At 46.8% G+C, this 72,089-nt stretch overlaps 1 protein-coding gene across 1 annotated transcript; it reads right to left on the bottom strand.

Annotated features, from left to right (window-relative positions):
• Window positions 1-50,667: 50,667 nt before the first annotated feature.
• Window positions 50,668-54,349, bottom strand: LOC109762782 (uncharacterized). Its single transcript, XM_020321654.4, has 3 exons — window positions 53,696-54,349; window positions 53,264-53,607; window positions 50,668-51,799 (listed from the first exon to the last, which is right to left on the bottom strand). The coding sequence occupies exons 1-3, from the start codon at window positions 53,865-53,867 to the stop codon at window positions 51,071-51,073; spliced, it is 1,245 nt and encodes a 414-aa protein (XP_020177243.3). The 5' UTR covers window positions 53,868-54,349; the 3' UTR covers window positions 50,668-51,070.
• Between the last annotated feature and the right edge of the window lie 17,740 nt (window positions 54,350-72,089).

The raw sequence follows: 72,089 nt of genomic DNA, 5'->3' as shown, positions 1-72,089 counted from the left end.
CCGCCGGGGGCGCTCACCCGACGCGGGTGCTGTCGCGGGAGCTCATCCCTTGGTAACGTGGAGCTTTTATGGCCTTAGATTAAATGTAAGTTAGGACTTAGGAGTAAAGAACAATGGCTTGATCAGCTACTAATGCAACCGGCCCGTACGTGTTGTTTTAGGGGAACCAAGTCAGTTCGCGGAAAAACGTCTTTGCGGGCCGGCGTCGACGGCCGCAATTGCAGACCCCGCAAAATGGATCCGTAAAAAAAGATATTTCCGGAATAAGCTTTTTTACGGGTCGGCTTTGCGGCGTCTGATCTGGCGCAGCATCTCCTGGCGCAGCTTCTCCTGGCCCGCAAAATTTAAATTTGCATCTTAATTTGATGTAGCATATTGCATTGCTTTGCTTTATCAACAACATTGGATACAAAAGACAACCAAATCTTTGCTAGAATAGCAAGACCAAAGAAAACAAGAACCACAAGTATGCATTTTAGAAGATTTCCAACTTCCATAACTGCTCCCACTAGTTGGACTAGTATCTTCTCCATGCATTCGTTGTTGATCTGTGGATTCTTGATTTTGCATTCTTGTTTCTTCATCTTTGGTACGAAAGAAGGAGACGTTGCTTTCCCTCTAGTTGCACATGCAGCTGCATCATTACCTTCGATTGTACTAAGGAGTGCACTAACATCTATTAAGTTTCTTTCTACCAATAAATCAATGTATTGGCCTTCCCAAAACCAAAATGAGTATCCATCGTCCTACACAAAAGAACGAGCAAGCTCGAAGTGAGCTACCGCAATTGAACTAAAGAATGAACTATCAAATGAGCTACCGCAAGTGCACGTACCCCGTCGTTTTCGCATTTGAAGAACACCCATCCGGGGTGCTTCGGCGTGCCCGAAGTGAGCCGCAGCACTTTCCGCGTGCAGTCATCGCACTCTATGAGCGGCATCGGCAAGCCACAAAGACGCTGCGCGAGCGCCGAGCCGGGTGGACGGCCGGACGTGTCCATGCCCGCAAACCTTCGGCGGCGGCGGGCGGACGAACCCGTACCTGCATGCAGCGATGCGCCCTTGCCTGGGCTGCGGGAGAGGCTCCCCGACCACTCCATCGCTTGGGGCAGCAACCGGCGGCCGGAAAAAGCCAAATCCGGCGGCCCGCGATGAAGTGCCGTAGATCTGCAAATCCGACGGCCTGCCGACGCAGGGGGGAAGGGAGGGGAGGCCTCGTGCGCGTGGCGGCCTTCCGACGTGCTCCTGCCGGCTGCTTTCGCCCACCAACCGCTTCCGCTTATTGGGCGGCGGCCGGCGGCGGCGCGAGGGGGGGAGAGGATAGGTGGTTGGTGGGAGAAACCGCCGGATAAAATGTCCCCCCACCAACCGCTTCCGCTTATATGCAGGGCACCGCAGCCGCGAGGGGAAAACCCGCGTTTTTCCGGGTTGGGGTCGGGATTTTGCCACGCCCCCTAAAAAATTTTGCGGGTCGGGGCGGGATGCGGGGTCTGATCGGACTTGTTTTTGCGCCCTGACCCGCATTTTGGCGGTTATTTTATGGATCGGGGCGAGATGCGGGGTCTGCTAGAGTTGCTCTTAGGCTTGCACGAACTAAAAACGTACTGTACGAACGTGAGAGCGCCTGGGGGTACGTGCCACCATGGAGCAGCTGTTTCCAACCAATTGCAACGCCGGCTGTCGTTTGAAAATGTGTATATAGAGTACATGCACAGAGTAATTAACATCTACTAATAAGCACAACCTGTACGAAATAGGGGACATCGAATTGGTCACACTAGCTACTAGTTATTTTGAAGATATCGCTATTTCTTTTCTTTTCTTTGCACATTTCATCTTCAGAAAGGTGAAGAATACACAATGTGGGGATGAAGAGCAGTTGCTCGATGTGGTACTACATCAGCACGTGCTGTTTTAGGTGAACCAAGTCATCTTTTTAAAGGCTGGTAACCTGAAATCGTACAGCACGTACGTACCCCCGGTCCCGGCCCGTGGCAATTGCCAAGACCCCCGTACATGCGTGCGTGCGACGGAGCAGGTCGGCAAATGAAGCCGAGGAGAGACCACCGGCTGGGCCGGCCATTCGAAGAGGCACAGGGCTGGAGTCGCGAGTTGACCTGCCTACTTGATTTGGCCGTCAAAAGCACGTCCGGAAAAGAGAGACGACGAACTTGCCGCGGAAGGCTGCACGGATCGGGCGCTCGGCTGGCGCCGTGGTGCGTCGTGCGTGCTCGCAAGTCGCAGCCGTGGCCGCCCGACGGCTTCGTGCGGCTGCCGACGGCGTCCGTGGGGATCGGTTCGGTCGGTCCCCACGGGGCAGCGCACGATGGAGCCGCGGGCGCGACAACGGCGTACCGTCGACTGCTTGCGGTTGTGACATGCAGATTAGGTCTCCACTCGACGTCAGCGGCGACGACGACGACGACTTGTCTCTCGGGACAGCATGGGTGCGTGCACGTACGGGAAACAGTAGAGATTGAGGAGAGAAGCGTGCACGCGCTGTGCCATCCAGCCAGCGGGTGCACCTGCTATCCGGTCGACCGGTCCGGTCGGATGGCGCAGGCGAGCCGACAGGGCTCGGTCCCGTGTCGCTGTTCATCCCTCTTACAAGGGCAAACTGTATTGTGAATTACTAGAAAAAGAGTCCGTGCATTCTAGCGAATGATCCTCTCTGCTTCCTCATGCGCCTTGCACAGTGCGGCCGCGGCCACCGATGATGTGGGCGGGTGGAGAGGGCGGCGGGCCTTGGAGGAGGCGGCGCCTCGCTGAGAGACCACTCCTCACCGTACTTGGCCATCTCCCCGTCGAGGCAGCGCAGATGGCACTTGCTCGTCTCCGCCGCCCAGGCATAAGCCAGCTCCGAGTCCGCTGCAATGTGTGGCTGCGGGGCGCTGGAGTCCATCAACTCAGACAAGCGCCCCACGTTGCGCCTGTCCCCCCATCGTCGCTCCCTATCGGCATACTCCATCGCTGTTAGGACCCTTTGGGAGGATCAGCTGCTACCGCTGCAACCGAGGTGGTGGCGAAGGCGACCGCGCTCCTTTGTGGCGATCGGCTTGGACAGAGTCGGCGTCGAGCGCCCTCCTCATTGACGCGGCGGAACGGCGGAGAGTGCCGCTCCTCCACATGTCGGGGCGGCGCCAAGAGCCGCTCCTCCTCATACGGTGTCGACTCACACTACAAGAAATATGTCAACTAGTGACCTTCTGTCAGTGACCCTGGAAGAGTTGGTCTTAGATCTATGACCATTTCAGACCAATTGGTCAAAAACTGTTCGGGGCTCCAAACCCTAAACTATAACGACTATTTTGGTGAGAAATGTCGTAATTTCCTTACACGAAATGGTCATAAAGCAGATAGCACTGGTCCGCTGCCTTATTTCTAGCTGATCACGACCGATCTATGACCATTTCAGACCAATTGGTCAAAAACTGTTCGGGGCTCCAAACCCTAAACTATAACGACTATTTTGGTGAGAAAGGTCGTAATTTCCTTACACGAAATGGTCATAAAGCAGATAGCACTGGTCCGCTGCCTTATTTCTAGCTGATCACGACCAATATAGATGGTCATAACCTTGTAAATTGTGGTGGGTTGCTATGACTAGGCGCCACCTCATCAGTTTTGCCTATGTGTCATGTCCATGTGGCATTTTTTGCCCCAGGTTTTGAAGCAACCTATATTTCTGTCATTCCTAAAATTCCCAAAAAAAATCTCATAAATTCTTTGGGTCATATCTTCGTCAAATATGTAAAAAATCTTCCTTGCCTAGTTCAAAAATAATTCAACAATATTCATTTTCCTATACTGTTCGGAACAACACTTTGTGAAGGAAGTACCACTTTGGCATGTCCAAATAGTATCCATTTTCTACAATACTTTACTATGCCCAAATAACCATCCTCCACCAAATGCCAGCTCAATCCATTCATTATTTTGAGCCCAGTTTCAACATTCGTATTTATGTCCAGTGTGGTACTTTGCAAAGCAAGTACCACCTAGGCTCCTCCTTTTGAGCTGAAAATTTATGAAGACGGTCTTCTTAGTAACTGATCATCCTCAGCCAAAACTCACGCCCATTAGCGATGTACATTTCCCGTACCGCTAATCAAACACTTGGCTGCTAATTCATGTTTGAGCTTCGATCGGTCTCCTCGTGAGAATCTTATGTTGTAATTTTCTTCCTACCACCTACCTGGGGAGTGCCCAACCAACTAGACATGCCTAGGCCGCCCAGAACACATGGCAGCGCCACGGTCACGTGGTGACCACGCGGCGGGCATGCGAGTTTACGCGCTCTAGAGTTGGGGCCCTCGACCACCGCCCAAACCTCGACGTATCGCCACCAAACCATGTATTTATGATTAAATAGGTACTTATGTAACTAGAAATGATTTTTGGAAAAATAAATAGCAAACTATGAGGTAGCTGCAGTTCAAATTTGACCCGCTTCCAACTGAATCGACGGAAATTTGTCTTTTTCACGAGAGGCGGATCAAAACTTTTTACACCCAAAATTTTGTCAATTATGCATTAAATATGTCCTAGTATTTTATAAATTTGATTTGGTCCAATTTTGCAACAATTATTTGGGAGGTCCTTCACAAAAAAACCTCCTTTGGGCACTCGAAAATGGAAAATGGTTTTTTCGTCCAAAGAAAATGAAAACTTCCTTAAGCAACATTGTTTGCCATTCCAATATGCACCCTTTTGCACAATATGAGATCATTTGAACAAACTATGCCATGAATGTGGCCATAAGATTGATCATTTGGATTGAAAGCCATTGATCTCCACACGCGATAGCTTGTTTCTGAGAACACTTTTTCAAAATAATTTCCGTATTACAAGTTTGTTATTTTTCCTCGGAACTTGGCCACATATAATGACACAATGCGAAGGTTTTCCAATTTTTTGATTTTTTTGAATTTTTTATGCCCGTTTCAAAATGCGGTCAAAACGGCGGGAATGACCGTTCCTAGCTAGTGGTTGAATCTTGGAAATTTTTTGGTGTTTCTCTGATTAAATAGGTACTTATGTACCTAGAAATGATTTTTGGAAAAAATAAATAGCAAACTACAAGGCAGGTACAGTTCAAATTTGACCCGCTTCCAGCTGAATCGACGGAAATTTGTCTTTTTCACGAGAGGTGGATCAAAACTTTTTACACCCAACCATTTGGTAAATTGTGCATTAAATATGTCCTAGTATTTTTGAAAAATGATTTGGTGCAATTTTGCAACAATTATTTGGGAGGTCCTTCACAAAAAAAACCTCCTTTTGGGCACTCAAAAAATGGAAAATGGTTTTTTCGTCAAAGAAAATGAAAACTTCCTTAGGCAACATTGTTTGCCATTCCAATATGCACCCTTGTGCACAATATGAGATCATTTGAACAAACTATGCCATGAATGTGGCCATAAGATTGATCATTTGGCTTGAAAGCCATTGATCTCCACACGCGATAGCTCGTTTCTGAGAACATTTTTTTTCAAATAATTGCCGTATTACAAGTTTGTTATTTTTCCTCAGAACTTGCACACATATAATGACACAATGCGAAGGTTTCCCAATTTTTTAATTTTTTTTGAATTTTTTATGCCCGTTTCAAAATGCGGTCAAAACAGCGGGAATGACCGTTCCTAGCTAGTGGTTGAATCTTGGAATTTTTTTGACGTTTCTCTGATTAAATAGATACTTATGTACCTAGAAATGATTTTGAGAAAAAATAAATAGCAAACTACAAGGCAGCTGCAGTTCAAATTTGACCCGCTTCCAACTGAATCGGCGGAAATTGGTCTTTTGCACGAGAGGTGGATCAAAACTTTTTACACCCAACCATTTGGTCAATTGTGCATTAAATATGGCCTAGTATTATAGAAAAATGATTTGGTCCAATTTTGCAACAATTATTTGGGAGGTCCTTCACAAAAAAACCTCCTTTTGGGCACTCAAAAAATGGAAAATGGTTTTTTTGTCCAAAGAAAATGAAAACTTTCTTAGGCAACATTGTTTGCCATTCCAATATGCACCCTTGTGCACAATATGAGATCATTTGAACAAACTATGCCATGAATGTGGCCATAAGATTGATCATTTGGCTTGAAAACCATTGATCTCCACACGCGATAGCTCGTTTTTGAGAACACTTTTTTAAAATAATTGCCGTATTACAAGTTTATTATTTTTCCTGGGAACTTGGCCACATATAATGACATAATGCGAAGGTTTCCTAATTATTTGATTTTTTGAATTTTTTATGCCTATTTCGAAATGTGGTCAAAACGGTGGGCTTGACCGTTCCTAGCTAGTGGTTGAATCTTGGATTTTTTTGGTATTTCTCTGATTAAATAGATACTTATGTACCTAGAAATGATTTTTGGAAAAAATAAAGAGCAAACTATGAGGCAGCTATAGTTCAAATTTGACCCGCTTCGTGCTGAATCGGCGGGAATTTGTCTTTTTCACCAGAGGTGGATCAAGGCTTTTGACACCCAACCATTTGGTCAATTATACATGAAATATGACCTAATAATTTAGAAAATTGATTTGGTCCAATTTTGCAACAAATATATGGTAGGTCCTTCATAAACAAAGCTCACTTTGGGCACTCAAAAAATGGAAAATTATTATTTGTGCAAGGAACATGAAAGCCCCCCAAACCAACATTGTTTGTCATCCCAAGATACACACATGTGCACAATATTGACTCATTTTAACAAAGTATAAAAGGGTGCCATGTTAAATGTTTATCCGGAATAGGAGGTTAAAAAAAATACTACATAAGCTTCATTCTGATTGGTGCAATCAGTCATGACATGGCAAACATCTGTCCAACCATACATCATCCATCCGTCCGTCGATCCATCCAACCAACCGCAGCAAACCCCCTCCTCTCTCTCTCTCTCTCTCTCTCTCTCTCTCTCTCTCTCTCTCTCTCTCTCTCTCTCTCTCTCTCTCTCTCTTGCGAACCCCACCCAACCCGTCGTGCCCTCCTCTCTCTCTCTCGAACCGAACCCTAGCGCTCCACCCCAGACTTCCTGCCGCCACCTCCGGCGACCTCAGGCGGGAATCGACGACCCGCGAGATCCGTGCGCGCGCGGCGAGATCCATCTCTCTCCCACACGAGAGGGAAAATCCCCACGACTCCTTCTGCTCCTCCTCTCTGGATCGATCCCCTCCAACCCACCTCTTCCCCCTCTCTGGATCGATCCCCTCCAACCCAGCCGCCGCCGCCGCAGACCTCCCCCAACCCCGGCCTCCTCCACCACCGGCGACCCCTTCTCTTCCTCCCCCAACCCAGCCACCTCCAGCAGCAGATCCATGCAGGACAGATCTGAGCTCCACTACCTCCGTTGCTCCCTTTTCCCCCGACCAGATCATCCTCTTGCGTTCTGGCACCTAGCCGGCGTGGCTCCGGCGACTCAGGTAAGTCCCTCCATTTGTCCTCGTCACATATCTCCCTCCCTCTCTTCCTCACCTCATCTTGTCTCCCTTGCTGATCCAACATGCCGTCGTTGCTCGAGCACCGGGACGCCATCGACGGGAAGTCTTCCTCCTCACCTCATCTTGTCTCCCTCACATGAACGATGCAGCTTCACCGCTACCCTGACGCCATCAAGGTCAGACCCCCAATCATCTCCTCTCCTTTTCATTTTCTTCTTCCCCTTAACTTCCATTCCCCTCCCCGATGTGCAGGAGCAGCTGCACGCCTGCAAGGCTGCAACATCACCAACTCGACTTGGATGCAGGGAGAGGAGACGCCCAACCATGGGCAAGCTCTACGTCGGCATCTACCTTTGTAGCTTGGCCTAGGGTTAGCTGAATGCTCAAGACATGGATAGTTCTGGGAGATGGTGATTAGGGACTATTTTACAACACATCATCCTCTGTTTTTACACGTAGTTGTAGAAGAAAATACTTTTACTTATTGCAAGTCGCGACTGTCATGCGTATGTTATGAATTCAGAAACTATAACATGTTTTTTTTTTGCCATGGTGAAGGAGTAAACTGAACAATTAAGTTGCTAGTTCAGTATGTGAGTTGCATCATACTGTACATGAATGCTAGCTGAATATCAGTTCTGTATGTTACTTGGTGCATAACTTTTACTTATTTGCAAGTCGTAGCTGCCGTGCACCCGTTATGAATTCAGAAACTATAACATCAATTCGTTAGCAGCTTTTTCTTAATGGAGTTGCTAATTTGGCGCTGGAAAGCTTGCTTTGCACATATCCCATTGTACATAATTAATACTGGATTAGTAACTTGCTTTTGTACACATGCCAGCGGGATGTTCTCTAGTTTCTCTAAATCCAGTGATTCAAAACTTCAATGTAGTCATTTTACAATGCACCATGGTTTCTTGTTTCTGTTGTGAAAGTAATGTCAATGGTGTTGCACAGTTCTGAATAAAAATGCAAATGGCTTGTGAATGTCAATGAACTTACAATGTCAGTCTCTTAGAGTTGTTTATGCAACCTAATATTGTTGTAAAATCCTTTCCTTGAGCTGCGGTTGATGTGGTGGTTTGCTATTGTGGATGATGCATGCACGGGCTGCTGGAGAACACGGAGAAGGACATGGTCCGGAGGCTGATAGGCTCAAGCCTCCCGTGGAGCCATGATTTTCCCAGTTGATGGATCTTTCCTGTGCACGCTGGCATCCAGGTCGGCAACGCGTGCTGGGAACTTTACTGCCTCGAGCACGGCATCCAGGTTCGTCATACCCCATCTCCCGCCTCTCGCCCCTTCTCATGTCGACTCGTATGCGGTTTCTCAGATGTGTTGATTGGTTGGAGAGGGTTTCCCGTCGTGGATCTTCTCTGGTTTGGAATATTTAGGCTGTAATTGATGCACGATTTGAGCTGTGATGGGATTACTCGATTACCTTTCCGTGTAGGTCTAGTTGTTTTCACGCGAGGATGTGGCAATTAGTGTTCGATCCGCGCAACCCTTCTGAATTGGTCAGGAACATGAACTGTTCGTAGTCCCTAATTTAAGCCTCCGACCTGTGATGTTTAGTCATTTCATTTTGTATTTTAGATCTGATATGCAATTGGAGTCCTAGGATCGTAATTTTCAGGAGAAATGAATACACTTCTGCACTAGTTTAGTTGCCACTTTTGTGTGAAATCTCAGATCTACTTAGGCCATTATCATGCTTTCCACGGTCAGTTTTGATGTGTTCTGAAATTATGATCTGCATCCAACTAAACACCTCATTGTTCCTTGCTGTAGCCTGATGGACAGACGAACGGTGACAAGACCATCCGGTGATTCGCTGCTTGCAAACAACAGCTAGTAAATCGGTCACCGTGGGGGCGGGGACATGAGATTCAGAGAAGAGATGCTGCTGCCTGCCTATACTAGTTCATATGTCTCCAGCCGCCTAGATCTACCATACTCACGTCGTTTCATTGTGCTACTAGTAGTTCCTAGGCCATTAGCTCCTGCTTGCTTTTTTGCTGCACAATGCTTATTTTGCTGCTAGTGTCCATTTAGCAGTTTTTTTACTATGTTTTGGCCTAGTTTTGTTCACGTGTATAATAAGCATCATGAATGCTCATTTAGCAGTGTATTAATAACACTGCTAGTTTTGTTCACGTGTATTCAGATTAATACACTGTGTTATTAAACTGCACAATGCTCATCCTTTTGGCTACTTGTCGATGTTCTCCGCATAACTATAGGCTGCCATGTCTTTTCCACTTTCCTTTTCGCTTTCTGTAATGCTAACTTTACGGTAACCCTATAGTTTGTTGGCTGTTGCAACCCAGCAGCGGCGCTTCCATTTTAAAGCATGTACTAGTGTGCTAAAACTTGCAAAAGACACAAATCTTGAGCTTTCTTTATCGGCTTGTTGCTGCTGCTCCTTGTGTACAATGATTGATGTTGCTCTAGTTAGTGTTGTAGAGGCAGAAAGAGGATGTATTTATATTACTTGCTTCTGCTGCTTATATATAGACATGTATGTATGTTTACTTCATTTCTTCCTTGTCTCTCCGATCCCCTCCTAATGAATTTGTTTGTTCGATTTGGATTAGCAGGCTTGTCCCTGGACCAGATGTTCAAGTACAGCCCCATCCACCGCATCGACCTGGAGTCAGGTATGTACTCGTCTTGTTGAACAAATCGGACAGATGCTTCATGGCCTAATGCTTGATGCTAAGCGTTAATACATGGATCTGTAGCGGCCCAGATGAAGAGCGTGATTTTATTTTTTTTGGGTTTGAATTGATCGTGTGTGTGTGTGTGTGTGTGTGTGTCTACAGGGGAGCATGCTTAAGTTACTACTGTACTGTTCTTTTATGTCCTGCTACAGTTTGACACTATTAATTAGGCTTGCTGGACATGTCATGGTACAAGCCTTTGTCTTTTTTAGCATCAACAAATGTTTATCTACTGTAAAGTACTATTAATTAGGATACATCAGTAACTGTTTGGAGAAATGACTCCAAGCAGAGTTGCATAATTACCAATGATACATTTTTTCTAATTTTTGCATGAGAGCAAACTGGTGTAGCTAGCTGGACTATGCAGCCATGAATCAGGAAGTAGCATATTCAGATTTGCTAATAGAAAAAATGTATTAAAAACATTAAATTTGTCTGTTAGAGATAGCAGTATCGATTGTACCTGTTAAACAAGCATCAATTCTTCCTGGAATGTTTGTCTATCAGCTAGTATGATTGCATATTAACATCTTTCTCAGGGTGCTAGAGTCACATACTCTTGGGTTCCATGTTAAAACAAACTAATGGCTATATATCTTAGTAATATTAAACAAAGCTATATGGCTGTTGATGATATATCTTAGTAATTTTAGTTTTGGATGTGTCCAATGCAAACATTACTATCAACTGTCAAGTTGATTCTAAAATGTCTCATGAACTTCATCATTCTGTTATTTATTGTTAAATATGTTGTTAGATCTACTTCTATTTTGTTCCTAAATATTTTATTTTGTAACGGGCGGATGCTGGGCTTTCATGTTTCTTCGTGAGCATCAGTACAAAGAAGTCGGAGGAAGAATAGTTCTAGCTCATTGGAGCTAGTTCTGAGAGTAATGGAGTCCTTTATGCCGCTCCTATTTGTATGTGTGTTATATGATGTAGCAGAATCTGGCTCATGTGATTGTACACTTGTGGAGCTTGTTATCTGATTGTAAACTTGATGCTGATCACATTTGTATGTGTGTTATATGATGTAGCACTTTGATGGTTGATAACATTTGAAGTATTTCATGTGTTCTGTGTGCCAATTTAAATACTAGGTATTTAAATTGAAGAATATTGCCCCGACGGCTAGGACCTAGTACTAGAACCTGACAATGGGGACCCACCTGACTAGTGAACCCACTCTATAAAAAAAGAAAAAAAATGAAATTGTTGAGACAAAAAGGCCATGGCCCAAAAATAAAAAGGCTGCAACGTTGGGCTTGATCCATGAAGCTGACAAAAAATGCATAGAAAAAATATAAATGGGCTGAATTAATGGGCTCGGCCCATATAAACACCGAATTGGACCGGGCTGATTCTTGTGCCACATCAGCTTGCCACGCTGGATGCCTACGTGGTCTTGGGAGGCTACTAGTGACCAAAATTTTGGTCGAAGAACCAACGACCTTTTACAGAAGGTCGTTAATTTCAGTTTACGACCGCCAGCTTTTGACCTTCTGTTTTTGGTCAAAAAAAGGTCACAAAATGAAAAACAGTGACCTTTCAGCGGCCAATAGTGAGGGTCACAAGTTGACATATTTCTTGTAGTGTCAATAGACTGTGAAGGTGCTCTGTTTAGTGTATATGCTGATGTCTCAGGTGTGTGTCACCAAATGATAAAAGCAGATCGGTAAGGGACATCATTGACCTTACCTTGTCTAACAAGGTTCTGTTACACCTTTCAGATACTCCATTCCAATGTGGAGTTCTAGCAAGAGTAAGTTGTAAAAGAATTTCATAATCACTCAGATGTTTGCTAAACTCATAACTTACATATTCTCTACAACGATTTGATCGCAGATGTTCTAGTTTTTGACACGATGATTCTCAACATTGTTCTGAAATTATTTAAACTTTTCAAACGATTCGAACTTATATTTCATCAAGTAAATATAACCATATCTACTTAGATCACCAGTGAAGGTTACGAAGTATAAGTATCCACTACGCGCATGTGGGCTCATCGGACCGCATACATCACTCTGTATTATTTCCGGTAATTCACGCCCCCATCCAGGATGACCTGTGAAGGGCGTTTTAGTCATTTTATCCACGAAACAAGCTTCACATGTGTCAAATGATTCAAAAATCTAAAGACGTTAATACTCCATTTTTATGAAGCTTTTGCATATGTTTATTTCTGATGTGACAAAGACGACAGTGCCACACGTAATCGGTATTATTTGTCTTATTAAGACATTTAGCATTAATGTTATAAATAACTTTTTCACAATCAAGATCTAAAAGGAATAAGCCACCAATCTTAGGCACAAATCCATAAAACATATGCTTATGATATATGGAACAACCATGGTTCTCAAACTTATAAAAATAACCGCCGTTTATTAAACATGGTTCAGAGATAATGTTCTTACACAACTTTTGAACAAAATAACAATTATTTTGTTCTAATATAAATCCTCAAGGTAAACTTAAAGACATGACACCAACGGCTTGAGCAGCGATCCCATCACTATTCCTGACACGCATCACGACTTCATTCCTTTCTAGCTTGCGAACTTTCTGCAGTCTCTGCATCGTGTTGCAAATGTGAGCAACCGATCCGATATCAAATACCCATGACTTACAGGAATTATCAGCAAGTAGGATATCAATCACATTAACTTGTATAACTTTTACCTTTTCCAGAAGAAGCATTCTTCTTATCCGTCCGATATTGCAAGCAATGAATATTCGAGAGTTCCTTGTTACCGCAGTAGAAACATAGTCTCACAAGTAGCTCCACCCTTGTTCCTTTTGGTGTTGCTTTCTTCTTGAAACTTTCTGTTTTGTTTACCAAGAACTTTTTCTGATTCTACATCCCAAACTCTTTTTTTAGTATCGCTTCATAAAGCGAAGTAAGGATCAAATTATTACCAGGTGTCATGGGAAAATTAACTCCCATTGTAGTAGTAGTAATATGTTAATAGTCTGCAAGCCTCACATAGTGCTCATCTACTAGAGACTCTTCAGTTATTTTTCATTCTTCCATTGCTTCAGTCATCTCATGAACTTCACTTGTTTGTTTATTATACCGAACTTTCATTGCCTCGAAAATTTCAACGGTACTGAGTTGTTCAAAACGTTTCTATAACACTGAATCCATGCGAGACAACATAATACTCATGATAACACTGAAATCATTCTTGCGAGATATAAACACGTTGATGACATCCTGAGCCACTCCTGGCACAGGAGGATCATCAAGATGTAGATTCAGCATATATACTTTCTTAGCATTTCTAAGAACACATCTCAGACTACGGATCCCATCCACATAGTTTCCACCATTTACAGCTAACTTTTCTTTCTTAGATAGAGGAGCTAAGTTGAAAACATTGAGAGCCATTGATCTACAACAATAAACACAAGATTCATTTCGACATTGTTAATAATTAAGTTGCACTAGTGTTTAATTTTTTTTAATATAAAGTGCGCTATATCTCTCATCATTGAAAGTGAGTGATTCAAGATCCTGATCTGATTCACAGCCAATCATGGGGACATCAAGGATGGCGTGAACTTCAACTGACAGGCAAACTTCCCGATCATTTCTCCATATTACTCTTGTTCATCTTTCGATGCTTTGTGCTGCGAGCTCAGAACGATTTTTCTAGGACTTCTAGATAATCCAGTGTTGCCGCCATGATGTTTGACCTCACCCGCCTTACACCTCACCAATCATTTGTACTCATGTGGACATGACGCACATCGAGAAGCTATGTGTTGTAGACGGTTGCTACACTAGTAAGAGAACTAATGACTTGATATTTTCTATGAGAAATCACCCTAATAATTGACTACTGCGCAGTCAAAGGGTGCAAATAACAAATGGATTAATTAACATCTTAGGCAATTAATAATAGCATGATGTGGTATAGCCCTTGGCGTCGGGGATGTCTTCATGATCCTCCAAGGTCTTCATGAAAGTAATCCAAGATTATGCAGCAGCTACCACCATGTTTTCCTATGCCTGGTGAAGCGACCTTGCTCCGGGGTCCTCCGTAGCACGTCCGTCACTCCCTTCGATAAAATAAAATAACGAGTTTTGAGACGCGAGTCACTAATGTGGCAATCCCTTGGCTCCAGCCATCATGCCTTACTGTGACGCGCAAGCCACTTTACGATACATCAAATAGTTATCTCATACATAAGCTCATTTTCATGACCAAAGCTATACCACATCACATGCATCCTGCAAAACCAAGCTAGACGTCCTCTAATCTGTTTGGCAAATTTTAATTACGTGACTTCTAGGGTTTTTAGATAACTCTAGCTACCTACGTCCATCATTAAGGCCATAATTCTTATTGCTAGATTGACTTTCGAGGTGTGTGTGAGGAAAGAGACTTACCTAAAAATACGTGTGACCCCCTAGAAGACCAAACATCTTCATTGTCCTCTCGTGTTTGCAACAGTTCTCTATTGTTGACTATGATGAAGCCCAAAGAACTGTTAGCAGATCGTCGACAGCCAGAGCCGGTCGATTATCAAAACTTTCTGAAAAGCAACATCATGCCGTCAATGAACTGAATTGAAGCAACACTTGAGGGAAGCATAGCAAAAACATCAAACCCTCACATCCACATGTGATCTAGATCAAAACCCGCATCTACTCATAGAACCGTTCGTGATGCCACTATTGGGAAACATAGTAAAAACAGAAATATTTCACCCTGCGATCGACCAGGAACACTATGAACACGTGGTTTTGATCGGATCGCTACCAACTTCAAATTGCAGCAGAGGAAGAGTCGGTGTAGATCATACTTGAAGTCCCTAGAACTGTAGATGAATGATCCCTCGAACCGTCCAAGAATTGTCTCTTGAACGGAAGACCGAAAATACGGCCTCTCCACAGTTTACAACGGTACAGTCTTCACGATCCGGCAGCGCTTCGCCTTCTAGAACTAATCACCATTGAGGAATTATACGAAGGAGATTAGAAACACACTCGCTTCGAATTATGAGGACTGTAGAGGATTAGATCTAGCTCTAATTGGATCAACTAGAACTAGAGAATTAGAAGAGGCTCTAAAACATGTATGTCCAAAGGCCAAAATCCTCTAGTATATGTAGGTTAATGAGGGGGTGGGAGCACCACAAGGGGGAAGGGACCACCCCCCTTGCGCTGGTTAATGAGGGGTCCCCCCCCCCCCACCAATTCGGCCTCCCCTATTGGGCCCAAGTGGCCCAATATCCTTTCCACCACTTGGCCTTTTAAGGCCCGTTGATATTTAATTAAATATAAAAGCCTCCTAACTATCATTGGAGCCATTTATTTTGAATTTAACATCTCTGAAAATATTTTTCACATATATATTTTTTATTGGTAATACCTGGTATTGCTCGATAAATCCTGAAACCCTTTCGGTGACCCCAAGACGCTTCCGGTTTCCTCTTGAAACTATTTCGAATATTAATGAAACTATTTAATAAATATTTCTCATTAATCTTGTCCAACTAACACTCAGTACATCATGATTACCTTAAGCTTGTGACCCGATAGGTTCGGTAAAACATAGACATGACTAAAAAAAGCCTTTCGTTCAATGACCGATAGCGGAACCGTGGAACGTCCATATCGATCCCTATGAGTACACAAATTACATTCGAGTGAACCTTTGGTTATCATGTGCTATTCTCTTTGCTTCGCGATACTTTACGAAACCTGTCGTGGTTTTGCACGGCAGATGTCCTAGTGTGAGGACTTAGTCGTGAGGCCAACGCATCTATGTAGTAGCTTAAGAGGGGTTAAGCGGAATCGAGAGACGCAACACAAGACAAGGATTTAGACAGCTTCGGGCCCTGGGAAACATCATCTGGTAATAACCCTACATGCTGTTTGTGGCTAGGTCTCATTATCATCATCAGGGAGTCGCCGGTAAACCGGCTCTTTTTGTCTAGCCCTAGAGATTGTTTCTTCTTGCTTGTCCCTCTTCGGGGAGCCCTGCCCCTTCTTATATAAGTTGAAGGGGCGGGTTACATGTGGAGTCCTATTAGGATTAGGACTAGTCTACCTTCTAATACAAACCGGATACAAGTCCTGGTCTTAACTCCTTATAAGGTAAATATTCCTCATGCCTTTCCTCTTAAACCGGCCCACCATTACCATAAACCGGCCTTCTAGGCCTTGGGCCTTGTCATCCGTCTGACCTGCCCGCCGGGTCACCAGTGAATCATAATGACCAGGCGGGTTGCTTGTAAACCGCCAGGTCAGGGCGGGTCGCCGGTGAATCGCCAAGTATCAGCCGGGTCTCAAGTAAACCGCCAAGTCCGGCCGGGTTATACTTCCGGCCAGTTTACGCCGCGGGGTATATCCCCGACATTAGCCCCCAGTTTAATTTGCATTTATCCATGTTAAACTGATCCTGTAAAATAAACACAAGAACAATTTTGACAGATTATGCTCCGGGTTAAGAATTCTTGTAAGCCGGCAACTGATCATCCTTAAGTCCTTGTTATTTCCTTCTTCTAGAAAATCCGGGTCATTAGACCAGCTTCATAATCAATTTGCTTGTAGAAGAAATATTGCAAATAAAGAATCCATTTTAATCGGCCTTCAAAGCTCTGATTTGACAAAAATATTGGTCTTCAAATATTCAACTGATATTCAGCCGGCTTGAAGATGTAGAACTTGCCGGTTTATGATTACCACCATTGTCGGGTTATAAAAACTGAAAATTCCGGGTCATGATTGCTGCCAACGCCGGTTCATGATTGTTGCCAACGCCGGTTCATGATTGTTACCAACGCCGGTTCATGATTTGATGACGCCGGGTTATGATTGTTGCAGACACCGGGTCATAATGATTGGTGACGCTAGGTTAATCTGGTTTGCTCAAAACTGAGACTTTGAAAATATTTCTCCTTATATCTGTATTACCTGTAGCCCCCAAGTCTTGAGCAGAACAAAGTGATGATTTAAGACTTACTTCAATATAAATACTGCCACTTTGAAGAAATCCATGTTGTTCATGTCAGTCACTAGTAAAAACTGAATACTCCATATATGTAGCCCCCAAGTGCCGGGTTGTCATGCTTGCAGCAACCTGGGACTTGTAATTGCCTGATGCTCAAAAAACTTCAACCAGTGTAGCCCCCATTGGCCGGGTCATTATGCAATAATGAGTGGGGACTTTGTAAATATGATCATGTAAATTTGAGCAATAACGTGTAGCCCCCAAGGGCCGGCTCAGTAAGATAATATTGAGCTGGTACTTTATATATACTTCATTGAAAATAACATCATATGATGTAACCCCCATCATGGTGCTTGAATCCACGTCCACAAGGTTAAGAGCTTTGTGCTTTACCAACTGAGCAATAAACCTTCCAATAATATATGAAAATTTGAGTACCTTGAATTGTTTGACAGGAGCAATTGGTAGCCCCCAAGGGCCGGCTCATTACAATGTGATGAGTCGGGTCTTCAATAAGGTGAGCAAAAAATGACTTTGCATTAGCCCCCAAGTGTCATGGTGCATGCTTGCAGCGACATGAGACTTGCATATTTGATGTAATCTCAACTTGAAATAATGTAGCCCCCAAGTGCCGGGTCGTAAGCCTGCAGCAACTTGGGACTATTCCTTCAATTGTAGAATAAATCATATCCATTGATAATACGATAGCCATTGCGCTAAAGCGACTTTGAAAACCTTAATCATAATACTGGTTATTGATAACCATAATAAAAATCCAGCCATGTTGGCTATTAAAGATTTGAACAATATACCCAATGATTTATAAGCGCATGATTCCAATGGCGCAATCCAAATAGATACTGGCGACTTATAGTCCAAAGCCAGGCCGGGTTAACAAACACCGGATAATTTCTCATCATACACTGGCGACTTATCGTCTTAAAGCCAAGCCGGGTTAATAAACACCGGTGATTTATAATTATGCTTTATTCAACCTTTTTGTGCATCCAACAAGTTTAAAGTGTCCTGTCAGTTTACCACCGGACGGGTCATAATGCCCAACATATAACCTGGGTTGATAACCAAGGCTGCACCTAAAAATAATCAAATATGAAATATATCATACCTGTGACATTAAATCACATCACTGGTTGGCCAACTTTATTATAGTAAAAGGTGATAACCCCAATCTTGAGTACTGATAACTCCTTCCATATTGCGCCGGTTTATGATAAAACCGTACCGGGTTGTGATAAACACCGAATTAACCATATATAATACTGGCGACTTGTAGTCAAAACCAGACCGGGTTTGATAATCTCTGGATTATGACTGATCATATACTAACAACTTGTAGTTGCCAACCTAACCGGGTTGATAAACACCGGTTTGAAAACATAGCAAAAGGCAAATAAAACCGTTGTAGTCGAGGCCTTTCACGGGCTGCCAGGCCCTAAATTCGACAGCAAAGAATCTCCAAGCAACATTGTGAGCTGTGCTCAGTAGGTGCCTATGTTTGAGCTGTTGTTTTCCAACACTCTCTTTGGCCCCGGATTGATGTGGCTTTGAGCCGATCAAGAGGCGTGACTGTGGTTCGGTTACGACCAAGCCCCCAAGTGATGTTGTGGCATTGCGCCGATCAAGAGGTGTAGCTATGGTTCGGGTACGACCAAGCCCCCAAGTGATGCTGTGGCTTTACGCCGATCAAGAGGTGTAGCTATGGTTCGGATACGACCAAGCCCCCAAGTGATGCTGTGGCATTGCGCCGATCAAGAGGTGTAGCTATGGTTCGGATACGACCAAGCCCCCAAGTGATGCTGTGGCATTGCGCCGATCAAGAGGTGTAGCTATGGTTCGGATACGACCAAGCCCCCAAGTGATGCTGTGGCATTGCGCCGATCAAGAGGTGTAGCTATGGTTCGGATACGACCAAGCCCCCAAGTGATCAATAATATGATAAGTCAATAAGGCAGGATACCCATGTTTGAACCGCGCATCATGGCAGCAGGTCCTCTTCGGCAACTTTTAACTTTTTGCAAGAGATAAATTCTTCTTGAACCGGGATTTTAAACCGAATATTGAGAGCTTCAAAGCTTTGCGGGAGACATCTTTCTCTTGAACCGGAATCTTCATTTTCAGCCGGAAATTTTCTGGAGGCATTTAAACTCGAACTTGTGAGAGATTAGTTCTTTTTGAACCGGAAATTCTTTAACCGGTTTTGAGAGCTTCAGAGCTTTGTGGGAGAACAGATTTCCCTTGAACCGGATTGTAAACCGGATATTTGAGAGCTTCAGCGAGACTGACTTCCCTTTAGCCGGATTTTAAACCAGAATCCTTTCTGATGACACGGAACTTCTTCATTGAGCCGGGTTTTTGTAACTGTCATATGTTTTCTAAGCCGGAAATTTTCTGACGGCCTTTAAATTTTCATCCATATGGTAGTAGCCTCTGGGACCGGGTTATCTTTCCCTCCAACGTCCTCGGGTTCTTGACTTCACTGAAAACCGGCAACATTTGCTGAGTCATATTACTGTAGCCCCCGAGTCTCAAGGTGACTCGAGGAGTTGACTTGAGATTCTCCATATTTGACCGTGATATAAACCGGCATAACTCGTATATCATTGGTGTTGATAGCACGATGTGAATCCACAGAAGGTTGAGGTGACTGCGGCGGGTTATAAATGATCCCGCATGAGCCGTGTCAGCAACTCGGCCAATGGTTCCTTCCAACTGGCAATTTGAAGTTAACCAAACTGTAGTGGCGGCGACTTGTGCGCCTGCCCATTGGACCATCCAGTGCAGATGGCGGCTTATAGTATATGATAATCTGCCTCCATTTTGTTGAAAGAAAAACCGGGCTACCCAAGCTGTGACTTGCTCAAACAGCTCATGCAGACAGGTGCGCCCGGTATGTTGATGTAGACCAGGCCGCGAGAGATGGACAGCAAAGATGACCGCGGCTTTAGAGGCGGCACAGACAAGTGAGTCAGCCGCGGCGTTGTAAACCGGTGCGAGCGGGAGAGTCGGCCGCGGGGGCGGTCGGGTGACTTATCTGTGGTATTGTAAACCGGTGCAGACGGGGTGAGTCGGCACCGGCGTTGTAAACCGGCACGGACGGGTGAGTCGGCCACAGGGACGGTCCCGGTGAGTTGAAGTAGTCTGGGCCGCAAGGGCGGCGTCTTGCGCACATATTCTTTGATCATTATGGCACGGTCATATGCTAGCGTATGACAATAATTTGCGCGATTTATATATCCATGATCCGGGCATCGTTTTTACAGTGACCAATTGTCCTGCATATAAAATACATAGTGACAAAAACAATATATGCTAACAAGGTAAATTTAAATGGAGGTCATTTGATTTGTTCGGACGACGAATGATCCGTTTCAACACGTCAAAGGCGGCTCGGCAGACAGTGACGGCTAAGGCAAACTGCTCGACGTGTGTACATCATCTCCATGAGCTTTCACCTTATTGTGCGACCTCGTGAAAAGGGCGTCTGACCACCGCTCAGGTTTGATCTCCAAAAGCCATTTCAGCAAGCTTATCAGATTCGCGTTTAATTTGCTCCATATACCGAATGAACTCATCAACCGTACATGAAAGTACGACCCTTTTAAAAAGCTCAACCATAGCATCCTTTGTTTCTTCAGTCCATGCATTGCTTTTTAAATGCTTCAATAAGAAAATCCCCATGCATGATGACTGTCAGAGAACACCAATGGTACTTCATCCCCTAATCCATTTTCTCCATCAACTGAAGAAGCAGTCAATAACTTCCATTGCTTTATTCAGTTTTGCAGATACTGTATCAAGGAAAAGGAGTGGCCTGGCTCGGGCGACTCAACACGCAGCCGTGGGGGCGCTCGCGGGCAGGGCCACGGTGGAGGCGGTAGGAGCAGCAGGGCGGCTCAGCATAGGCGCAGCAGCGGTTCGGGCAGCGCAGCCGGCAACTTGGCGCGCCGGCCGGTTCGCGGCAGAAGCAGCTAGGCGGGTCAACAAAAGCGGCCCGGGGTGCGGCCGGCTCGTCGTGTGACGGCGGCGGCGTGAGGTGGCCACCGCGGAGGCACTTTAGAGGAAGCGACGCGGGTCGATGAAGGCGAAGCGGTCTCAACGGCGACTTGCACATGGTTGTACCAATGCTGCTAACAAAGCGGTTTATCAGCAGAGCTCCGGCAGAGGACGATCCAACGTGGCTCAGAGACGACCGCGACAGAGGTGGCGAGGCGAGTGCAGTGACGGCTCGAAGTGAGCAGAGGCAACCCATGGCGGTGCTGCCGGCGGTTTTGCAGGCGAGCGGGCCATGGCAGAGGCGGCTCACGCCGCAACAGCGGGTTGAGGTGTGGCAGTTCAAGATGGACGCGGCGGCGGTCGACGGAGGTGGGAAGGTAACTGCGAAACGCGGCCGCAGCACAACAGCAGCAGAGCCCGCGCCCATCTCCGCTTCTGAGTCGTCGCCGGTTCGATGAATCCACGTCCGTGTTGCCTTCTCGTAGTGGCTCCCTCTTTCTTTACTTCCAACTTTGACTTTTCTTAGATCTTGCGAGCAGATCGAACATGGCTCTGGCCATTGAGAGAATAGTCGTCCAGCCTAATCTTTTTACTTGATATGACAAGTAGTATTTGTTTGATTGATACGTGCTTGCTCATACAGATATACTTGCCAATTGATTTGCAGTCTTCCGGTCGTCAGACTAAGGAATAACAGCGGTTTGTAGGTGCGGTGAAGTCAAACCAGAGGCGGAGCAAGGTGACTCGGTCTCGGCGGATTAGTACAAACTCAAGGCCGTGATGGCAGAGACGAGCAGCGGAGGCCAGGTCGCAACCGCGGGAGCGGGCGGCTAGACCACAATGGCAGATTACGCTACAGCCAGTTTTGGCATTATGCCAATCTCGGTTTCGACGACTTGGACCTCTCCTTGGAATCGGTGTCGCGGCCTCTGACCCAGATACGAGCAGCGGATTTAGATCGAAACCGCATTGAAAATTTCTGTTAACTTGGCGACTTGCGGCAACGCAAAGACACGCAACCTTAATTCTTGCCTCAATTTTGCTCGCACCGCTCGATTGTTCATCAATGATGCAGATTCTTCCAAACCGGCTTCTATTCATCTAAAAAATTGCGAACCTCTCGATCCGGGGGAGAGATCCCTCCAAGAATTCAACACCACCGTGCGCGAGTCCCACGGTGGGCGCCAACTGTCGTGGTTTTGTCACGGCAGATGTCCTAGTGTGAGGACTTAGTCGTGAGGCCAACGCATCTATGTAGTAGCTTGAGAGGGGTTAAGCGGAATCGGGAGACGCAACACAAGACAAGGATTTAGACAGCTTCGGGCCCCGGGAAACATCATCCGGTAATAACCCTACATGCTGTTTGTGGCTAGGTCTCATTATCATCATCAGGGAGTCGCCGGTAAACCGGCTCTTTGTGTCTAGCCCTAGAGATTGTTTTTTCTTGCTTGTCCCTCTTCGGGGAGCCCTGCCCCTCCTTATATAAGTTGAAGGGGCGGGTTACATGTGGAGTCCTATTAGGATTAGGACTAGTCTGCCTTCTAATACAAACCGGATACAAGTCCTGGTCTTAACTCCTTATAAGGTAAATATTCCTCATGCCTTTCCTCTTAAACCGGCCCACCATTACCATAAACCGGCCTTCTAGGCCTTGGGCCTTGTCATCCGTCTGACCCGCCCGCCGGGTCACCAGTGAATCATAATGACCAGGCGGGTTGCTTGTAAACCGCCAGGTCAGGGCGGGTCGCCGGTGAATCGCCAAGTATCAGCCGGGTCTCAAGTAAACCGCCAAGTCCGGCCGGGTTATACTTCCGGCCGGTTTACGCCGCGGGGTATATCCCCGACAAAACCCGAGGTGAGATGTATCGGTATCCTCTTGAGTCATTCTAATGCTCACTATACCGGTCTCCTCTTTATGGGCTTTGTTCTTCTTTCTCATTAAAATGTTATGTCATCCCCGTGACTTAGTATCTCTGTCTGTATAGACGATGATGGATATCTTCACACTAAGAGAGCCCTAAGAATATCTCTCAATCTTTGGAGGAGAAAATCCCACTCTTGAGATAACTAGTCCTTTGACCCTTGTCAAACTTACCGATGAACCTGTAAGTTGTCTTTATGATCACCATGTTACAGATGACCTTTGAGCAACCCCAGAGTCCATCGTACGATAAGAAGTGACTATGATACTCTCATGGATTAAGAAAGTATAGCATAAGTTAACTCTCTGTGTTATAGCAATTGACTTGTGACGATAGCATCTCAAAGTATAACAATCAAGTTTCGGTTAATTCAATAAGATCGTTCTTCTAACATCATATTCTCAATGTGGTTTTGACACTATCATTACACTTAATGATATCCCAAGATCCGGAAAACATGATCATAAACAACACTTGAGTTAGTCTTCGAGGCGAGATTAGGAATCAGATTTTACCAATTACCATTCTACACGTGCATATGGGTTTTCCACCGAATCGCATATTCCAGGATCATAGCTATTATAAAATAGAAAATAAACTCTTAATTACAAACATGGAAATATAATAATACAATATAATTTCCTCTAGGGCATATTTCCAACAGAGTAGAGCATGGGAGGTCGCCGGCGCTCAGGTCCCAGGAAAGCCACAACTACTCCCCTCCCGTTAAAACTAAGCTTGGTAGGCTCATCATCGTTGACCAATTAGCTGCTTGCTGGTTGTGGAGGTGGAGCTTCATTTTCTGGGGTTTGTGGCCGGCCGGACATGGGAACAGGGCACCGGCGGTCATTTAAAATAAGTTTAGATTATGATTTAGTTGAGATGTAATGAATTTGCCCCAGTTTACATGAAAATCATTTGCTTTTATGTAAAAAAAAATACAGTATGAATGAATATCATCTAGTTTGTTTAAATATAGATCAAATATGTTCACTTTCATTAAATTTATTCCGAAATGTAACTGAACATTTGCTACTACGATTGGATGGCCGACTGCTGCATCAGTGTCCTCGGACCCGTTGGTGTTTGAGATGCCCTTACAAATGTATGTACGGCAGTACACCGCGTGGCCGTTAATGTGTGCGATGGAACAGTTTCCAACCAATTGAGAAACCTTCATTGATCCTGTGGCGATTATGAGCTTGCTATTACATGAAAATGATGAACTGGCTGGTGCTGTGCCGGCAGTCAGATCCTACGAATGTGCGTGCCGACGCCAGCACGTGAGAGGGTCATGTGATCCACACGAGATCGAAGAACGACCCAAAAAAAATCGTACCGCAACAGACACACAATAATGATTAAATCAGATGGATCACAATTAGGTAGAGCAGCTCATGTGATCATTGTATTAAATATGGTCTGTCATCCTTGTTAGGGCAAAACTTACTAAATCATGTATATAATAGAAGTTTGTTATGCATGTGTTAACAAGTGGTTCCTGAATGGTAGAAGCACTGAGCTTTGATCATTAACAAGGTGCAGCAACTTTTGATTAAGTGGACGGAGATATATGCATGCATGGTAAAGCCTAGTCTTAGCCTGCATAGTAAATGATCTTTTTCTGGTTGTGTTAACATCAGATCTTTAGGGAAGGCACTTCCTCACAAGGGTTGATTTGATTTGGTGTTGAAAATATCATGCTTTCTTGTCGTGAAAGGGCCATGCATGTTGCTAAAATAAACCAAGTTTGTTACTCCTCTGTGGTGGTGAGGGGATAGCGGTTGCCGACTTGGCTATACATGTCACATACAGGACAATTTGTTATCCTGGTATGGGCTCTCCTTTTACCTTTTCTGTTATGCTAGTAGCATGCTACTGCTTAGCTAGGGTAAGATTGCATGTATCTTTTCCATGAATGTCTTTGGTTACTTGTCACAGTCTAGTTTCCAGATGGTGGCTACCTTGATCTGCACATGTTGCCATGTTCTTCAATCTCTCAAGCCTGGTGCAGTGCAAGCTGTCTGATTGACAGCAAGGAGAAAAGTGATGCATATATTCCCGCATTTGCAACCTTTTTTGCATGTGATTGAATGATGGACAAGGATTAGGAGTGGGCTACGGTGTCCCAGAATCTCATTCCTAAATCCCCCAGGTGTGCTGAGTAAAGCAAATATGATGTGACGTGGCCAGATTGATCGGACATGAGAGGATCAACCAATATTGATCAATTTGAGTGAGTATGCGATCACCTGTTTTTGCCAATCTTCCTATCTATTCTGCTCTTTTGGAAGCCAGATGCTTGTAGAGTTCAAAACATTTGTTTTTCTTTGTCTCTGAAGATTTTATACGTGCTCTTAATTAGCTCAGTTTGAGACATCTAGAGGTTTCCAGAATATTTTTAATAAACAAATATGGGTACATATCACAAAAGTAGTATTCACTATTGACTTTGGACTGTAAAGAGGTTTGTCCTCTACACCATGTGAGATGTATGTTGGTCATCTGCCTATTTTCATTTGTATGGGCAGTATGGAGGAAGCTCCCTAACTAAGAGCATCTACTGCCGGGCACTCAAACCAGCCCTAAACGCAAACCGGCCCTAAACGCTTGGGCAGACTGACCGATCACCGATCGGTCAAAAGAAGTCAGCCTAGCCGAGCTTCTCAAACCGGCCGCAAATGCGCTGGCTGTCAGACACCCCTTATATCTTCTATGGGAAGGCCTGGGCGCGCCCAGTGCGTCCATAACGTCATCCTGGCCCACCATGGCCTGAAAGGACCACACCGCAATCCGAACAAACCCTACATCTGAGTGCTCTCCACTCTCTCTATCCCCTCCTCTTCCAATCCGTTCTATGGCCACCGACGACATCAATGGGGGCTCCGGCGGCGACGACTCCGACATGGATGCGCTCGCTCTCCGCATCGCATTGCACTGGTCGCTGCTGGATCGGGCGGCAGCGCACGTTCCGACGCGTCGTCCCACTTTGCCCGGCGTGATTGTGCGGGCGAGGTTGCTCGGCCCTCCCATCTGGCGCACAGCACCGGCGGTACCTCCGCCCGCTCTGCTCCACTACAAGTACGCCACCTCGTCCCTTATTTGCCCCCTCCCACTAGTAGAAAACAGGGCTTTGGTTGGGGCCTGGCCAGCCCATTAGTACCGGTTCAGTCACGATCCGGGACCCATGTGGGGCATACGTCCCGGTTCATTCAGAACCATTTGTCCCGGTTCTAGGCACGAACCGGGACCAATGGTCCTCGCTCCTGGCCCAAAACCATTGGTCCCGGTTCGTGGCTGGAACCGGGACAGAAGGGGGGCCTTTAGTCCCGGTTCCAGCCATGAACCGGGACCAATGAGTTGCCTATATATACCCCCTCGCCGGCGAGCAGAGCACTCCACACTGCTCTGTTTTTTCTGGCCGGCGAGGGGAGAGCTTTGGGGTGCTCTAGCTCACCTCCTATGCACATGAGGTGTTCAATGAAATATCCGAGCCACACTAGTTAAGCTTTCTCCTCTCGAAGCTCGATCTCAAAGCTCAATTTTTCTCGAGATTTGTCTAGGTTTAGCGGTCCGTCACGTCCCGTCCCAGTCTTCACCGCCGTCGATCGCCCGCGCCGATATTCGCCGGCACCACCGTGGTGAGCCTCTTGTTCTTATCTTCTTTCTGAAAGAAAAAAATCTTACTTTAGATAGATACTTGTCTAATTTTCTTACTTTTGTTATTGCTTGTTATTATATAGTGTGATGGTTTTGGTATCTGCCCCCGTCGGCCCTCGTCCTGTCTATGATTCGGATGTGGTATATATTATCTTTTATAACTATTTGGTTCATTTATTGTTTATGACAATTATGCCGACCAACGTGACATAGATTTTATTTATCTAGGAGGTATGTGAACCGGAAATTCCAACCGACCCTATTGTCGACAGGTTAAATTTAGTTGAAGAAGAAAACAATTACTTGAAGGAAAAAATAAAGAAAAATTGAGGAGGAGAAGATGATATTGGAGTTGAATGTTGCGGATGTCGTCGATGATCACAAGATCAATATGGACGCTATGCGTTTGAAGATTAGGAAGATTAGAAAATATGCCATTCATACCGAGGCTTGGTATCATTATGCCGTTGGATCAATTGTTACCTTGGTTGCGATTATGATCGCATTTGTTGTTGCATTGAAATATTTTACATAGTTTCCATGTATGGTTTAATTAGATGCTTTGGAGAGTTATATGTTGTTCAATGAGAACTATGTATGTACTTTGGTTTTAATGTGATGATGAACTTCTATTAATTTGGTCACTTATCTATTCATGATGTTCTCTAATTGTTTTTGACACACTTAATTATATATAATGCACACAGATGAACCGGCAATGGATGTACAGTGACAGACACACCTCCGAGTACATTAAGGGCGTGCATAATTTTCTCGAAGTGGCTGAGGCAAACAAGCAGAATGGTTTTATGTGTTGTCCATGCCCTAGCTATGGGAATACGAAATCTTACTCTGACTCAAAAACCATTCACACCCACCTGCTTTATAAGGGTTTTATGTCACACTATAATGTTTGGACCAAGCACGGAGAAATAGGGTTATGATGGAAGACAGCAAAGAAGAAGAGGACGATGACAACTATGTGCCCCCTGAATACGGTGATGCTGCAACGAGGGAAGCTGAAGATCAGGAGGAACCAGACGATGTGCCCGATAATGATCTGCGCCGGGTCATTGTTGATACAAGGAGACAGTGCAAAAGTGAAAAGGAGAAGCTGAAGTTCGATCGCATGTTAGAGGATCACAAAAAAGGGTTGTACCCCAATTGCGAAGAGGGCAACACAAAGCTCGGTACCGTACTGGAATTGCTGCAGTGGAAGGCAGAGAATGCTGTGCCTGACAAAGAATTTGAGAAGCTACTGAAAATGAAGAAGAAGCTTCCAAAGGATAATGAATTGCCCGACAGTACGTACACAGCAAAGAAGGTTGTATGCCCTCTAGGATTGGAGGTGCAGAAGATACATGCATGCCCTAATGACTGCATCCTCTACCGCGGTGCGTACGAGGATTTGAACGCATGCCCGGTATGCGGTACATTGCGATATAAGATCAGACGAGATGACCCTGGTGATGTTGAGGGCGAGCCCCCCAGGAAGGGGTTCCTGCGAAAGGTGATGTGGTATGCTCCAATAATTCCACGATTGAAACGACTGTTCAGAAACAAAGAGCATGCCAAGTTGTTGCGATGGCACAGTGAGGACCGTAAGAAAGACGTGAAGTTGAGAGCACCCGCTGACGGGTCGCGGTGGAGAAAAATCGAGAGAAAGTACCAGGGTGAGTTTGCAGGTGACTCAAGGAACGTATGGTTTGGTTTAAGCGCGGATGGCATTAATCCTTTCGGGGAGCAGAGCAGCAATCACAGCACCTGGCCCGTGACTCTATGTATGTATAACCTTCCTCCTTGGATGTGCATAAAGCGGAAGTTCATTATGATGCCAGTTCTCATCCAAGACCCTAAGCAACCCAGCAACGACATTGTTGTGTACCTAAGGCCATTAGTTGAAGAACTTTTATAGCTGTGGAATGAAAACGGTGTATGTGTTTGGGTTGAGCACAAACAGGAGGAATTTAACCTGATGCGTTGCTGTTTGTAACCATCAATGATTGGCCTGCTCTCAGTAACCTTTCAGGACATACAAACAAGGGATACCACGCGTGCACGCACTGTTTAGCTGGCACCGAAAGTATATACCTGGACAAATACAGGAAGAATGTGTACCTGGGGCATCGTCGATTTCTTCCGACCAACCATCAATGTCGAAAGAAAGGCAAGCATTTCAAAGGCGAGGCAGATCACCGGAAGAAGCCCGTCATGCGTACCGGTGATCACGTACTTGCTATGGTCAATAATTTACACGTAATCTTTGGAAAGGGTCCCGGCGGACTATCTGTTCCGAATGACGCTGAGGGACGTGCACCCATGTGGAAGAAGAAATCTATATTTTGGGACCGGACCTACCCTACTGGAAAGACCTAGAGGTCCTCTCTTCAATCGACGTGATGCACGTGACGAAGAACCTTTGCGTGAACCTGCTAGGCTTCTTGGGCGTGTATCGAAAGACAAACGATACACCGGAGGCACGGGAGGACCTGCAACGTTTGCACGAAAAAGACGGCATGCCTCCAAAGCAGTATGAAGGTCCTGCCAGCTACGCTCTTACCAAAGAAGAGAAAAAGTTTCAGAACCTAAAGTCTCATGACTGCCACGTGATTATGACGCAACTGCTTTCGGTTGCATTGAGGGGGCTTCTACCGGAAAACGTTCGATTAGCCATTGTGAAGCTTTGTGCATTCCTCAATGCGATCTCTCAGAAGGTGATCGATCCAGAAATCCTACCAAGGCTAAGGCGTGATGTGGCGCAATGTCTTGTCAGTTTCGAGCTGGTGTTCCCACCATCCTTCTTCAATATCATGACGCATGTCCTAATTCATCTAGTCGACGAGATTGTCATTCTGGGCCCCGTATTTCTACACAATATGTTCCCCTTCGAGAGGTTCATGGGAGTCCTAAAGAAATATGTACATAACCGCGCTAGGCCAGAAGTAAGCATCTCCATGGGCCATCAAACAGGGATGTCATTGGGTTTTGTGTTGACTTCATTCCTGGCCTTAAGAAGATTGGTCTCCCTCAATCGCGGTATGAGGTGAGACTGACTGGAAAATGCACGCTTGGAGGAGACTCAATAATATATAGGGACGGGCATTCTTGGTCTCAAGCACACTACACAGTTCTACAGAACTCTACCTTGGTGACCACGTATGTCGATGAACACAAGAACAGTCTACGCTCCAAACACCCGGAGCAGTGTGATGACTGGATTACATGTGAACACATCAGGACTTTCGGCAGTTGGTTGGAAACACGTCTCAGAGGTGACAACACTGTTTTTGATGAGCTATACTCGTTGTCCAGGGGACCATCTTTGACTTTATTGACTTACAAAGGATACGAGATTAATGGGAATACATTTTACACGATTGCCCAAGATCAAAGAGCACCAACCAAACACAGCGGTGTCTGCTTTGATGCAGCAACCGATAGGGGAAAGGACTCATATTATGGTTACATAGTGGACATATGGGAACATGACTACGGACATGATTTTAAGGTCCCTTTGTTTAAGTGCAAATGGGTCAATCTGTCAGGAGGCGGGGTACAGGTAGACCCACAGTACGGAATGACAACAGTGAATCTGAATAATCTTGGGTACACAGAAGAACCGTTCGTCCTAGCCAATGATGTGGCGCAGGTTTTCTATGTGAAGGACATGTCTACCAAACCGAGAAAAAGAAAAGATAAGGAAGCGAATACATCATACGATGAGCCAAAGCGCCACATAGTTCTTTCAGGAAAAAGAGACGTCTTTGGATTGGAGGGCAAGACGGACATGTCTGAAGATTATTAAAAGTTTCATGAAATTCCTCCCTTCAAAGTCAAGGCTGACCCAAGCACCCTGTTAAGCGATGAAGAATATCCATGGTTACGGCGCGGTTTTGCAAGATCTGCTAGAGTTGCTCTTAAGGAATCTCTAACGCGAATACTCAAACCGCCCACAACGGTCCAGTCCAGATGTGTTTTGCAATCAAACGCGGTCCTGTATCGGTCCGCTCGGCGGTTCGGAGATCCTTTTACCCACAAACCGGAACCAAACAGGGGAGAGGGGCTTGCGGGCATCCGAACTGCTGGCACGCAAGCATCCGACTTCCCTTGCCCACCCAAATTCTCTCCTTCCCGTCGTCCATGCCCTATCCCGCCCGAAGCGTTAGTGCCGCATTTGTGCCGGCCCAAAGCGGACTCGATTTCTCACATTGCATTGAAGCAGGTTGCGGGCTGAGAGCGTCGCCCGCACCGCTTCCCCGTGCACGTGACTGCTCCGCGTTTAAACGATAGCCCGTGCATCCACCTCCCTACATTAAACATGTGCGGTTACGGACGAACCTACTCTGGTGCCACCCGTTAGTCCGTCTGCCCTACCATTAACTACCTTGCCGCTTGCCCTGCCGTCTGCCCGCTATTTAAAATCCAGGCCCAGCAACAGCTACATCCAACCTCCTCCGCTCCTTATCTCCTCTTGGGACCACACCCTCCATGGCCTCCTCAAGCTCCAAAGCCCTCTGGGACAGCCGCTCGTCCGAGCAGAAGAAGGATATCATTGCCATTGTAGCCGACTAGCCTGCTGGGGCAAACGGACAAGCTCACCAGAGGCTAGCGCTCAGACGCCCCAATGGAATAGGTGGCTGACGACAAACCGACGGCACCATCCTCGCCGGGCCATGGCGGCATCACCATGGGCGAGGCCCGTGCTCACTACACCGACATGGTGCTGGAAGAGCGGGAGGCCGTGTTCCAACAGGCACAGACCGACCAAGCCTACAACCTCCGCCTCCTCGACAAGCAGGAGGTGTTTCTCTGACCGCAACATCCATCTCAACCGCTAGCGGTACCGTGTCCGTTAGGCGGAAGTTTACGGCAAGGACGAGGACGACATCACCAGCTCTGCCTCGGCCGCGGCTTGCTACCACAACGACAAAGCCGGCACGTGCACGGGCGCCGCAGGCAGCGAGAAAGAGTAGAGCATGGGAAGTCGCCGGAGCTCGGGTCCCAGGAAGGCCACCACTCCTTCCCCTCCCATTGAAGCTAAGCTTCGTAGGCTCATCATCGTCGGCCGATTATCTGCTTGTAGGCCGTGGAGGCGGAGCTCCATTTTCCGAGGTTCATGGCTGGCCAGACAAGGGGAAAGGGCACCGGCGGTCATGTAGACGAGGTTTAGATACGGTTTAGTATGTCAAAATGTAATGAATTTGCTCCGGTTTACATGAAAAGCACTTCTATGTAAAACGTATCCAAGTATGAATGAATATCGTGCAATTTGTTTAAATATACATCAATTTTGTTCACTTTCATTAAATTTCGTACGAAATGTAGCCGCACATTTTCGGCTATGGTTGGAAGGCCAGCTCCAGCATCAGTGTCCGCGACCACCGCCCCCCCCCCCCCCCCCCGCCGTCCGCGGACGGATGTGGTTTCTGCTTCCCCTTACAAGTGTATGTACGTTAGTACACCGAGTGACCGTACACCGAGTGGCAATTATGAGATTTTTATCGCACGAAAAAGATGAATTGGCTGGTGCTATGCCGGCAATGCGTGTTGGCCTCTGCGGCTTCTCGGAAGATGGATCCTACGAACGTGTGTGCCGATGCGTGCACATGGATGGGGGCATGTGAGCCACACGAGCTCGAAGAACGACCCAATAAATACTCTTCTTTCTCTTCCGCACCGCCTCCTGTGTGCGGCTAAGTGAGCACCTTTCGCCGCCACCAACTGGGGTTGTCGCATGAACAATGGGTGGTGTTGGTGGAGGCGGGGCACATCACCAATTTGTGTGGCGACAGCGGCATGGGCACCAACTGGCTGGTAGGGGCGCTGCACTATGTGCGGGACGTGGCGGTAGAGTCGTGTGTGCCCGATGGCATGCAAGGCACACAACACAATTGGATATTTTCCACTTTCTGTCACTGTTGTATATTAGTTGCAAGAACAAACTCAACCAACATAAACTCCCTCATAGAGATCATTCTTCTAAACATGACCAGTGAAAGACTAATAGATCAAAGAGCATATATGTCTATAAATTATACAGCAAAGAACTCATATGTATCATGAATAAAACATATATATATCTGATCATGAAGTAGCAATTCATCATACGGCAACAGACACATGATAAAGATTATATCAGATGGATCACAATTATGTAGAGCAGCTCATGTGGTCATTGTATTAAAACAGGTCTATCATCCTTGTTAGGGTAAAACTTACTAAATCATAGCTATAATAGAAGTTCGTTATGCATGCGTTAACAGGTGGTTCCTGAATGGTAGAGGCACTGAGCTTTGATCATTAACAATGTGGAGCAACTTCTCATTAAGTGGAGGGAGCTATATGCATGGTAAAGCCTAGTCTTAGCCTGCATATTGAATGATCTCTTTTTGGTTGTCGTCGTATCGATCGAATTATCGTTGCCGGTAAAACTCATCATCATGCATGTACTATGCGCGTGCAACGCCCGCCTATTAGTTTATGAACGAAAATCCTGCAGGTCGACACGCTGGATCGAGTTGGATTGATTGGGTCTCGATTAGATTCGATTCGCGTGTGTAATCCATCCATCAATCTGTCGATAGATCGTCATTGACCACTCGCTTCAATTATTTTTAACTAATCCATCCATCGTAGCTAGCTATATGGTCTTGTAGCAACAACAGCACGTGGTAGATGGGCCGTGCGTGCATCCACGACCGGAAATGGCGTAGTGGCAACACAACAGAACAGATCAGTTACTTGGGATATTTCAAAAAGGAAAAGGAGGGTGCATTAGTAGTAAGTAGGGCCGTTTAGAGGCCAGCGGCAGGACACATCAAGGCCGGAGTGGCCATTAACGGGTCGACACAGCTCGCAATCATCGTTCGTACAGCCAGCCATGACAACTTGTGACTAATCTCATTATTAATTAATTCGCTACGACTAGATTTGCTATAGTACCATTAGTTTGGTGCGTGCATCATGCAGATTAATAAGCTGAGGCTAGTTAAGCCTAGGCTTGATTAGGATGCCTGCCTGCCTACCTGCAAAAGCCTCCCCAGGAAGATTGCTTACCAATAACTCCTGTAGTGTAGTACTGACGGAGAGATTGGTCGAGATCGACTCGGCATGCAAGTAAGCACCAGTCAGATACTACTAAATAAACGCTCTGTGGATACACTAAAAAGGTGAAGAACACACGGGTTAGGGATCAAGACAATGGCTTGACCAGCTCCTAGTGCAACCTGCCCCGTACGTGTTGTTTCAGGGGAACCACGTCCTCTTTTATTAGGGTGGTGGACTTGGGACTTAGACTTGCACGATCGAAAAACGTACGAACGTGTGTGTACGTGCGACGATGGAGCAGCTGTTTCCAACCAATTGCAACGCCGTCGTACATCCTTTGGGCGGCGCGTGTGTGTACCCATCTTGTTTAATCAAGATTTTTCTTCTTCTAACAGTTACTTCTAGTGGTCGTTCTGGGCCTGTCTACTTGTAGGGGTTAGAGAGTGTGGATATGAAGGTCTAATAGGTGGAAGAGGGGAATTCATGTGCTAAATTTCTTATACAAGATAACATCTTTCAGTGGAATCTCTTCGTAATTTTTTCTGAGTGAATATAGTAACCATATGTGTGATGGCTCATTCTTGAGGACAAAAAGAAGCTTCCGTGTGTGGTGGTGCTACCAAATGTGAATGCCAATAAAAATTCACACTTTTTATGGTGTTTTTACCTAATTAGAAGACCCGAGGAGAAGAGTAATCACAACCTTCGATGGAATTGAGGAGAATGCTTTCTTGGGAGAAAAAGGAGAGCCCCCCCCCCCCCCCCCCCCCCCGCCGGATTTTTACTACCCTTTACCGGAATGCGTGTCATTGTTATACTACCATTTTATCCTGACTTATTTGAAAAACTGAACTATATATTGAAAACTGCGATCTCATAGAGTTATGATTGGCTAATACAAACTTTAGCAACTACAATGATCATAACAACCATGTCAATAATAAACAGAGGGTTCTTGTAACTGCTGACTCACTGGCTAAGTTCCCTTCATCTTATTGACATACGTAGGGATATTCGGATCATACACCATTGGTGGAGGATACTAGGATAAGAAATTGTAAAAACTTTAATTGCAAGTTTGAGCTTAGCTGGTTACTTAGAGATGCAAACAAAAATTATCCAACAGTTGTAGGCATAAATTCCATTGAAGAATGGCATTCAGGATTAGCTCTAGCTAGGCTTAAACTTAGGAAGTGAAGCTGAAATGTTGACCGTGCCTTCAAGGAAGAGAAGAAAAGGTTGTCTCAGTAACTTGATGATCTAGATAAATCTTGTTAAAATTTGTCTCAACACAAGCTAAGTTAGGGGTGGCGCTGCTGGGGTGGATATTTTGACTTGAAAAAATGGATCGCAAATTCAGTTGGATGTCCACGCGAAGAAGGCAAAGTTAAATGATTGAAAAGAGCTAAGAGCTTGAATTCTAAAACTATGGGACAATAATGTCATTTTACTTGCTAATATTTTGATATATTCTATATATAGTTTGGATTGTTGGTACACTTAGTTGACCCTAGCATATCTATTTATATATATATAAAGTACTTGACGGGTTAACCAGAAAAAGATAAATATGTTAGAAATTACCACAAAAATCTGAAACATCCGGTCATTGATCTGGTGGACCCTCTATTAATCTACAAAACACGACCCTTAGATCTTCATAAATCAATGTGGACCCACACCATGTTAAAACGTTGTGGACTAGAACTCTTATTTTTTTTAGAATCAGAACTCTTAATTTTAGCATATCAGAAGAGATCTCTTACCAGTTAAAAAAAAGATCTCCTAATTCTGTCACGTCATGTAAAAGATCAGCGCCAGGTAACTTTTTTTTTTTTTGAGAATCCCGGCAGGTACCTTCAAAAGGAAAAAAAAAAACCAGATCAAAAGAGATCTCTAATCACGTAAAAAAAGGGCAGCCGTAGGTACGATCAGAAAAAGATAATAAGAAGGAGCGGTAGGCCAGCCATAGGTACAATCAGAAAAAAATAATAAGGAGGAGCGGTAGCTACAGCGGATCCATGGAGAAGATAAATAGCGTGCATCTTTGGGAGAAGAAAAAAAACAGTTCCATACTGTTTTTTTTTGGATGGAACAGCGCCATACTTAGAATATCCCTACGTTATTCTTAACATGCATGTATAAAGTGGTGGGTCTGAGATGATTTATGGTGACAAATATACACGTACATGTGTTTAAAAAAGCATCTTCCAAAAGAAAATAGCACGGAAAACCTGAAAAAAAAAACTAGATTCTTCAGTCGTCAAAGACAAATTGGACAGGATACGTACAATACTATTTTTTGCATGAGAACAGTGCTTCGGCATGAAAAAATTAGACGTTGGCATGGCAGCTTCTTCCATCGAGTGTGGCTGAGAAACATACAACCCTGTTAGTACTTAGTTGGACAAACTGAGAACATAATGAGACCAAAGTTACACAAATATAGCCGTAGTGTTCAGCAACGTACTATGTAGTCGTTCATGTGAGGTGGTTGTTCATGTGAGGTGGTCGTTCATGTGATTAAGCATATGGATCTACTAGATGAAACAAAGTATAAGAGATAACATACATGGTTTGTGACTAATTAGGCATTAGGAGAATGTGGCATGGCCAATACATTTCTTCAAAATATTGCAAAAATATATTTCCTCATAAAAGATAATCTGCCTTTGATTTGGACTCCCACCTTCCATACGAATTTTAAAACATAAATAATCTGACACAATGTGTCAATTAGAAAACTGAATTGAGTATTGTCGTGCACGACCCTCGATCTATCAAGCATATCATGGAATGAGAGAACCTCGGTCATCAAAGCCTGCGGTCTAAATTTGCATTGTCATCTGCTAATTCCTAGCAACATACCAACACGTCTATGTACCACAACAATGCCAAGATGCTGGGAGTATTATGTGTTGATAATTGATCATGGACTTAAGCCAATGTCCCTTCTACTTTAAAGGTTGGTTAAGACCTAGAATATACCTCTGTGTTTGTGCTTTGTTTCTAAAGTACCTGGAATATGCATCCCGTTATACAACAATACATTTTCATCCTTAGCAAATAAAATCATAATAGTTGGTTAGTAATGATAGGAAACCAAAGGTGATGTGCAAGATTCGAGACATCGCCCTGATGTTCTACCTGGTTTGCTACTAAGGAAGTGTTTTCTGCTTCGGAGCTAATTGAAATGATTTCGAGGGCAAAGAGACGTAGTAAAATCAATGGATAATTTTGAAAATAAATGTTGTAAATATGTTCTCCAAGCAAGCGTGGTCATCCTGTCATATCATACAACAAATACATGTGACAAAGGACATAGGATGTGCAGGTTGAACAACGGTGGAGCGATGAGAGAGTGAAAGGAAATAGATAAAGGCAAATGTGTAAGTGTGTTCCGACATAATCCCTCCATTATTTTATATATATAAGGTGTATTTTTTTTCAAAAGTCAAACGAGTGCATGTTTGACTGAGTTTGTAGAAACATATACCAATATCCACAATAAAAAATTAATACCATTCGATCCATCATGAAAAGTGGTTTCATATTTTATCTATTAGGTATTACAAATGTTGCAGAGTAGATAACACCCATGAACATGTGTCATCAAATGATTTTCTATGCATTAACATTTTATTAAGAACTGTCCAACCAAAGTTATAAGATTACTTTTTAAGAAAAAACAACACACTTAGAAGAAATTTACTTTTTAACAATAGATTCATATACAAAACTAATGATCAGACCTATATATTGGTAATTGAAACAATTTCTAGAATGTGATGCATTTTCAAACGGGTGAGGGAAAGAGAAGAAGAAGACCGAGACAAATAAAACATCATTTTTATTGGGCCAAAAAGTGAACATGGATGGATTCTTTTGTATTTTAATCAATTCCTTTTGTTATTTGATTCAAAATATTACATAAATATTTATATGCTCTATAAGCACCTAGATGAACATTCATATATTTTTCATGGTGATATTATCATCTTACATTATTTCATCATATATATTCTTAACACGTGATATTTATTCTAATTATAAATACACATGACGAGATAGAAAAAGAGAATCAGACTAGGCATCTCACAGTAAAGCAAACACAAAGAAACTAATTTTGTAGACCACATGAATGACAGCTCTTCACAATTGTATGTACCATTATCAAGTTCACCTTATTATAGTGCCAACCCATACATCTTCACAATATATATAAACAACATGGAAGAAGACTTCAACTAGGGTTGGTACGTTGTATGGTCACATCCTTAACCAAGTGAACTACATTCACTACTTTGGTTCACCCTATTTTATTAATATTTTGCACCACATTGATATTAATATTTTCACATCCAATGTCAAGTACAAACTATGGATTCTAATTTGAGTCGTCACTCCAAGTGTCTAATATTTGTACCATATCGAAATATCAGCTAGCTCGATATGTAAAGCTGAATTTTCAAAGGCGTGCAGTATTCTGCATGAATGACACGTAAAAATTATACACTAATATGGTGTTCTTATAAATCATTATTCCGCAATTATAGAATATGATATTTTATTGATATTCACGATGGCTATAGTATAACAAAACCTATAATATGAACCCTACTTTCAACACACTATAGATGGCACCCTCGCAAGTTCTTTGTAACTACAAACAATGAGATTTTATATTCACAATTGATTTCAGTTATTCTCTACACAAACGAATAGTAAACTCTCATTATGAACTTTCTAAATTTCTAGCCCGCGCATCGAGCGGGCCACTCTGCTAGTTATCCTTAAAAATAATTCAACTAGTTTAACCATGTGTTAGAATTAAGCCAAATCTGCAACTATTTTAAAATTTGTATTCACCCCATCCTCTAGGGAACATCTAGAGTTCCTTTCAACATGAATTAAGTCATGGATCATAGTCTTGGGAAGTTGTGTCGGTGTGTAGGATGGTGGCGACCACTCAGATGTAGGGTTCATGGAAGAACGATGGCTGACCCGTAGCTTGCAAATTCAAGGACACAAAGTGATGGTAGTAATCTACGTCGGAGCTCCGTCGACTACGTACAGATGGACGAACTCGAGGAGAATCGGAGCCCGGAGGACAAACTCAAAGAAGAAGCGCCGCCATCAGCCCTATTGCCGCATCTGCGAGGACTAAAAAACACTAACCTAAACTACTAGCCGGAGTGAAGGCACCGAGACTCTCCTCCTGCCATCGGCCACCGTGTGCTGCAGTCAGAGGGGAGCCAAATCCACGGGCTCGCTGGCGATGTCTGGAGGGGAGAGTTTACCCTAGCCGTCAAGGGTTAGGGGAGGAACGAGAGGTTCTAGTCGTGAGATCGTTCAGCGGATCTTAACATTGGATTGACGGTTTTGAGTGATCAGTGAGTGCTTTGAAATTCCTACACAACCAAGAGTAAGAACAAAAAAACCACCAAAAGGCATTAACATCGATATCAATCTATGAACATTTTAGTTGGAAGGAATAATTCTCTCTGTTGATTTACTGTTACAGATTACATGCCATATATACAGGAGATGGAGGCGATCGCCCCTACAATGTAGGCACGCGGGCCTGGGTGTCGTGGATCCTATCTACAAGGACATGCACAGCTAGTGTAACGTTACAACACAATTCAACACCCCCCCTCAGCCGGAACTCCATGCACATGGACGTTGAGGCTGGATCTGAATTCATGAAAAACAGGCGACGACAGCCCTTTGGTGAACACATCAGCAAACTATGAGGTCGACGGAACATGCAACACACAAGCCTCTCCCAAGGCGACACGATCACGCACGAAATGAAGACCAATCTTGATGTGCTCGGTGCGTTGATGCTGGACTTGTTGGGGAACGTAATAATTTCAAAAAAATTCCTACGCACACGCAAGATCATGGTGATGCATAGCAACGAGAGGGGAGAGTGTTGTCCACGTACCCTCGTAGACCGAAAGAGGAAGCGTTAGCACAACGCGGTTGATGTAGTCGTACGTCTTCACGATCCGACCGATCAAGTACCGAACGCACGGCACCTCCGAGTTCAGCACACGTTCAGCCCGATGACGTCCCTCGAACTCCGATCCAGCCGAGTGTTGAGGGAGAGTTTCGTCAGCACGACGGCGTGGTGACGATGATGTTCTACCGACGTAGGGCTTCGCCTAAGCACCGCTACAGTATTATCGAGGTGGACTATGGTGGAGGGGGGCACCGCACACGGCTAAAAGATCAAACGATCAATTGTTGTGTGTCTAGGGTGCCCCCCTGCCCCTGTATATAAAGGAGCAAGGGGGGGAGGTGCGGCCGGCCAGGAGGGGCGCGCCAGGTGGAGTCCTACTCCCACCGGGAGTAGGATTCCTCCCTTTTCCTAGTTGGATTAGGAGTGGAGGGGGAAAGAGGAGGGAGAGAGGAAGGAAAGGGGGGCGCCGCCCCGCTCTCCTTGTCCTATTCGGACTAGGGGGGAGGGGCGCGCAGCCCTGCCCTGGCCGCCTCTCCTCTTCTCCACAAAGGCCCACTATGGCCCATTAAGCCCCCGGGGGGTTCCGGTAACCCCTCGGTACTCCGGTAAAATCCCGATTTCACCCGGAACACTTCCCATATCCAAATATAGGCTTCCAATATATCAATCTTCATGTCTCGACCATTTCGAGACTCCTCGTCATGTTCGTGATCACATCCGGGACTCCGAACAACCTTCGGTACATCAAAACATATAAACTCATAATATAACTGTCATCGAAACGTTAAGCGTGCGGACCCTACGGGTTCGAGAACTATGTAGACATGACCGAGACACGTCTCCGGTCAATAACCAATAGCGGAACCTGGATGCTCATATTGGCTCCCACATATTCAACGAAGATCTTTATCGGTCAGACCGCATAACAACATACGTTGTTCCCTTTGTCATCGGTATGTTACTTGCCCGAGATTCGATCGTCGGTATCTCAATACCTAGTTCAATCTCGTTATCGGCAAGTCTCTTTACTCGTTTCGTAATACATCATCCCGCAACCCAACAAGTACCTTCGGAGACACCTGTAGAGCACCTTTATAATCACCCAGTTACGTTGTGACATTTGGTAGCACACAAAGTGTTCCTCCGGTAAATGGGAGTTGCATAATCTCATAGTCATAGGAACATGTATAAGTCATGAAGAAAGCAATAGCAACATACTAAACGATCGAGTGCTAAGCTAACGGAATGGGTCAAGTCAATCACATCATTCTCCTAATGATGTGATCCCGTTAATAAATGACAACTCATGTCTATTACGAAACATAACCATCTTTGATCAACAAGCTAGTCAAGTAGAGGCATACTAGTGACACTCTGTTTGTCTATGTATTCACACAAGTATTATGTTTCCGGTTAATACAATTCTAGCATTAATAATAAACATTTATCATGATATAAGGAAATAAATAATAACTTTATTATTGCCTCTAGGGCATATTTCCTTCAGGGCTGGGTTGCATGCAAGGTAAGATGCGCTGACGTTGTCACAATAGACCACAGTGGCCCGCTGCAGTGGGCACTGGAGTTCGCGGAGGAGCTATCGCAACCAAGAAGACTCGGCAATGCAGTTGGCCACACCTCTGTACTCTGCCTCTGCACTGAAATGTGAGACAGTCGATTGGCGCTTAGATGACCAAGAGATGAGGTTGGACCCGAGGAAGATACAAAAGCCTGACGTGGACTTCCGTGTGTCCGGGCACCCTGCCCAATCGGCGTCAGTGTAGGCAATGAGATCCATGGAAGAGGACTTGTAGAACTGAAGCCCGTAATGTGAAGTACCTTTGCGAATACTGAAGAATCCGCTGGATGAGCTGCATGTGGGTGTCGGGAGGCGCATGCATGAATAAACACTTGTACCGCATATGATGTGTCCGGACGGGTTAAGGTGAGGTACTGTAGTGCTCCAGCAAGACTGCAATAGTAGGTGGGATTGGAGAGGAGGTTGCCAGCAGCAAGAGGGAGCTTTGAGCTGGTGTCAATGGGTCTAGATACTGGTTTGCAGTTCAAGATGTTTGCGCACCCTAAGATTTCAAGGGTATATTGCTGCTGACAAAGAAAGAGGCCGGAATGGTTGGGTGTAACATTGATGCCGAGAAAATTGTGTAGGGGACCCAAGTTCGACATGGAGAACTCAGATTTGAGGGATGAAATGATATGGTGGAGTGTAAGCGTGGTCGACATAAACGAGCAAATAAGCCAAAGACATACCACATTGAAGGATGAACAGTGAGGTGACACTCTTGGAGGCACAAAATCCAATGGACAGCAAGAAGGACTTGAAGCGAAGAAACCATGTACTTGGTGCTTGCTTGAGGCCATATAGTGACTTGTGGAGGTGGCAAACATGATCGGGATGAGTAGAATCCACAAACCCGGCCGGCTGAGAGCAATACACTATTTCATTGAGATCACCCTGAAGAAACACATTTTTGACATCCATTTGATGAATAGGCCAGGACTTGGATGTAGTAAGACTCAAGACCACCCGAATTGTATAGCCAGCTTAACTACAGGACTGAACGTGTCCTCATAATCCACACCTTCACGTTGAGTGAAACCACGCACGACCCAACGAGCCTTGTAATGTGCTAAGGAGCCATCCATGTTGAACTTATGCCGAAAAATCCATTTCCCCGTGACCACATTCACACCTGCAGGTTTAGGCACCAAAGACCAAGTATAGTTGTTCATTAAAGCATTGTATTCATCTAGCATTGCTTGTCGCCAATTTGGGTCTCTGAGGTCTGATTTATAGGTTGGTGGAATGGGTGAAATAGTGGTAGGAGTGGTGTGGGCGAGAAAAAGTCTTTTAGGAATGCAAAAACCTGATTTGGAGCGAGTGGACATTTTGTGTCTATTCTTGTGGTGGTGCATTGGCTATAGCACGTTGTGGGGGGCGGCGGGGAGGCGTGCATGGCGCCGAGGAGTTCGAGGTGGATGCGGGGGGGGGGGGGGCTAATGGCAGGATGGGCAGAACGGTCAGGCTGGCGAAGGGAGGAGGCTGCGGTCACAGGTGGGCTGGCCGACGCGGCAGGCGCGGAAGGAGGCGATTGGGTGGAGGGTGATGCGGTCTGGGTGGTGGTAGGTCCGGACTCAGTGGAAGGCATGCAACCAGTGCGGGAAGCCCACGTGGGGGAGCCAGGGAGGTGGGGGAGTTGTGACAAGAGTGGACAGGCGTGCAGGACGAGGTGGGGCCAGGCGGGGGATCCGAGGGAAGGGCGTCCGGACGGATTGGGTGAGGTCCATACGAGGTTGCCGGATTGGGCGGATCGGGGTTGTGGGGGGTAGGTGGGATACGGGCGACAGGATTTTCTGTGGACGTAAGGTTTGGAGGTGGCGTGTATAGAAAGCAGGTTTCATCCAAAATGACATGTCTGGAGACAATGACGCGGCGGAAGGCGAGGTCAAAGCACTTGTATCCCTTGTGTTCGAGAGGATAACCTAAGAATATGCAACGAATGGAATGAGGGAATAATTTGTGATCCATAGTGGCGGAAGTGTGTGGGAAGGAGAGGCAACCGAATACACGGAGATGCTCGTACGTGGGATGGGTGCCATGAAGAAGATAGTAGGGTGTGCTGTGGGCAATGGTGCGTGATGGACGGCGGTTGAGAAGATATGTCGCTGTGTGGAGAGCTTCTACCCAAAATGGTGGAGTAAGATTAGCTTGAAAGAGAAGGGTGCGTACAATGTCATTTGTAGTACGAATGAGGCGTTCAACCTTGCGTTTTGGGGAGACGTATGGGGGCAAGAGAAGCGATAGGCAATGCCGTTAGAAGAGAAGAACATGTGGAGGGTGGAGTTGATGAATTCGCCGCCATTGTCACATTGCACGGCTTTGATGAGGACGTTGTTGTTGGAAATATGCCCTAGAGGCAATAATAAAATGATTATTATTGTATTTCCTTGTTCATGATAATTGTCTGTTGTTCATGCTATAATTGTATTAACTGGAAACCGTAATACATGTGTGAATACATAGACCACAACATGTCCCTAGTAAGCCTCTAGTTGACTAGCTCGTTGATCAATAGATGGTTATGGTTTCCTGACCATGGACATTGGATGCCATTGATAACGGGATCACATCATTAGAAGAATGATGTGATGGACAAGACCCAATCCTAAGCATAGCACAAGATGGTGTAGTTCGTTTGCTAGAGCTTTTCTAATGTCAAGTATCATTTCCTTAGACCATGAGATTGTGCAACTCCCGGATACCGTAGCAATGCTTTGGGTGTACCAAACGTCACAACGTAACTGGGTGGCTATAAAGGTGCACTACAGGTATCTCCGAAAGTGCCTGTTGGGTTGGCACGAATCGAGACTGGGATTTGTCACTCTGTATGACGGAGAGGTATCTCTGGGCCCACTCGGTAATGCATCATCATAATGAGCTCAATGTGACTAAGGAGTTAGCCACGGGATCATGCGTTACGGTACGAGTAAAGTGACTTGCCGGTAACGAGATTAAACAAGGTATTGGGATACCGACGATCGAATCTCGGGCAAGTAACGTAATGATTGACAAAGGGAATTGTATACGGGATTGATTGAATCCTCGACATCGTGGTTCATCCGATGAGATCATCGTGGAACATGTGGGAGCCAACATGGGTATCCAGATCCCGCTGTTGGTTATTGACCGGAGAGTCGTCTCGGTCATGTCTGAATGTCTCCCGAACCCGTAGGGTCTACACACTTAAGGTTCGGTGACGCTAGGGTTGTAGAGATATTAGTATGCGGAAATCCGGAAGTCGTTCGGAGTCCCGGATGAGATCCCGGACGTCACGAGGAGTTCCGGAATGGTCCGGAGGTAAAGATTTATATATGGGAAGTCCTATTTTGGCCACCGGAAAATGTTCGGGATTTTTCGGTATTGTACCGGGAAGGTTCTAGAAGGTTCCGAAGTGGGGCCCACCTGCATGGGGGGACCCACATGAACGTGGGTAGTGGGGGCAAGGCCCCACACCCCTGATCAAGGCGCACCAAGATCCCACCTTAGAAGGAATAAGATCATATCCCGAAGGGATAAGATCAAGATCCCTAAAAAAGGGGGATAACAATCGGTGGGGAAGGGAAATGATGGGATTCTTTCCCCCACCTTTGCCAACGCCCCAATGGACTTGGAGGGCAAGAAACCAGCCCCCTCCACCCCTATATATAGTGGGGAGGCACATGGGAGCAGCACCCCAAGCCCTGGCGCCTCCCTCTCCCTCCCGTGACACATCTCCCTCCTCCCGCAGCGCTTGGCGAAGCCCTATTGGAATCCCGCTACTTCCACCACCACGCCCTGTCCTAATTATTGCTACGTTCTCCAACAGTTGTATTGGGTGTGGACAAAGGGAAAAAACGTTGCAGAATGGTAGAGGTGTCGGACTTGTTACGCATGGGGAACGACCACGAGTAGTGATTAAAATCATCTAACACAATAAGATAATATTGGAAACCAGAGAAAGTTACAACAGGTGATATCCACAAGTCACAATGTATAAGATCAAATGGTGCAAAAGCTCGACTAACGGAAGAAGAAAAAGGGAGACGAGGTTGGGGGGGGGGGGGGGGGCAAGTTGGCAAGCACTACAGGGTGTGTGGGCAGCCTTATTACAATCAGGTAGAAACTCCTTAGCTAAAGTGGAAAGAGAGTGGGCGCCGGGGTTTCTGAGGCGACGATGCCATAAGTCCGAAGAGCTGGTGGCGAGGAGGGCGGACGCCAGTGACGAGTTATTGCCAACGAAGGGGTAGAGGTCGCCATTGCTAATGGAGATCATGAGAACCCTCCGTGTTCGAAGATGCTTCACAAGAAAACCACAAGGGTAAAACTCAACGGAAACAACATTATCTTTCGTGAATTTACGAACAGATATAAGGCTAATGACAACATTAGGTGAGACTAGAACATCAGTAAGGTGGAAATCGTGAGGGGCAAGTGTAGCGGAGCCAGTAGCCGTGATGGGGAGATGTTGGCCATTGCCGACAAGTATGCTAGACGGTACATGTTTTAAGGAAGAACTAGACAAGGTGAGGATACCTTGGTTGCCGGTGACGTAAGAAGAGGCACCACTGTCGAGGTACCATTCCGGTGAGGGGTTAGCGGGGAAGCCACCGTTGCTGTACGCGGCGTTTAACATGGCGAGGTGCTCCCAAGAGGGTGGAGGAGCTTGGTGGTACGGTGAAGGCAGGGGCGGCGGCGGCTGGTAGGCATAAGCATGAGCACCGGGACGAGGACCGAGGACCCTGGCAGCGAGGGGAAGGGAGCGCCATGCCATATGTGGCGAAGTAGCCCGTGAACGGAGAGGGCGGAGGCTGGGAGGGTTGGCCTCGGCCGTGGCCCACGCCCACGTCTGCAGTCACCGCCGTCACTGTCGCGGTCACCGCGAGCAAGGGTGTGCTGAGGCGGAGCAAACGAGCGATCGGAGCCGCGGTCAGGAGTGCGATCCCCGCGATCACCCTGCGAGCGGCCGCCAGAAGAGCAAGCAGCCGTGCCACCAGAAGAGTCGCCGCCAGGGAGGGCGAACGCCGAGGCGCTCTCCTCGGCAGTGCGCTGCGCCATCGATTATTTGGCCAGGACGACACATGAGAGCATGGTGTCTAAGGCCATGCCCTGGTCACCAAGGACGACACGGATTGTGTCGAGGCGCTTGTCCAGGCCGTGGAGAGACTGGGTGGTGAGGTCCACCTCGGTGACGGCATGGTCGATGTCGGCGAGGCCGTCGGTGAGGAGCTTCATGCGACGAGTGTACTCAGTGACAGAGAGATCGCCCTGCTTGAGATTGCGGTACTAGCGATTAAGGATCATGAAACGAGCAACCCGATTTGCAAGGAAGAAGTCTTTGATTTTGGTCCGGATGGCGCCGACGATATGGTCGACGAGGGGATCCGCGAGAGTGGCGTAGATCCAGAGCGCGACGTGAGCATCCAGCTCAAGGTGCCGGGCGTCGGCATTAGGGGTTGGTAGGTGTTTGATGAGAAAGGTGACCCCGTACCAGACAAGGACCATGAGAAAGAAAGATTTCCATTTGTGATAGTTGTGATCGGCAGGATTCAGAAGGAACTTGATGTGGTTCGTAATGTGATCATTGAAGATCGGGTGGCGGGGAGCAGGCACCGAGGGCGCCGGGGCAGAAGAGGAAAACAGTGGGGCGAACTAGGAACCAGATGTGCCGGAGGTGCTATGGAGGAGAGGAGGAGTGGTGCTGGAGAGGGAGGGCGGCGCGGTGGCGACGGAGGTGGCCAAGGCGGTGGCCGCAGCGGGCGCCATGGAGGAAGAGAGGGAGCTCGGCGAGGTTGCGGAGCTGGAGACGCCGGAGGAAGGAGAGCCGAGGTTGGTCATGGGCATGGTAACTGATACCAAGTTGGAAGGAATAATTCTCTCTGTTGATTTACTGTTACAGATTACATGCCATATATACAGGAGATGGAGGCGATCGCCCCTACAATGTAGGCACGCAGGCCTGGGCGTCGTGGATCCTATCTACAAGGACATGCACAGCTAGTGTAACGTTACAACACAGTTCAACAATTTTAACAGGTCAGACTGTGTGCAATCGAGTGCAATAAATATCTTTTTGCCAGGATAGAATTGTGTCTATTCTGATTGAAGGTCCTTGCTGTTTCCTTTTTCCTTTGCAGGCAGGTCCCCGTTTGGATGATATGAGGCCAATCATACTGTTGAAATTCAACCAACAATAAATCCCAAGGCCCATCACGGGCCAGGTAAGAGTAGGGCCCTGTAATAGGATGTAACAATGCAGTTGCTGGGTCCATTTTGGTGTTTTCGAGATGTAGAATTGGTTCAGTACTGTACATTCATCATCTCTGGTCAATCAGGTACATATATCCAGGCATATTGTGGTTCCAATCGTTCGAGGAAGACCCTCCTTGGCATCAATGGAACTCGTATACTGTAGGGAGAAAGGGACCATATGCTCTCATTCTTTCAGCAACCATTAAACTGTCTCCGATACTAGAATCGTGAAGGACACACTTAATTAGGTGCCGACAATCAAAGTGATGCCTTTGGGTCCGAAAATTTACTTTTGATTAGTCTGAAATCTCCAACTTAATCGAGTTCTAGTACGATCGGGCGTGAAATCTACCTATTTGATTATTCTCTGCAAGATTACCAATAACACAGAGACTAACAAAAGTTTCATTATTTTTCACTTAACTAGCAAGTCTGTATCATTTGAAATGTAATATTTTCTTTCCCCTTTTACTACTTTATTTATTGCACCCAAAGCCAGGTCAAGTATATACCTACCTCTCTTTTTGAAAAGAAGAATATATTAATATAGCGAAGATACCAATTACACCTAGTCTCTGCACCTATAAGATGTCGCAAAGACATCCCGGATGCTCACAACCAAAGGAAAAAAATAAAAATAAAAGAAAAAACAAAGGTCCCACCACAGTGATCGATTGCTCCCTGCAGCCCTAGACAAACCACCACCAAATACAACACCAAAAAAATATAAAAGGTCTCCAAAAGCAACGCCTTCAAGAAGAAAACAATGCACAAGCGTCGTCGTTGCCCAATCCAAGAAATTAGGTTTTCAGCCTGGAGACGTATACCTACCTCTCTTATGTGTAAAAGTATAGATCAACTCCTCGTAAAAAACAAACAAAGAAAGAAAGAAAGAAAAGGTATAGATCAACTACGGTTTTGCTACTTCTCGAGCAACCGGGAAATTATTATTTCTATGTTCCATCTAACCTAAACAGTGAAATGCAAACTGTAAACCAAATTGAGAATCATGCAAATACCAAAGGATACAAAGAACGAACTATTTCTAAGTCAACTGAGAAATGATCACACCCGTTCAACGTCATATACCTACCAGTCCCAAAGAAAGTACAGGGTCAAGTATATATATAGTACCAAGATAAAGCAAAAGGAGACAATCTAGGTACTATGCATATAAATGCATGGGACATTAATTATTGTTTGTCCACCAAAAGGAAGCTTCTATGACGCTAATAAATTAAAATGAAATATACTAGCATTTGGTAGGTATATGTCACTCTTTTACCTACAATTTTGATGCTCTCTTACATGCAAATCACAGACCCTTTGCAGAGGATATCCGATACTTTCTTTACGATGTTTTCATGCTACCTAAAAAAGTACAATAAAATATGAACTTTTTACAACATCGACACAATATGACTTTAGTACTCCCATGACCCAAATTTATTTCAAAACTTTATACACTTTAATAAGACACAAATTAAAAGGGAAAATGGTACTACTTATAGTCAGATTGATCCTTTCCGTGTCATGATATGTGACGAATTTGGTGTTGAAATTTTACAGCATGGTACGTGCATCCTGTATAACAAGATTGTCAATTTTTTAAATAAAATACTACTACTATTATTATGTTTTTGTTGTTATTAGGTGGTACATTAGAGGCACCACAAAAAGAGCAACCACGGGATATTTTCTCGCACACTTTGGCTGAGTGTCTAAATTCTACGTCAGCTCCGGGTGAATTCATCACTACCTCCACCATGCATGGCACTATCACCAAATCCCCTCGTCCATCTATCCATGCATATAATACCATTATAGAGGCAGAATAATTTGCTCCCGGTGAGCGCATGAAGAGGGCACACATATGCGTGCGTCACCAGCTAATAATTTTCTCACGCCGGTTGCGCGAGTGCGTGCGTGACACACGTGTGATCGAGAGGCTCATGAATATTCCGCCTGGGGAGCGGTAAATACAAATTAACTACAAGGCCAGACAGAGAGAGCTAAAAGTTGTCGACAAGAGACAAAATCAAGATCGCCCGAGATTTCTACACCATCATTTGACCGCGACAAGGCGTTAAAAGTATGATCGTACGTGTGGCACGAGGCTGTACAATATTTCAACATGAGAGGTAACGGGAGCCAGAAAAGTAGTGCCTGATGGTCCGACTTCACATCGAGCTCTCCCCCTTTTTTTCCCTTCTCGAACTTGCATCGAATACCGACACAAGAAACAGCTGGTGAAAGCCAAAAACCATGCGCCTTTTGGTTTCCCAACAGTTTTCCTCTTGTCGCCACACACGATCGGGATCGGGACAACGATCCGTCGATCTCCATCGATCCGTCCATGGCACGCACACGCATGATGTTAATTTGTTGATCCGTCGGCCTCTATCCCGTGCCCAATGGCATGCACGCCCTCAAAATTATTGGAGATCTGTCAATCCATCGCAATACTGCACACAGTTATCACATTTTTTATGGTTGATTCTTTTTCACTGTTAAAACTTACGCTCTTTTCATAGGTTTTTTGTCGACACCTCCATCCGTGTCTAATGGGATGCAAACCCTAAAAATTATTGGAGCGCATAATGTTAATTTGTCAACAATAGCAATCACATTTTCATGATTTTTTTCACAGGTAAATCTTGCGATATATTTATAGTTTGTGACACCTCCATCCATGTCCAATGGCATGCACGCCCTCAAAATTATTGGAGCACATGATGTTAATCTGTCAATCGATCGCACACAGTTATCACATCTTCATGGTTGATTTTTTTTCATGGTTAAAACTTACGCCCTTTTCATAGTTTGTTTGTGGACACCTCCATCTGTATCCAATGGGATGCAAACCCTAAAATTATTGGAGCGCATAATGTTAATTTGTCAACAATAGCAATAGTGCACATAATGATCACATTTTCATTGGGTTTTTTTTCATTGGTAAAACTTGCGATATATTCATAGTTTGTGGACACCTCCATCCGTGTCCAATGGCATGCCCACCCTAAAAATTACTGGAACGCATGATGTTACTTTGTCGATCGATTAATCGATCACAATAATGCACACACACGATGATCACACCTTTATGGTTGATTGAAAGGCTTTCATAGTATATACCATGTATATAAGCTATAGGTACACTGTGATGATTAATTAACAATACATATATCCCACATATATTTACTCTGCTCTCCTACCACACGCGGTCCTTTCTCAACCCTGTAATTTGATCCTTCACGTCAGGATCAGCTCCGGTCCCTTGAGTCTCACTCTCACGTCTCTTTGATTGTCTCCTCCCTAGCTAGGAATTATTCACGTACGTACGTACGTACAATACCGGCCATGCACGCACGCATGCATGTAGTACGTAGAGAGGTCGATCGGTCGAGTTAGTGCTACTAGTGCGCGTACGTGCATGCATGCGGCATGACGTGCGTCCCGCGCACTAGAAACACTTTTGACAATTGATTAATTAACCACCGCCATACGTTTTCAATTCATCGTCGTCAAGTCCGCGTGGAGGGACGACACCGACCGCGCCAGGCTCCACAGGTCGCCGTCCCCGGTGCCGGCGACGGTGGCGCCGCCGTGCCCGTCCACGAAGAAGGACGCCATGCTGCTGTTCTTGTTGGCGGACGCGACGTCGTCGGAGAGGCCGTTCAGCTCGTACGAGGCCGCGAGCCGGTCGAGCGAGTCCCAGTCTGTGCCGATGTTGTTGTTCCCTGAACCACCGCCGCCGCCACCGTACTCGGTTGCCGGCGGCTGGAGGAGCCCGCCGGAGACGACGTGCTCGAGCGGCGGGAGCTTCATGAACCTCTCGTACAGGGACCCGTTCGGGCAGGCGGTGTTGTTGATCAGATGGTCCAGCGCCGAGCCGGCGGCAGGCTTGGTCTCCTGCTTGCACGGCGTCGTGGGGGAGCGGCCATGCATGTAGTGGTTGAGGATGTGGTCGAGCGCGTCGTCGCTGGCGGAGTAGTGCAGCAGCTGGTGCTGCTGGTCCTGCTGCTGCGCCGCCTTGATGTGGTTGCTGATGGTGGTCACCGTGGACGAGCAGTTGCTCTGGCTGCGCTCCATGGGGGCGGCGCCGGCCAGCTTGCTGGACGCCGCTCCGCCGCCGCCGTTCTGGCCTTGGTTCACGAGGATGTTCTTCTTCTTGAACACCCTGCAGATGACCCATCCGTCCTCCTGCGCCGACGACTGGTCCCCGGCCACGGGACGAATCTGCTCAGACGCACAATAATTCGGATGAGATCGATAATATTGGGCCGGCGGTACGTTTGTACTAGAGGAGCACACAAGTCAATCGACTAATCAAGTGCGTGGAGAAATGCTTAAACGTCACATGCATGCAATTATTTGTGGTAATTTAGGTTAGTCTAGACTCTAGTCTGTGTCAAGCTCATGCAATCGTGTTGCAGAATTTTCATTTAAGAAAAAGGGCACCTAGTTAATTAGGCCGGCCACTTAAGAAAGAGTAGTAAGTTTTATCGTCGCAGTTCCATTTGCCGAGATTAATCAAAGAAGTAGAGGTAGCCATGCCCATGCCTACACTAGGATTGATCGGAGATCATATGGAAGAGATTAATTTCCCTCTGCAAGCATGTCACACCACACTACACATCCATGAACCAGCTAAGTAATACAAAAGAAAAGAAGAAGCTAGGGTATGTGTTGACCTATAGAAAGAACACAAGGAAGAAAAGAAGAAGCTAGTGTGTGTTTGTGTTGAATAATCAGCAACGGCACGAACTAGTCACTCAATTATGTGCCTGCCTGCGGCAGATGAGATGAGATCCATGATCCATGGGCACGAAAAGACTAGCTAGCCTTTGCCGATCCATCCAGCTCAAAGGGCACATATCTCCAATGCATGCATGCCCGGTCCATCCATCCATCCATGTCCTGATGTCCATGTGTAGCAGTGCTAGCCTTTGACCTCCGAAAAGAAGCGTACTACGTCTGTTTGTCCGTCTGCTTGTCTCCGCGTGCAAAGCACAGGTCCACTATCCCATTCCAACCTCCCCAACTCGTATAGCATATCAAGTACGGTACCACGTACGTGTGGGCGTGTCAGGGGTTAGGTCCGGAGAAGGAACACGTACGCGTGTGTGGTGTGGGACGGCGATCCTGCTGGTGCAGACCAAGATACTCTCCTCCGGCCGGCAGCCATGGCCCCATGCGAGAGGCGAGACGACCGGCCCGGCCGCGTGCACGCACCTAACCGATGAGTGATCAGATCGCTGTGGCTGGCATTTCGTTTCGCACATGACTGACTGACCCCGGCCCGGGCTGGTCTAGCTACAGTGAAGCTTCGTTCCTTCACGAGCACTGAACCTACTACCACCCACTTCCCCTTTCCGTGACGGCGACCCCTCGAAAGGAAATGCCAGCTCCCACTCGCTAGTCGCAATTATTAATTGTTAAACCATGCATCATGTCATGCGTGTCCCCATTCCCAACCACCACCCGGAGATAATCGTCACCAGACCTTGTCGATCTCGTCTACAGTCGCATATCGGCCACGTGTACATACACGTACGTTCTACGTACGTACATTAAACGCGCATGCAGTGCGCCACCAGCGATCTATCCCCATCCCTGTCGCCCGGCCGGCCGGCCGCCGTGCATGCGGTTCAACGTACTACAGTATGGTACAGTGTGGACTGTACTTGGGAGAGTACGTACCGGGGACGATGAGGTGCCGGAGTAGTAGGTGCCGGCGTCCCCGGCAGCGGCGGGGTTGTTGGTGGCGGGGGTGGGGGTGGGGACGGCGTCGTCGAGGCGGTACTCGTGCATGATCCAGTCGGACTTGTGGCCGTGTGGGGCGCGGCCCTTGTAGAAGACGAGCGTCTTGCGCATGCCGATGCGGCCGGACCCGGCGGCGGAGTAGATGGCCTTGTCCCGGCCGGTGGCCTTCCAGAACCCGGCGGCGGTGGCGCGGTTGGTGCGCGTCCCCGTGGGGTACTTCTTGTCCTTGTGGCTGAACAGGTACCAGTCGTTCTGCGGGCCAGTGCCGATCCGGCAGCGCTCTGCGTTGTTTCCCATGGCCAGTTAGTTCACCATGAGTACGTACGTAGATGCGAGCTAGCATTGTGTAGGGAGAGTGTAAGATCAAACCTTGGATGTCCCATGGCTCGAGCTTGTTGAGGTCGACGTCGGGGATGACGTCGAGGTCGATGCGCTGCGAGGCCACCTTCTTGGCGAGGTAGTAGGTGAGCAGCTCCTCCTCCGTGGGGTGGAACCGGAACCCCGGCGGCACCACCGACTGCCCGTTCACGGAGATGCTCATGATCCCTTCCTTTCCCTTTGTGCGTGCTGTGCTGTAGTGGTGTTCAGTTAAGGCGATGGGTCGGGAACAAGAGGATGAACAAGACACTGCTGTAGCCGGAGTCCAATGCTCCACCTAGCTACAGCCTACAACTAGCCACCATTGATGAAACGAAACGGGAATTGAAGGAGATAGATCGAAGGAGGAGGGAGCAGGAGGGAGACGATGGAGTCTAGTCGAGGGGAATGAAGTTGTTGCCGGTGATGGGGTACAAGGAAACAATGGCAACGGACGGGGGGCGGTTATATATAGCCACTGATCGAGCGCTCACACACTGCAGTGCCCGGCCACAGCCCCTTCCAGCTGCGGCCAAGCTAGCTAGCTAGTACTAGGCTAGTAGTGGGATTAGTTTCGTTGGTCTGATAGGAGGTACGTTAGGGAAGTGGCACCAACCTTGAGAGGGAAACGCCAAGGCGACGGTGGCCCCCGCCGGCCACAGCAATGGAAGGGAAAGCTGGGAGGAGGGAGGAGGAAGATGGGATTGGAAAGGGTGCGCGGAAGAGGGCCGGGAAAGGAGAGGGGCCAACATCGGGAGCCATGACACGCGACCTTAAAAATCTCCACGAAAACCACACCCCAAACCGAACTGATCCCCTCCGCGTCACCGCCCGCTCTCCCAGTCCCGGGTAAAATCATCAGGCACCATATGCCATGGCATGGCCACCGTAACCACCACTGCAACTACCGCAACAGCACTAACAGCATCCTCGATCAGCGACAGCAACGGTGTCGACGATCTCTCCCTGCTTCTTTTCGTCCATGTTCATGCGTGACACTGTCATAAATTACAAGAGGAAATTAAGCCGCAGAAAGTAAAAGATATGGGTGTGCCAGCCGTTTCTCTCTTTTTGTTCATGTTCATGCGTGATGTTGTGATAAATTAAGAGGAAATTAAGCCGGGAAGGTGGTAAAAGTGGCATTGCTCAATTTCGGTTGGAGGACGGGAGCAGTACTAGATGGCTAGCTTTGCCAGCCGACGATCCATCCATGGCTGGCTATTGGAGGGAGGAAAGCCCAAAGCAATGGAGCAGCTTTCTTGACTTCTCTGGTAAACCGATAAAGAAATGTGTGCGAGCGGATGATTCTGCAGCTCAGTTGTAGTGTTCGATCCTGTGCAAATCTGCCTCCCGCTTTTTCCCCCTGCAGGGGCCAAGAGCGGAGATGGAGACTAGAAATTGATAGAAATAATTGCCTTTGAAAATTATCCATCGCCCAAGTCGTCACAGGAGAACAACGGCTGCTGACTTTGATATTTGATGAAGCTATACTATAACTATGCAAGCCGCACCTAATTCATTGACCCTAACAAGCTATACCATAACTATATCTTCTGTTAAATAATGATGATGAATCGACAACTCATTCCGTATACTATGCTAGTAACTAGTAACAACTGCGCAGAGTAGTACGTGTACATCTGTTATGAATCGACAACTCATTCCGTATTCTTACTATATATGCCACATATTTTGCACGCCAGGCAATTATTTAGTCAACACGTTTTTATGACACCACCTGCTGGAAACTCTGCGCCTCTGTTTGGAACCTGCTCCCCAAGCTACAAAGCGCAATTCTTTTGGCATTGTGGTTTGGACGACCTTGTTTGAAATAGTTGAGTGATTGCCTTGTTCGCGGTCCAAAGATACATTTGGGCGCCCAACGGCGGGCTTGACAACACTACCTGGAAAACGCGTCTCATTCCCCGATCGCCACTCAACACTGACAGGTAGACCAAAACCAGTCAGTAGTAACACTTGCTGCTCACAGGCAGGCGGGGTGACTTTAATGAACTGTTTGGTTCTAGCGAAAAGAAGTGTTCACTGGCGAATCGAAAATGGTTTCGACTTTTGTTACCGCGAAACAGTAGGAATTTCTTTCTAAAAAAATTGGGTATAAGTATGCATAGAGTAGAACAAGAAAAGAAGATGAACCCTCGCCATTGAGTTAGTGGAAGGCTCTAACCCAGCGGCTAAACCCCACGCACATGACTCTTTCAGTTGGCCCCATGTAAAGTGTGATTAAGCTTCCTCAATTATTAGCATCTCTAGACTATTCCTTAAAACGCTTTAACTCATTAAAATTTTATGTTGTGAGGATTTAACCGTGCCTAGCCGAACCCCAATTTGGTTAACACCTCCAAATTTTGCGGAGTTATGTTAAAAAAAAAAAACCCTGCTCCACCTCCTTGTTTTTAAGCGCCCGCAAATGATTCTCATGAAAAAAGAATCCTTCCCCTCCTCTCCACATGCGATGGCACCACTCCGGCCTCCGTCGTTGCATGCCACCGCCTCCACATTGGATGCCCCGCTCGCCGTCGGATTGGACCCGCCTGCCCTCTCTGCCACCCTGACAACCCTTACTGGTGGTGGTACCCTATCTGACAGTGGTCTCTTTGGCCTCCTAGAGTTGCTCGAGTGCGGCGGACGACTTGCTATCGGGCAGAGCCATGCGCCGGCCAGCGTGGTTGGGCACGCGTCAGCGCGACAAAGGCAACAATGATGAGGAGGAGCGGTGGGGGACCCTAGGCGGCACCACGGTACAAGTAGCCACGCGGAGACAGAGGAGTGCGGCGACGACTTGCTCCTATGTGGAGCGACGCGTTGGCCAGCGCAGCTGTGTAGCCCTTCAAGATGTGTCTTGCCCGGCTGGCAATTGATGATTGAGACGTCTTTGTTTGTGTGTTGGTTGTCGTTGATGTGCTGGCCTTCAATGGTCGGTCTTGGCTACCAGGATGAAAATCCTTGCCTTGGCCGTAGCATGTTACAACGGCAAGCCATGTACCTAATTAGAATGATGTTCTCTACCTCCTCTTTGAAAGGAAATGAAGGGTTTAGTTCTGTAAACTCTGCTGGAGTGTTGGGTGTCTGATGCATGTCTGAACCTTTTGTTTAGCAATCTTTCTTGGGTGTTTCGAATTACCACGATAGGGTGATAATGTACATTCGGTGTTTGCAATACCGTAATGTTTGTAGTTGCTACGCTGTGCTTCGACAATGCCTTCTGATTCACTGCCGATTCTATGCCTATGTAATCGCTCACTGCGTTAGCCTCTGCAATTTGTTTGGAGGCAACGACGCAAAGGAGATTGCATTTAGTTATTGATAATGAATGGATCAGAATAATCACAGCCGTCGGATCTAGAATGGATGGCATAGAAGATGGTTAAAGATCAAAGACCATTGTTTTAACTCCGGAAGATTTAAGAAATTAAGTTTGAGAAGGCATTTAAGCAGTTAAAGGATAGGGGATCGGCAAAAGATGCTCTAAGCTGACGTGCAACGGCCAGTAGAAGACCCTCTTATTAAAAAAATGAGATCCATGAACGCTAGCACTCAGGACATATTTTTATAGAAGGAGTCCACCCGGGTGAGGGACCACAAATTCGCTCCCGACGGGTGTCAAACCGTGGCCGCAAGGTTCACCACTGCAACCCTCGCCACTAGGCTACAGCCTAGTCCTCTAGAAGACCTTCTTATGTGGCCTAAAAAAAATACTCCTTTCGATTTTTTTATGAGACATTTTGGACAGCTGACATTGAACTATTTTGGGTGCTATCTGAATTGTCTAACTGTCTTATAAAAATAACAGAGGGAATATAATATTTATACAATGTGCCCTTTTAAGTGGGGCCAACAGCGACACAGGACCGAGCCCTGCCGGCTCGCATGCACCATCCGACCGGACAGTATAGCGAGTAACCCTGGCAGGCGCACCCGCTGGCTGGATGGCATGGCACAGTGCGCGCACGCTTCTCTACCGTTTCCCGTACGTGCACGCGCCCATGCTGCCCCGAGAGACAAGTCGTCGTCGTCGCCGCCACAACCGCAATCAGTAGACCGTACGCCGTCGTCCCGCCCGCGGCGCCATCGTGCGTCATAGGGACGCCGTCGGCAGCCGCACGAAGCCGTCGGGCGGCCAGGGCTGCGACTTGCGAGCACGCACGACGCACCACGGCGCCAGGCGAGCGCCCGATCCGTGCGTCCTTCCGCGGGACGTTCGTCGTCCCCCTTTTCCGGACATGCTTTTCTTGGCCAAAGCAAGCAGGCAGGTCAACTCCCGCGGTCGCCACTCCGGCCCTGTGCGTGTCTCCTAGGATGGCCGGCACGGCCGGTGGTCTCCCCTCGGCTTAATTTGCCGACCTGCTCCGTCACACGCACGTACGGGGCCATGGCAATTGGCACGGGCCGGGGGTACGTACGCACCTGGAAAAAGAAGACTTGCTTCCCCTGAATTAAAACAGCACGTCCTGATGTAGTACCGCATCGATCGAGCAACTCTTCTTCATCCCTACGTACGTTGTATTTCTTCACCTTTCTGAGAGCATCTACAGCCGGCGCCTCAAACGCCCGGGCAGGCTGCCAGGTCACTGACCGGTCATGATTTTTCTTACCCCAGACGGACACCTTAAACATGCCTTAAACGCCTTGCTGACCGGCACCCTCCTATCCTTCCAAAAAATGGGGCGGATATGGAGGCGCTTGGGCGCGCCCGGGCACGCCGGCCACGTCGGACTGACGAAGGGGTCCCAGCCGGAAACACCCTGAAACCCGGCGGCCCGAAACTTGTCTCCTTCATCGGACCGGTGGTGTCACATGACGCAGTTCCGGCGGGCCGCGTAGTGCCTAGCCCGTCTATTTAAGTCGACCGGCGTCACCGAAATCCTATCATCCATTTATATTTTCCCCCTCCTGTCCGCTACCGCCGCCACTTTTCACTCCACCGGTCCGCCTAAATAGCCATGCCCCTACGCCGCCAGGTGAGGAGCGAGACATTTCTCACGCCGAAGCGCCGGCTTGTGCTCCTTGAGTAGATCCGAGCTAGGCGCGAAGCTTGGATCGTCGCGGGGCTACCTCCGGATGAAGTGGATCTGGAGGAGGAGTTGGAGGAGGAGGAGGAGGTGGAGGAGAAGGAGGAGGAGGACGAGGAGGAAGAGGTTGAGAAGGAGGAGGATAAGCCGGAAGAGAAGGATGTGGGGGACGCTGGTGACGCGGCTCTGCAGGCGGAGCAGCAGGCCATCCTCGATTCCCTCCGATCGGAGTCGGCTGCGGAGACTAGACGCCGTCACCGGCAGGAGATGGAGGTGCAGCAGGCCGTGGAGGAGGCAGAGATGCTCGCCTACATGGAGGACGTCGAGCAGGAGGAGGATGAGCCGGAGCCCTCCTACCCGCCCGTCCAGCCGCCGCCCGGCACCGTCGTCGTGGACATCTCCGACGATGAAGAGTAGTTAGTGTAGAACGTATGTAGTACGTAGGATTTCTTTTGCATCTTTGTATGGATCTAGTGAATGAAATATGAGAGAGCTGGATGCAAGGTGACTAATTTGAGGTGTGACGGACGCGCCTGGTCGTGTCTACGGGCATTTAAGGGGTCGGATTTGCAAAGTCCGGCTGTAGATGCTCTGAAGATGAAATTTGCAACAAAAAGAAAAGAAAAAAAAGCAATATCTTCAAAATAACTAGCTAGCGTGACCCAATTCGACGTCCCCTATTTCGTACCGGTTGTGCTTATTAGATGTTAATTACTCCGTGCATGTACTCTATATACACATTTTCGCACGACGGCAGGCGCTGCAATTGGTTGGAAACAGCTGCTCCATCGTCGCACGTACACACACGCGCTCTCACGTTCGTACGTTTCTAGTTCGTGCAAGTCTGCTCCAAGTCCACCACCCTAATAAAAAAGGACGTGGTTCCCCTGAAACAACACGTACGGGCCGGTCGCACTAGTAGCTGATCAAGCCATTGTTCTTGACTCCTAACTTGTGTGTTCTTCACCTTTTTAGGGTACCCACAGAGCGTTTATATTTAGTAGTATCTGACTATGTAGTGTTTACTTGCATGCCGAGTCGATCTCGACCGATCTCTCCGTCAGTACTACACTACAGGAGTCATTGGTAAGCAATCTTCCTGGGGAGGCTTTTGAAGGCAGGCAGGCAAGCATCCTAATCAATCCTAGCTTAGCCTCAGCTAATAATCTGGATGATGCATGCACCAAACTAATGCTACTATAGCTAATAGATGACCCAACTTTGTACTAACTTTGGTATAAAATTGGGTCATCTATTTTGGAACGAGGGAGTACGACCGATGGTAATGAGACCTGTGTCGATTCGTTAATGGCCATCCCGGCCTTGATGTGTCCTGTCGCTGGCCGCTAAACGGCCCTACTACTAATGCACCCTGATTTCCCTTTATGAAATATCCTTACTAATACCCCCGCAAAATAAAAATCCTTACTAATACACCTCGATTTTCCTGTTCTGTTGCCACACTACGCCATGTCCGGCCGTGGATGCACGCATGATCCATCTACCACGTACTGCTGCCACAAGACCGTATAGCTACCATGGATGGATTAGTTAAAAATGATTGAAGCTAGTGGTCAACGGCGATGGATCGACAGATTGATGGATGGATTGCATACGAATCGAATCTATGGAAACCCAATCAATCCAACTCGATCCGGCGTGTCGACTCGCAGGATTTTCGTTGGTAAACTAATAGGCGTTGCGCGTGCATAGTACATGCATGATGATGAGTTTTACCGGCAACGATCATTCGATGGATACGACGGCAACTTCATCAATTTTTTACCTAGAAAAGCGAGTGAGGAGTCCATCCTCGTAGTGGATTCTGCTCGCCGGAAAGAGTCGCGGCCGGGGTTTTCGCGGTATTCAAGCCCATCCTCGGATTACGCGGATGTGTAGACCGTGCTGTGATCGGCTGTAGTCGGCATACGCGTGCTTGCCGGCTGGTAGGTTGCCGGCCGGCCGACCTACGTGTACATGTACTGTATGTACGTATACGTATGCATGGCTGTAGAAGAAATGGATAAGGCAATCGATAACCTGACTGTAGTTTATCGCCAAACGTACTGTTTTAGAGAAAAAAATATTTTTTTAGAGAAAACGCACTGTTACTGTTCATGACTAGGAAAGTGTAGTTGGAATTACTCACGATTTTCTCTTTTTCTTTATATAGGTTGGGTCTCGTCCGTGTTGATTACTTGAAACGGAAATAACAACAACGGAGGCGCGTACGGGCAGAACAGGAGCTAGAACAAGGCACCTACGCTCCACTTTCCTGTCAGAATTCCCGAGGAAGGAAGCCTCTATTGATCCTCTTCTCCAGCAATATTTGTCTAAAAAAACAAGGCACCTACCTACATTTTTCCAACCGGGCTCGCACCCCTTTCCATTAATTTTGCAATCAACGGAAATACAATGTTCCAGTAGTTTTCCAAGACAACAACCCAAAATAAGACTGAAAGGGGAGGAGCGAGCTGGAGCATCGACAGGAAACCCACCGCAAGAGGACCCTAAAACGGATCAACCGCCATGGGACGAAAACCTGACGACACTGACTAGCCACTACCCTAACCACAGAAGATATAGTGCGAAACCTGAGAGGCTACATAGCCTACTCAGGGCATAAAGAGATAATCCTCCAAAATCACAGATCACTCCAGGCCCAGTGGACTGGAAAACGAGCAGGTTAGCCGATCTGGATCCCATCTCCATCCTTCAAAAGCATCACACCTCGCGAGTGAGACCTGTCCGCCAGAGCTGCTGCCGCATACGCCAATCTCTTCACGCCCACCTGAAACTTCGACCTATCTTCTTCTTTCAGCAGTCCTGCCCAATACAACATAAAAGAGCATGCACTGAAAACAGCCTCCAGTGGAGAACGAGCATTATATTTGTCAAAAGTGACTTTATTTCGAAGACACCAGATCCCCCAACACACAGCAGCAATAATCATCATGTAGAACTTTTTTCCACCTGGGAAAAATTTATATAACCACGCCCAACTTTGACATAGAGACCGTGGGCAACAGGATGCTCCAACCGTGATACCCAGGGACCCCCAGACCATTCGAGCAAGAGAACATGTAAAGAATAGATGGTTTGTAGTTTCTATGTTAGTGCAGAAAGAGCAAACAGGATTCCCGGGCCAATTCCTCTTCCGCAAATTATCCCGAGTAAGCACAGCATTTTGAAATAGCTGCCACAGAAATATTTTGATTTTCAATGGAATACTAGCTTTCCAGATCCACTTATAGTTAGGACCAGCTAAATCCCTCTCCAACCATTCATACACAGATTTAGTGGTAAATCTTTTGTTCTTGCTGAGACCCCAAAACACAGTGTCAGGGTAGTGTTTAAAGCATATTTCTTTGCCTCAGATACCACCCACTCCCACTGATCATTAACCTCCCCAAACAGCCTGCGCCTGAAGCCCATCTTGTAGTTTTTTGCCAACAAATTAGCAATAGTCCCATCCTGATCCTGACATATGCTGAACAGGATAGGGAATTTTTCACACAAGGGGGCAACATCTAACCATGGGTCATGCCAAACCCTAGCCAGGTTACCACTATTAATCTCGACAACCCTTCCTGCCATATATGTCTCCTTAACTTTCATAATCGCTTTCCAGCAAGGGGAATCCGAAAAACGACTACGAATATTAGCCACAGTTTTGTTTTTGAAATATCTGGCATGAATAATTTGCTGCCACAACCCATCTTTAGTTTCAAGCTTCCACCACCATTTAGTTAACAGACTAATGTTCTGCTTGTGGAGGTCCTTGATCCCCAGCCCACCTATTCTTTTCGACCGGCAAACCCTAGCCCATTTCACCATATGATATGCACGTTTTTTGTTCTTTCTTTTCCAGAAAAATCTTCTCCGGTGTTTATCCAGTTTATCAATAAAAGTCTTGTTGAACAAGAACATAGACATAAGATATGAAGGGATCCCATCCAAGCTCAAACCTAACAAGGTGAGCCTAGCTCCAGATGAAGCTGCATAGGCTATCCAGGCATCTAGTTTTTTTATCATCTTAGCATCCAGGAAATCCAACTCTATATTCTTCAAAGTGGAGTAGGAGATCGGTGTACCTAGGTATTTCATAGGTAAAGAACCCACCTGACACCCAAACATCTCAGCATATACTGCATCAGTCCCATTATCCCCTCCTATAACGATAATTTCGCTCTTGTCGAAATTAATTTTCAATCCGGACATGAGTTCAAACAAATAAAGCAATAGTTTCACATTAATAACTTTATCTATATCATGCTCGAAGCAAATGACAGTATCATCTGCATATTGCAAAATCCCCACTCCATCCTTTATAAGATCAGAAGCCAACCCTTTGACGAGGCCATTTTTCTGGGCCGAGGTCATCATCTTAGTTAAGCATTCTGCCGCAAGATTAAACAGGAACGGAGAGTGTGGATGACCTACCTAGACATGTTGTTCTTAACTTCTGATACGGCATATGCATATATCATCCGGAGCGGAGATCGATCCATGGTTGGTGCAATTAAGAGCAAACAAGGTGTCGCTGTACTAGAAACTGTAGAAGAACACTTTGTGCAACAGTACGTAGTGTCCTTCTGATGATCGATCAATCGATCTGTAGGTGCAGAGGAGGTTTAATTTACTCGTGCGGGAAATACGAGAGGCGTCTTCCCGGCAAAGCTGCCGTTTGGTGGCAGAGAACGGTCCAGCGAGCTAGAAGAAGAATTTCCGGCAGGTTTACCGACGGTAGGAGGCCAGCAGCACGCGCCTAAGCAGTTGGCCGGACATACCATATGCATATGCATCCTATTCCCACCTAGCTGGCTGCTGTAACCCAACGGAGACGCAACGCATCCTCTAGATCGACAACGGCTCGACCCGGCCGGTCGGGCGGTACATATAGAGCGGGTATGCATGTAGCTAGCTGGGTCCTGCCGCAGATTCGACGGGCACGAGCTACTGCAGCGCCAGCGACGCTGCTAGCGACCAAACGTGTGCTTTATCGCCGGCGTGTTTGTCAGCACGTACACGCTCTGCCCATGGACCGTCGAAGCCCGGAGGAGGAGGGGGAGTATTGGCTCCTTTTCCGCTTTGCGTGCTCCGTCGCCGTCCCCGTCGCCGTCATCGTGGCCGGAGTGCGAGCGTGGCCGAATGTCCATGGGCACACGCGTAGTTCATCCTTCTAGATGACAGGAGCAGCGACAAACAACTTTAATTTCTTCTTGTTGTTGTTGCTGCGGTTTCAGAGCATCTCCAACAGCCGCGCTACGCGCCGCGCGCAGTTCGCTTGGTTTTGCGCGGCCGCCAGCGCTGGCTCCAACAGCCGCGCTAAAATGCAGCGCGCGCGCCGCTCCGGCAGCGTACAAAAAATGCAGCGCGCGACTCGCCGGGACATTGCATATATGGCATTCGGACACAAAATGGATTTGAAAACATTCAAAATGCAATGAGCATGACATATAAAGTTTCACACAAACAAGTTGATAAATAAAAGTTCATGCCCACAAGTTCAAAATTATGCCCACAAGTTCATCCAACCAAGTTCAAGAGACAAACGAAAGACACATCAATCCTCCTCCTCGTCTTTGTCCTCATCTTCGGAAGACGATTCTGCCTCCTCCGAAGATGATTCTTCCTCCCTCTCCTCATCGCGCACCGCATCACGTGAAGCTTCGACGGTGTTGGCAAGATCTTCAACGGCACCTTCATGGGAATGTGTGTGAGGAGGCACATCGAAAGACATTCCGCCCATGGCGGCCGAAGGTGCACCCATGCCTCCCATGAGAGAAGCAAAACTCATGCCTCCCATGGTGGCCATAGCGTCGGGGGGTGCTCCAAAGCCACCCATGCCTCCCATGGCACCTAAACCGCCCACGGAACCTCCGAAGCCACCCATGCCACCCATGGCGCCGAGGCCACCGCCACCCATTGCGCCGAGGCCACCGCCACCCATGGCGCCGAGGCCACCGCCACCCATTGCACGAACCATGGCTCTTTTTTGGATCAAGACTTCTTCACGTGAAAGATTGGCAAACTCCTTTTGCGCCTCATTGAGGTTAGATGTGTCCAAGAAGAACAAGTGCTTCTCCCATTCCAACAATCTTGTTCGCTCCTCATTGCTCACCTTCCTCTCCTCGGCCGCCACCCTCCTCTCCTCGGCCGCCAACCTCCCCTCCTCGGCCGCGGCATCTTGGTTCCTTGCCATTTTCCTCACCTCGTTGGCTTCTTTTCTTGCCTTCACAATAGCTTCCATAGCATTTTTTAGCTCATCATCTCCTTTCCTCTTCTTCTTTTCTTTTGCGTATTTCTTGCACCCATCCGGTCGTTTTGGCTTCGAGTATGAAACCGAGTTGGGTGTGGGGCTTCTCTTGCCGTCATCACTTGATGCATCATCCTCCTCCTCCTCCTCATCATCATTCAACTGTTCGCTTGCGTTTGTTGCTCAAATTCAAATCATCCAAATCTTCACGCTTCTTCCATTTCTCATCATCCTTCAACACGTTATAGCAATGAGGCAAGGTAAAGACCCTTCCTTTCTTGATCTCCCCCTTCTTGGTTTTCCTCTCCTCTTCTTTGAACAAGTTTTGTGCAATGTGGTACTACATGAAAACAAAGCAAGTTAGCACTTCGAACACCAACAACAAGTATGATGAACATGTATGAAATGCCACTTACTCTATCGTCCTCATTTGTGCCACTTGGGTTCAACTTGTCAACCACCTTTTGACAAGCCGCCCACCTTTGACAATCCGAGTTGATTGTCGACCACCGGGACCGAAGTGATCTCTCGGAGCAGTCAATTCCACTCACGTTGTGAACATCATAGTATTCTTTCATCCGCCCCCAATAAGCATCTCTACTTTGATCACCTCCAACGGATGGATCCCTCGACACTTGCAACCAAGTATTGCATAGTAAGATGTTATCGGCGTTGGTGTAATTGCACGCTCTTCCTTTCGGCGCGTCGACAATGCCCTCACCCTCCTCGTCCACCTCGAACTCATGGTCTTCGAAATGCATGTCATTGGTTTGAGACCAATGCGAATTGTTGGAGCCAACACCCATAGTTGACATGTATGCATCATCGTTGAGACTACAAAGTTTTTTGAACAATGCGAATAAGCTATCTATATGAATGCATTCAAAAATAACAAGAAAAGAAACGTTGATTTTTTTTACCTTGGGGGCATTTCGTCGAACACATTGTGCGCGTCGGCCGCCAGCTCAACGAGTGAGCTCGCCGGCGCTTTGGTAGCCGCCGCGCCCGTCACACGCCCTGCAAGCTTCTTCCTCCTCGCCTTCGAGGTGTCGGAGCCGTCCGTCGCCTTGTTCTTCTTCGCCGATGCCTTGCCCTTCTTCGGCCGCGCCGCATTGGGGAGCTTCAAGGGGGGCGCGGCGGCTCGCGGCGGCGCCGGCGCGATGCCACCCGCCGCCGAGGTTATCCGCGGCGGCGTGAAGAGGCCGCGCGCGAGGCCGACGGTCGGAGGAGCTCCGGCGGAGGCGAGGCGAACGCCCCCCGCGCTAGGGTTTGTGGCGGCGGCGGCGGCTGTGGACGGGTCGCGGCTATAGGATGGGATGAGCGGGGTGCCGGCGCGTGCGTCCATGGGGTGCAGTTTGCCGGCGCCGGCGCGCGCGGGGCGTAGGAGGCGGAGAGGAGAGAGTGCGGCGCGAGCGCTCGAGTGTGCCGCGCGCGGAAGCGGGCGCCCCAAATACACCGTGCGAGATAGCGAATCGGACAGCGCGCCCAACTCCTTATACCGTGCGCGTGGTTATTGCGCGCCCGCTGGAGACACCCTGCGGGTTGCGCGCGCGCTAAAATTGCCAAATTTGCGGTGCGACGCTTGTTTAGCGCGGCTGTTGGAGATGCTCTCATGCACGTAACACTCACTGCAACACGGCTAGCTAGTACTGTAGAAGCTACGGAGTACTAGCTTCTTGTAAAATCCTCGCTCGCTCACTGGGCTCAGTAGTGCGGGCACCGTTAAAACTGAATTGTCAGGTATGAATGATGATCCCTCGCTTTGATCAACTAGTGGAGGCTGTGCACACTTCTTCCAGAGCGTGATTATAGGCGGCGATCGATCTCGCACTGTAAATCTGTAATGGCGGTGCATGCATGTTAACTTTAATTATCTCGGTAATGCATGTACTTAATTCTCTACGGGTAACCATGTCATCATGAGAGTGGTAACTGATCGATTGATGGACGTAGCAACGACAAGATCACCCAGGTAGTGTACTAATTGGCGGGAAATGCGAATTAAGATAGATACGCGTGGAACATACGTGCATGCGATGGTGTCAACGGTGGTTTTCTTGTTGGCCAGTGCGAGAAGTGGGTGAGTCGGCTGGCTTGCCCATCGTCGAGCTCCATGTCAACCCCCCTGGCTAACTTTCCGACGGCAGCACGGCCGGCCGGCCACGAACTCCGTCACTCCACGTACATTGGCAAGTTGGCAACCAGCTAGCAGATCACCGGCCGTCATGTAGTGGCAGTAGCTGCTAGTGAGATAACGCAAGCGACACAAAACTTCAAAGCAGAGGTGCACATGTACCACAGGTCTACGTTGCGTGTGGCGTCCGTGCTGGCTAGTCCGGTCAATTGTATGCCCTACTTTTCCAGAGTATTTCTTGGTGGAGTTTTGGACTGTGGGCCGGGGATGGATACGCACCTCCATCGCCATCTATCCGATATCTGTGTGCCCTGGTAGCTAGCAACGCGTACACTACAAGCTCGGTCACTTAGCACTGCCGTCGGTGAGCCAGCGGCCACCACCGGCGGCGACGGAGGTACCCTTTGTCAAGCGGCTGTCGCCGTCCCTTAATTCCTTCCTCCTTTCCGCTGCTAGCTGTTGCTGGTCCTGTTGAAAGAAAACAAGAAAATCAGCTTCCTTTTGGGAGATGAATGTCGTCTGTACGTGTTGCCATGTTTATTCTTTCCTTTTTGTTCTCCTTGTGTGTAGTCGATGTATTGATCGGGAGAGTAGTGGGGAGGTGCGGAGGGCTGATTTGGACTCTGCACGAGCTAACGCGAGCTGGCCGGCCTCCTATCCGATGGATAATGTATTATAGTGTGGTGTGGTCTGTGTGTGCCTTGTGTTGCTTCATTTTTAATTAATTAAGCTTGCATGCATGAGATGGAGATGGAGCCATGCATGCGTGGCTGCTGCAAAGCCGTGGGGGCAAAGTTGTGAGTATTAATTTATGATGAAAATGCAATATATTTTCATCATAACTTTAACTAATGAAATATAAGTTATGCAGCAAAAATAATATCATTGAAAACTACATTAAAATACGATTTCAATAACATAAATTTAATGACATCTATTAATATTTTGCTAGTCAAATATGTGGTCAAACTTAGGCCCAAAATACGATAGGAACTAATAAACCCTAACGGAGATATAATTAGTTAAACACATTTACAAAATGTTAGGCTCCAGCTTTTTTTTCTAGGATTTAGTCATCTCTGCTTCGCGCGTGGTCGAAAGCGGATACGACATGAGGAGTGCCGGCCACAGCGGGGACGAGCCGTGCACGAGAAAGAGTCAATGATAACTGGCGGGAGCAAGTCCGAAACTTCACGATGCAGGGTGCCAGGAGGGGTGAGGGGAAGATTGGAGAAATGGGTGGTGCTAGTGGCCTACACGGCAGTGGGGATGTTGAGGGGAGGGCGCGCCCACCGACTAGGGGGGGGGGGGGGGGGGGGGGGTGGGGGGGAGGCGGCAGCAGGGGGTAGGCTGCAGGCTGCGCGAGGAAGAAGAAGAGGTTGAAAATGAACAATGCCCGGTTTGTTTTCCGGATGAAGATCTAGCAGTTCTGAATGCAAGTGAACGTTGCAATATTTTTTCCAGGTGCCTCATGTATAGGCCACCTTAGTTTAGATATTTTAATTGTACAAAGGCCAAGAGGCCCAATGATTTTCTTTTCAAGGAAGCTTGCTCCCCTGCCATAACAAGATTATTAAAGTGTTTCGCCCCGCCAGCCACCAAAGAGATTCATCCTCGACGATTCCTCCGAAGATGGTATTCTGAAGGGTGACAGTATGAGGAAAGACCCGGCATTCGGTTCATTCCACATGTGGCAAGAGTCGACCGTCATGATTCATGAGGGAGGCAAGACCTTTCCTATTATTTTCATTCAAAATGACCAGATCTGTACTTTAAGCATAATACTATTCATCTTGCCTAAACTTGTAAAGAACGTGCTGGCTCCTCAAATATAGTTCCATTCCATGTGATGATTTGATTTCTATCCACAGCATAGTACTACTACAAGCTATTACTTATTTGCTCATCCCACTACTTGTTAGTTTGCATTGGTTCCTACATATTCTTGGTCAAAGAAAAGGTTTGAATCATTCGGCGTACTTTGGCTAACCAAACCACATGGGCAACATACAAGAAGAACCAAAAGAAACAAACGGCTCATAAGTTTAGTCTATCTATTATTAATCCGCTGGTGACAAAGTTTTTGCATCATGCATATGCATGGGTGGCCTACAAGGCATCATCATGCGCGCGCTAACGTCCTAACTCGTGCATGGCAAAGGCACACGCACAACCAAAAGGCCAGGGATTCTCCATTCAGTCAGCAAGCAGCTTTGCAGCGTAATCTCCCTCGAGGGGTCAGAGGTTTAATCATCATGGCGGCCATCCACGTAGCGATCGCCAGTTGCCGTGGGGTGTCGGGCATCTAATCTGCATTAAGCAGCACGTAACGGCCCATCATGCTCACACGTAAAAGACTAGGGAGCAGTGCTAGGATTCCTAGCCATAGCTACCTTCCCGAGTGGGCGAGGCCTCCTCTCATGGTGTGTTCTTCCAAGATTGACCCATATGGTTTTCAGTTGATTTCATTTGATTTTGTCGCATCCTTAGCTCACTGGTCGTCTAAATAAAATAGGCGCCGTTTCACCAAAAGAAATTGTCGATCTTTGCGCTAGAAGGAGCAAAAATAAGTGGTCTGATCCTTCGATTTCCTGGTCCTGCTTGGCCATTTGGAAGATACACTCCACTACTCCAGGCTCTCGTCTAAACCAACGGACGTCCAGTAAGTACCACTACATACTAGTACTTCCTCCGTTCCTAAAACCAGCTGACTTATATTGAGGAACGGAGGGAGTACTAGTAAATAGACATGAGTTGTCATTTGATTAACGGAATCACATCATTACAAAGACTTCCGGCTAAATAAACCAGCCGTTCTTTTTGTGCAGTTCCATCAAAATCAACCAAATTCACGCGTAGCTTGTATGATTTCGCCCTTATATGTTGCAACGCCTTGAACTTATCGGCACCTCCTTTCTTGTGGTGGAAATGAATGATTCGATGTATTCATGAATATTTTGTGCAGTTCCCATTGAAATCAAGCTGAGCACCCCTGTTTGCACAAATACAAAAAAGTGATTAGTATAAAGCAAACTGTACTATGAATTGACAGTTTCAACAGGCACATACATGGTCCATGTAGAGCACACTTTTAGAAAAATGGAACTCACCAGAAAGAATCCTAGAACAACATTGTACTCGCGCATCACAGTAGAAAAAAGGAGATTTGTCAGTCCTTCTGAGCTGAAGTTAGTTTGATCTTGTGGGGAGTAATGTAACCATCCTTCAACTGCTCTTTCTGATGAGAAGATAGACAGGGCTTCTTCATCCTGGCATAATCGGAACTAGTCACTTCACGTACTCCATATTCTTCTTCAGAGGAAGATGATCCTGTTGTGCAAAGACAAGAGGACTACTAAATGCTAGCATCCCTGTTTGCTCGAAAAAAAGGAAAGAAAATATTTAAAACAGCACAGATAAAGCACTTCTCAAGGACAATACCACTTTTTCATGACAGTATCTAAACAGTAGCACAACACCAATAGAGATGACAAAGCTCAATCATATGGATGAAATCAGTGGGCGAGTACCAACCTTTGTCAGGGGGCTTATTGTGTAGAGCATACAGATGAAGCACTTCTCCGGAACCATCTGTTGCTACCTACGGTGGTGGCCATGCTTACTATATACTCCTCGATTAGTTTAATGTTTCCAACATCTTCTTGTGCAGTTCCACTAAAATATATGGTATCTTCAAAGAAGATCCCTGTTTGCACAAGTAGAGATAATTACATATTACATTAAGACTGGCATCAAATCAGTGGCAAAACAATTGCTCGTTCCAGCCATAGCAATAAATTAAGATGCAAAACTATATCATTACTTGTGTCATCACAGTTCCAGTGCTTCATTACAGCACCGGGAGTTGATTTTTGTTTTTCTTCCACTTGTTCTTCCGCTTCATCACTTGGTTCAATAACAGACAAGCTTCGCCTTCAATGTAAGATCTGGCATGCCAATTAGGGAGCACAAGTATAGTACTAAACTTAATTTTCTGATGAAAGTGGCAAAATACAGGCCAGCAGTTGTGAAATATCCTTATCTTACCTCAATGGGATATTACGGTGCACATACAGATTGGAAGTCTTGTCTCCATTTGTGCAGTTCACTAAAATCAAGCAACATTATCGTACAAGTAGCACAACATATGAAAGCACACTGCAGAATCATGTGTAAGAAGGCTAGTACTGACCTCTCATGATGCGGAATTCAAACAACTCACAAGAAGAAGATCCGAACCAAATTCGCCTTAACGGATAGGAAGTAAGATCTCCTCTTGTGTAGTTCCACTAAGATCAAGCAATCAAGCAACGTTGTCGGTGTGACATTTAGGTTGAACTGCACAAAACACTCTTAAAACAAAAGTGTTTTGTGCAGTGCAACAAAAGGTCACAATGGCAACGAGGTGAAGTAGATAACCCTGTTTACACAGAGGTGCAAAGGAAACAATTAGTGGTCAATAACGGTGGATGACACAGAAGCCAACAAAAAGAAGCATCTACCTTATCTAAATGGGAAAGAAAGCAAGACAGTAGAATTTCTCAAACGGTGGCATTGATTAATATTGACATAGAGATTATATTAACAATAAAATTCGTTAAACATGTAATTTGCTTTTAACTGTGGCATTGCATCAATTTTCCAGCGGCAGTTTACAGGGACATTTTGGTGTAGGGACAAAAAAAACTCCGTGTCAGTCCCATCTAAACCAAACAGGAGGGACTTTTAGGGACTAAAAGTGGGCATTTGGGACTAAAGAAAGAAGACCCCGATGGAGTCTTTTTGGGACTTTTTCCAACAGTTGCCCCTGCCACGCATCGCACCTTGTCTCTATTAGTTCATTACTAGGGGTAACATGGTCTTTTAGCATGTCATTTAATAACCTCTAGTCCATGTTTAGTCCCTGGAACCAAGCAGGTAGGGACTAGGGAGTTTTTAACCAAACAGGGCCTTAGATTAACAACAGCTAATGAGTTGCACGGG

This window comes from Aegilops tauschii, chromosome 7 (assembly GCF_002575655.3).
Source record: "Aegilops tauschii subsp. strangulata cultivar AL8/78 chromosome 7, Aet v6.0, whole genome shotgun sequence".
NCBI classification, from domain to species: domain Eukaryota; kingdom Viridiplantae; phylum Streptophyta; class Magnoliopsida; order Poales; family Poaceae; genus Aegilops; species Aegilops tauschii.
This window is presented reverse-complemented; position numbering and strand designations above follow the sequence as displayed.

What these genes read in the sequence shown, in the direction of transcription:
- LOC109762782 (XM_020321654.4), bottom strand. Translation starts at nt 53,867, where the DNA reads ATGAGCATCTCCGTGAACGGGCAGTCGGTGGTGCCGCCGGGGTTCCGG. An exon ending in CGAGCCATGGGACATCCAAG is followed by an intron (nt 53,608 to 53,695) that starts GTTTGATCTTAC and finishes GAAACAACGCAG; the next exon opens with AGCGCTGCCGGATCGGCACT. An exon ending in CCGGCACCTCATCGTCCCCG is followed by an intron (nt 51,800 to 53,263) that starts GTACGTACTCTC and finishes GCGTCTGAGCAG; the next exon opens with ATTCGTCCCGTGGCCGGGGA.